Genomic DNA, 72,089 nt, shown 5'->3' with positions numbered 1-72,089 from the left:
TAGATAATTTTAGCTTAGCTTATACCGTCCGTTATACATTAAACGCGCATGCGTCAACGCGATGCATGTGCAGAAAGTTTGTAGCTTTGAGGTCCGGATTATGGGTGTCCGAATTAACGACTTTTGACTGTATAATTTTATTAATATTTTTTTCTTCAGTAAATTAATATAAAATCTGCCTTTTTCAATTATATTTTCACTGGGAATTGCAGAAAATGAAGGTACTTACATTGATAATCCCAGTATTTTCAGAAAGTAATTTGCATGTACTTTCTGAAATAATGGAAATTCCTGTGTGTTTATTACTTACAAATATCTAGATGGCAACACATCAACATAATCAATAACTGGTAAAAATTATCAGGCATTTTGTTTATCAGAAAGCTATCAGCAGCTCTCTTTCGTGCAAATTATTTTCTAAACATAACCTAAAAATGCAGAATTAGGGAGGGGGTTGTTGGAATGTTCCTTTGTGAATGCATTAATCTTTGTGTAGATATTTTTAAGCTGAAGGCATATCTATCTTTAGTTTCATCTACAGTGAAATCCGCTAAAATAAATCTTTTAAAACAAAAAGTTTGGTTTCCTCCATCTTATTTGATAAGGGGAAAAAATAGATTATCTCATAAAATATTGTAAAAATTGATTAATGAATTACAAAAAAGACATTAATACCACGGCATTTTCAAAAAAGAAGTGAAGCCCACCAGCGGGCGAGCGGTAAATTCGCTGAACACTGATAGTTCGTTCCGAGGTTCGAATCCCACGAACGGGCTGGCTGCATGGGCGTTTTCGTGGTTTTCCCCATGTGTAACGTGTATACGAGCCAGTTTCCCTTAGAAAGTCCTTCACGAAGGTATCCCTCCCCTTAGGCAGGTAGCCCTCGTGTGCTTTGCCATAATTAAATACACCAACACCAAAAAAGAAGTGAATAACTTTTATTTCATATTAATAGTTAATTGCAGTCATATTTATACGATAAATTACTCGGTATAAAAGTCATGGTTTACATCCCTCTTTTCAGCTATACTTCTCCACTTAAAGTGCACATATATAGTGAGCATTTCTTCAGGTAACAATTGCGGCTTCTTTGAATAGCAATGTCCCCCCCCCTCCGATATCATTATGCTTGGCCTTTTTTAAACTTTTTCTTTGTATTCAGATTTGTTTCTCCTGAATAGAAATTATCGAATCTCAATTTTTCCACATGTACTAACTATAGATTTAGATAAACCATATTCCTGACAGGTACCGATTTGGCTGTATCCATTCTGTATCGTTCAAATAATATTCACTTTAGTACAGAATGCCATACGTTTAATGCTAAGTACGCCCGTGAATTTTTTAGACAGAAAATTTTTTAAATGCAAAGTGACGAGAATTAAAAGAATAGTGATGTTTCACTGTTATGAAAATAAAATTTTTATTATTAATCTATTGTAGATTCATTGAGAATATATTCACTTCTTCTAAAATATGTATGGTTTCGAAACAAAGGTGCAATACCCATTTTGACAGATTTAAGTACTGAAACAAACTACTGAAAATTACCATTCCTTAAGACACGAGTCTCCATTATAGCCGCAAGCTCGTAACAATCAGCTCACTTCTGCCTCTATACCTTTTTATAGCAAAAAATTTTTAATTTCCGTTACAACACCAGCCTTGAACACCGTTCATTCAAATAATTTGAATAGAATCAAATTGTTTTAACACTATGGTAGTTCCTAGTTCTCGAAAAACTAAATATCACATCTTTGTTCCAGTACCTTTGTTTAGAGCAGTGAGATTAATCAAGCAAATAGGCTCACTATCACTTGTGAGGTGAGTGTCGTGTATCGTGTGTGCGAGGTTTTCTCATTGGTTGCTGTGTCTAGTTTCACTAGCGTACGGGGAGCTCAAGGTTATTGACTGCAACGGCTACATTACATCATATACATCATGTTATATTATAATGGGATACAATTATAATTATTTTCGTCTTAGAGGTGCGTGATCAAAAAAGTTTGGAGATCACTGGTTTAGAGTACAGAGAAAGGTGGAGATAAAAGAGGATTAGTAAAGGTCTTCCTCTATGCTTACCTCGAAGGAATGTGGAAAATTATACGAATTGGTTACTTTTTGATTTAAAACTTACAAACACGTTTCAGTCGAAGATATCCATTAAGTTCGTTTGTACGTATTTGGGAGTTCACTTTAACAGTATTAGCGGGTGCAAAACGAGACGTCTGTCTCAACTGCACGAAAAGGTTTGTTCATTATTTCTGTGGATTCGTTATAGTGGGGCTTGAATTATATTTGTAATTTTGTTGTTGTTATTGCTCATTCGTCTGACTTATATTCAACCCAAGCCCAGGAAATTCCTCGTGGCAAGTTTACACCTGTCGTTGGCAACAATTTTGAGCACCCTACAGGTAACAGTGGGATTTAGCGTAGTTCCGTACCCAGTTTTGACCGAGAGCACTCTGGGGAAGACCGCTCCGAGGGTCACCCACCCCTCTTTCCTTACCATCAACCTCCGAAGAGAACTTTCGGCTCGCCGCATATTCGGAGTGCCCCAATGCCGCAAGGATACTGTACATTTACAAAACATCCATGCTTTCTCCGAGATTCAAACACGGATCCTTCAACACGGCAGTCAGCGACGCTATATCGGTAATTTGGTTACAATATTGTGTGTTATTTTCACTTTCTGGTCACAGTGAATATGGATATTTTAATTGTTATCGAGTTTCTCGTTAATCGAGTGTAAGGTTTCACAATATCGAATTCGGAAGAGAAACAAGAAAACGGTAGCTTATTGAATTCGTATAAGCGAAAGAATCAAAAACTGGCAAGGGCGAACCCATTACGACTTATAGATAATGTTCTATTCGTGAATATAAATAAAAAAGAAACGAGATACTTTTGTGTGGCTGATATTTGCATATTTACAAACAGGGAATTCTGTACAGCAAAAAGACTTAATATAGAGCATATAAATCCATGTGCACTCAACACGAAACGTCCCACCAGTTGCCGAATGGTTAAGACTCTAAGTATCGAGATTTCGATGAACGGGCTGGCTACAGGGTTGGTTTTCGTAGTTTATCCTATGTGTAATTTGAAAACAAGCCAGTTTCCCTTGAAACGGAAAGTATTCTAGCTCAAATTCGAATCACTCATAATCAAAAATGAGATGCATGGCCTGGAGAGTTTTATATAAATTTTAATTAAACTTAATATTTACATATATACAATGTAGGCTAAAATGCCTGAATCGAATATTAAGGCTCAAATAGCAAGAACTGAATAGTTCCATCTAAATCGAGTTGTATTGCGTAGTGAATCGAATTCTATCTTCAACAAGAATAAAATTTCAAGTCACGTGTTCAGAAGGGGAAGGGTTAAGTAAGCCAATAGATGGACTTCTAACGCCATCTCTTGATATCAAAGAATATTCCTTAACAAACTCCCCACCTGAACTCTGACAAGAGTTCATCTAACTCAATTATACATACAATCATGTACATAAATCACTATTCTATAAAAATATCAAAAATACTAATTAGTTAAAAGCTTCAATCACAAAAAGGTTATACACATCATGTATCATTAATAAATGTTATAACTAATAAATGAACTAAATTTTAAAAATATTTTCAACTTAACTAACGATATTCAATTTAATCATTAATAGAAAAAAAAAAGAAAAATGCATAACTAAATTGTTAAAGTTCATACTCGTATTTTTTTTTTTTTTTTTTTTTTCTCTTTAAAGTTTAAGAGGATACAGATGTTGAACAGTACGTTTTAAAGTCCCATTATCAGTTTTTAATTCAAATGATCGGACTTTATCATCACATCCAGGAATAGTTTTTATGATTCTACCAAGTTTCCATAACAATTTGTTTTTATTATCTTTTTCAACTAAAACAACATCTCCTAATTTTAGTTGTGGTTGAAGTTTCGAGTTCTTCAAAAAATGGACAGTTCTAAGATCTGATAAATATTGTTGCTTCCATTTACACCACAACTGTTTTAACAGCAATTCTTGATAACGCTCTCTTTTTAAAAGCGTTTCTCTTGTCGTTTCGCTACCGATGATTCTAGCAAAAGTCAAAGGATACTTCAAATCAGTTTGTCCAATGTTTAGGAAGTGCATTGGAGTCAAAGGTTTGTGGCTCGTCATTGTCGTTGTAAACGTAACATAGAGGTCATGAATTAAGAACTGAGTCCACTTCGACAAGTAATGTAGACATTTCTTCAACAGTGTTTAACAGATCTGAAAAGTCTCTCATAAAAACCTCCCCACCATGGGGCTTGCTCGATTATAAATTTCCAATGGATTCTTTCTTTGGCAATGAAATTCTTGAATTTGTCATTTTTTAAAACTTTTGAAAAATTCTCAAGTTCTTTCTTTGTCCTCTTAAAGGTCTTGGCGCTGTCAGAGTAGATGATTACGCAGTTTCCTCTTCTGCTGAAAAATCTACGAAATGCAAGTAAAAAGGATTTTGTTGACATATCTAATACAAGTTCTAAGTGTACAGCTCGGGTTACTGCATAAAGGAACAAAACAATATAGGATTTTCGAGTGTCTTCAGAATTCTTTACGTAAACTGGTCCGGCGAAATCAATTCCACAGACTGCAAATGGAGGTGATTCTTGGATTCTATCCTTTGGTAAGGGTGCTGTCATCTGGTCTGCTGGTTTAGCTAAATAATTTTGGCAAATCATACAATCTTTTAATGCTTTTTTGACTAACTGTCGTCCTTTAGGAATCCAGAAACATAATCTGACTTTAGCTAAAGATGCAGCAATTCCTCCATGCATTATTTTCTCATGTTCTTTGCGTACAATTAGTATCATCAGTTGGGAATTTTTAGGTAGGATTATTGGATGTTTGTTATCTAGTGAGAAGTCAGAAAATTCCAATCTTCCTCTCAACCTCATGAATTCTTTTTCATCAATGTAAGGAAGAAAATTGTACAAAGGATAATTTTTTTCAACCGAATTACCTTCTTTAAGGGATTTATATTCTTCGGCAAAAAACTTCTTTTGATCTGACCTTATCCAGAAATGTTCTGCTTCTTGTAACTCTTCAGCTGTGAGAGTTCCTTGAATGTCGCTAGTTTTTCTTAATTTTTTAATGAAATGTGTTGTTCAAGCAGTGACTCTTAACACCTTCTCTAATTTACTATATTTTGATATGTCGAAAAGATCATCTGTACTTTTTTCGATTGTACGTTCAAAAGTTGATGTATATCACCGGATCCCTTTCGGTACTCCAGTTTATTTTCATCTATTGTTTCTTCACTTTTCATTGTTTCAGATATCTATTGTTTCTTTAATATCTAATCTTGGACGTGAGGGAGTTGAAGCCACTGGGGAAAATAGTCCCGTTTATTAACTTGGAAATCTTCGTTCCCCGAGATACGAGATCTACAGGGTTGTCGACACCTGGGCAATAATGCTAATCTTGAGGTGAGCTCAATTTTTGTATTTCTTCGACACGATTCTTGACAAAAGATTTGAAGGCTTCAGGTTGTTTTTGGATCCAAAAATAAGTAATTCTTGAGTCTGTCCAAAAGTAACACGGAATTTTCAATTTCAGTGCTTTCAGAATATTGCTGACTAGCTTAACTGATAACAATGCCCCCATTAATTCTAACCTCGGTAAAGTAAAGGATTTTAGTGGGGCTACCCTATTTTTAGAAGAGACAAAGACCGTTTTGATTTCTTTATTTTCTGTCGTGAAACGTAAATATACGACTGTACCATAGGCTTTGACACTGCATCTGAAAAGCAATGTAATTCGAGATTTTCGACATTTAAGTTCGAGGACATGAAAAAATAACGAGAGATGGAGAATTCAGCCATTTGAGGTAGCTCTTCACACCACTTTCTCCATTCACAAGACAAATCTTCAGTCAACAGTTCATCCCAATCTATTTGTGACGACCAAATCTTCTGTATTAAGCACTTTATTCTAACAGTGAAAGGTCCTAAAATTCCAATCGAATCGAATATCCGACCCAACACTTGTAGAAGAAATCATTTTGTTTCTATTGGTTTAGATGTGAAAGACAATAAGTTTCGAACATCAAAATACAGTAAGTCCTTTGAATTATCCCATGCTATACCTAAGACCTTAAATGGGAAATTTTCTCTATTAAAATCTTCAGGATTTTCATCTGGAACGATACCCTGTTTTATCCACAATTCATATAATTGTGTCGAGTTAACTGTGTCATTTGTGAAGCTGCATGCTTGCTTCCTTAAATATCTGGACCGATTCTAGACTCGTAGTTAATGCTTCATTGCTCGTTGATTGGCTTCCTATCACATCAACATATACGTTCTCATTCAAAAAGTGAACCGTTGTAGGATAAAGTTTATTATATTTTTTCAGATGATGTTTAATGGTAGCGGCTAATAGAAATGGACTACTATTTATTCCGAATAAAACTCTAGTGAATCTGTATATGTCAGGAGAAGTGGTTTCATCATTAGGGAATTCGGAAAACAGAAACCTGGTTGCGTCCCGATCATTTTCCTTTATGAGAATCTGTAAAAAGGCTTGTTTTATATCTGCGATGAAGGCTATTGGATTATACCGGAATCTTAACAATAATTCGAATATTTCAGGGTATAAATTTGGCCCGACATGTAGACAGTCATATAAAGAAATGGATCCTGGGGCATGTGATGATGCATCATAAACAATGCGTAATTTACTTGTAGCTCGATCCTCGCGTATAACTTCCCCATGTGGTAAGTAAAACACGACATCCTCTTCATTTGAAATTTCTGTAACTGGTTCGATAATATTTTATTTTAACTGATCTCTTAATACGTTCCTGTATTCGGAAAATAGATTAGGATTTTTTTAAAATCGTTTTCTAAGTCGATAAAATCTTTCTTCCGCGATTTCTCTATTATTATTTAGATTTGATGTGTCATGTTTCCAAGGCAATCTAACTTTATAGCGAGAATTTTCATATATTATATTTGATTCGAAATATTCGACGACTTCATTTTCAGTTGAATCGAAGTTTTCCCTCTTATCAATAAGTCCTGAGTTTTCCAAGTCCCAAAATTTTGTTATTTGTTTGGAAATCAAATCTTCCCCTACAACTACATTGAAAGCTAAAGAGACATCATCATCACCATTTCGTCCATGTAGGCACCAGCCGAAAATAGTTTCCATTGCAACAAGATTTTTGCTTAAGTATTTAACATGTCCCATTACTATGTTGTAATAATAATCTGCTCCAATTAGAATGGCAATGGGTGTTTTACAATCGGGAAAATCTGCGAGCATCAAATTTTTTAATTGTCTGTTTTGCTTAATTTCTTCTGATTTAGGAGGAGGAATACCTGTACCTGATATACGATCAGTTACTAATAATTCAACTTCTATTTTAGAATCGGAAGAACTTCTATGTTCTAAAGTTAATTTAACTACGTCAAAATATTTTTGGATGGGTGAAGTATTGCCAAAAGTGTAGACAGACAATTTTTCTTTTCTTATGACTTCGAGGTTTAATCTGTCCGCTAACTCTCGAGCACAAAAACTTTTCATACTTCCACTGTCCAAGAGAAGTCTGGCAAACACCTTTTCCTTAGCTGTTTTAACTTTTATCGTGCAAGTCTGTAAAAGAATTGTGTTATTTACACTATGTGAAACGGCCGAAACAATTTCTTCTTTCTGTTCCTTAGTTTGTGTATCATTTCTCGAAATTGATATACTATATTTTTTATTACTTGGTGTATTTTTAACTATCGAACTAGATTTAAAACATATGGCTTCTGAATGTTTATCTTTGCAAATTTTACAAACTTTAGTTTGAAGTTGCCGGCATTGTAAGATTTTGTGCTTAAGGGCGAGAAAAAGGAAACACCGCGCTTGGTTCTTCAAAATATCTCTCATCTCATTAACTGTAAAGCATAAACAGGACTCTCATGGTTTTGAAAACAAAAAATGCAGTTTCGATTTAATGACGCGGCTGCCATAAATTCGTGTGTGGTGACAGTTTGTTTATGTTTCGGCGTCAGTGAATATCTGTTAATACTTTTCATTTTCGGTTTTGACTTGCGTGGAAAGGATAACGAATTAATTTTTCTTGTGATTCTATTTCTAATCGGAGAAAGTTTAGAAATTTGTTTAAATCATAGGTTGAATGATTCTAGTATTTGTATGATAAAATTCTAAAAGATCGTTCGGGACAATTTTCATCAAAATTGGAATAAACATGTTGGAATATGTTTCTGGTTTCACGCCGAATGCTAAAAGGCTTCTGACTTGAACGTTTATTGTATCATAAAGTTTTCGCAATTTTGCCACTTCACTTGAATTTTGAACGGGATTTAAATTTAAGAGATTAGAAATGTGTGTATTGATAATAAGGTCACTTTGACCGAATCTATTTTTGAGAATGTCTATAGCAGAGTCATAATTAGCCTCTGAGGTTGAGTTACAGAAGCACGTATATGTGCTCGATTCTTATTTAGTGTCTTCGGTTCCATTTTAATAAATTATCAAAAGAGACTTACTGTGAGAAATCTTCGCTTACAAAGCTAATCCAAAAGGCGAAAAACACAAAATTTCAAATTAATCAGATTCTTTCCCGTGGCGGATGCACCATTTGAAACGGAAAGTATTCTAGATCAAATTCCAATCACTCATAATCCAAAATGAGATGCATGGCCTGGTAGGTTTTATATAAATTTTAATTAAACTTAATATTTACATATATACAATGTAGGCTAAAATGCCTGAATCGAATATTAAGGCTCAAAAAGCAAGAACTGAATAGTTCCATCTAAGATTCTAAATCGAGTTCTATCAGTACCTCCTACATGCAGGAGGTACTGGTTCTATTGCGTAGTGCATCGAATTCTACCTTCAACAAGAATAAAATTTCAAGTCACGTGTTCAGAAGGAGAAGGGTTAAGTAAGCCAATAGATGGACTTCTAACGCCATCTCTTGACGATATCACAGACTATTCCTTAACACCCTTTGAAAGTCCACTGTGGAATCATCCATTCCCTTTGGCAGATAGCCTTTGTGACCTTTACCATATTCAGATAACCTTACCTTAAACTACGTGTGGTATGCCCGCCAAATCGCGTGTGCACTCGAAATTACGCCAAAACATAGTTTTACCACATGTTGAAGAAAACTGTCACTAGGGTTTTCAGCGCCCTGGAAACAACTAAAGATTTTGTCCCACCTTCTATTCGCCAGGAAGAGAAAACATTTCATTGTAAAAATTCCTGAAATCAGTTTGGCGCACCCTGAATGCCGCGACCAGGGACAGATATCTTCCCTTGGTTCCCTCTAGCTTAACCACTTGTGTTGAAAACAGGAGATCGAGATAATCAGGAAGTGCATTCATGTCAGTCTAATGTAGCTAATTCTTTAAAGGAAGAAATAAATATTTGTGGCGAAAGCAGTATTAAAAGAAATATATATCTCAGATTGACAAATTTATAATGAAGCAGTAGGAAAGTTATATAATCAAGGTTTTGACACATCAACTAATATTCCACATATTTCAAACGTCAAAATTTTTCTATACAATTCCAGGAAGAGTGCCGAAGAACATGCTCGAAAATCTAATACTTGTATGGAAGAAGTAGTAAATCTGTTATTGTCTGCTTGTTAAATATATATTTATTTTAAGAACTTTATAAGCACGTTAACTTTACATAAATACAAACCCTATGTCATTAACACAGTTTGTGAGTGGCAACAATATTTAATTTCAGATTTGTTGTTTCTAAAAAGATTAATTGTTGTTTCTAAAAAGAATATTCTTTAAAAGTTATGTAGCCGCCAAATTTCTTGCAATTTTAAGTAATCAAACTGGAAAAAAGATAATGGACATTCTTAAAGGCGACAGACTACAAATTGAACCCCCTGATGCTGACTCTCACCGTTTTAATCGCAAAGTCATAGAAAAAACACATCTTAAAGATGCGTTCATACTTAATCCATACATTTCTTCTGCATGAAGAAAAAGTGATTAAAGTAGTAATCAGAGGCCTGCCAGTGTCCATGAACCGCAATTATATGCTCCATGAACTAACAAACCAAGGTTTTTACATTAATCATATCACAATCATGAGAAACAGAAAGGAAAATAAGCGAATACCGCTTTACTTCACCTTCCTAAGACTGAAGCATCAAAAAACATTTATTGCATCAAACACATTAGATATATGGGGCCCACCAGCGGCCGAGCGGTAAAGTCGCTGAACACTGGTAGTTCCGTCCGAGGTTCGAATCCCGCGAACGGGCTGGCTGCATGGGAGTTTTCGTGGTTTTCCCCATGGGTAACGTGTATACGAGCCAGTTGCCCTTAGAAAGTCCTCCACGAAGGCATCCCTCCCCTTAGGCAGATAGCCCTCGAGGCTTTGCCATAATCACACACACACACATTAGATATATGAATGTCACTGCTGAAACCTTAAAACGGAGGTCTAGGCCTCCACAATGCTATCTTTGCCAGCAATACTTCCAAGCTCACGTTTTTGTACTCGTGACTGGGTTTGTGTGCGTTGTGATGGAAATCATGAAGCTAAAAATTGCCCAGTTGACAAAGATGAGCCTGCCACTTGCTGCCATTGTCGTGGCCCACATCCAGCTAACTTTTCCCAATGTCAAGCTAGACCACAACAAACCAAGCAGAGGAGAGTAAAAAGGAACTTCGTGATACTGCAATTATTACCCAGGCTTCTACAGTTACAGTTGTTCAGCTCCTTCTTCAACATTACCCCAATCATCTATGGCTCACTCTTTGGAGGATTGCAGTTAATACTGAAAAATTAAAAGGAATAATTTTTCGTAAAAGACAAGCAAATTTCACACTACCAAGACCTCTTTTGTTTGATGAAGAAATTGACTGGGTTGACGAAGTCAAATATCTAGGAGTCATTCTAGATAAAAAAAAATTGACTTTTCAGAAATACCTCCGGGAAACTGTGAAAAAAATTAATATTGCAAGTATATGTCCACTTCTTGGTAGAAGAAGTCATATGGCCGCTCCAAATAAACTCCTCGTATATAAATCTATACTTCGACCACCATTACTCTGTACTAGTCCTGTGTGGGCCTACGCTGCAAAACTCACCTTCAACACATTTAAGTTCTTCAAAACAAAGCATTTAGAGAGTGTAACGGCATAAAATATAAATAATTAGTTTGAAAGTAACTCACAATATTTTAATACTCATAATACTTTAATAATTATAAATGTTTACTTTGCATATTATTGTATTATCGTTTTTGGCAACAGTTTTTATCTTTAGAATTCGATTTGTTTATTAAAATATAGAAGATGAGATTTTTGACTACTGAGCTGGTGAATAAAAAATTATATTTGATGTTGATATGGTAATCTTTTTATTTTACAGTAAGAATTTATTTGCATTATATTATATTGTTGAGATTCATAAAGGCGTACTGTTTATATTTTTTATATTTGGTGACTCAGGAGCGTTCGACTTGTTTATTTAACATGACTACAGAAAAAGTAACAGAAGCAACTACATAATGGATGCCGAAGCGAATAAAGTAAGCATTAAAATTCCACCGTTTAGGCGTGAAAAACCCGACATTTGGTGGTGCTACTTTGGTAGACGGTTGCACGGATTTTGGCGATTTTTTGGCAATTTTTCTTTTGGCGAGTAATACAACTTATGGTAAACCCATTGCTGGATAAGTTATTTATGGTAACCGATACTTTGTTGTCATTTTATTTAAAAAATAATGCGTTTTATTATGCATAACTTCCATGTTTTAAATATTATTTATGGCTTCTAAATATTAAAAATCAATTTAATTTTACATTTTTATTTGAAATAAAATTTTTGTTGTTTATAATATTTTATATAATTTTATGTTGTTGATGATGCAATCAATGACGTCACCTTACTTAAAAAGTAATTGGTTTTATTAATACCTATAAATTTAATCTAATGTTTTAAACATTATTTATGGCTGTTAAATATTAAAATACAATTTAATTTTGCATTTGTTTTTAAAATGATTTTATTATGAATGATTATTTAAATAATTTTAATTCTATGCGTGATGTAATCAGCTCCCTGATTGGTTACTGAATATTTGTGCATTACTGCGCCATTTTAAAATTTTATTATTCATCTCTTCGAATTCGTCAGATTTCAAATGGAATGGATATCTCCGTTTCGAAGATGAATGTTGTTATTGGCAATTACCAAGAATTATTGGTATTGGAATAAAAAAATTGCCCTTTGAGACCTTATTTCGGCCAACCTGTCTTTCCTAATCAATGATTTATTTATAAATTGTTAATAGCGTCAGAGGAAATTTATTTTAAATTTTTGGAGGAAACCTTGCTGATTGCTTCTTCATTGAAGTGCGAGATATGTGGATAACAGATGAAAATGGTTAAAAGAGCCGATTCAATCATGATTTCGATTTTTTGGTGGTACTTATCAATAAACAAGAGGTTAAATTACTCAAAAAAATGTGAGTACATATTTTTCTTTTATTTTATAATTGTATACTTCAATTTTTGTTAAAAAAATTAATACACTATTTTCAAAAATTTCTGAGATAATTATTATCACATATGTTTTAATGGTAATTATATTTTATATAACGTATTTTAAAGTATTTGAATTTAATAATATTCTAATTCTTTTAAATGTTGGTATGATGGTTTTAATTCGATATTCAATTTCAGTAATATTTTAATATAATTAAACGTTGGCACAATGTTTTTATAGCTGTGTTTTTATTCTCTTTTTTGCTGTATGAAAGTAATAATAGCCTTACTTTAGTATTTTATACTCATAGTAAATGTATTTATTTACACTTGCCTGCAATCTTAGAAAACGACATTTTCAACAAAAAATTAATCCATTACTTTTAACGATATTTATTTTTTTTTAAGTTTTGAATACCTTACTATGCGTAAAAACAGCGTTTTTCAAGATGGCTGACGATTGTAAAAATTGCGCCAACGTAAATCGCTAAAACATCCGTGCAACCGTCTACCAAAGTAGCACCCATTTGGTTTTTCCAAGTGGAAGCCCAATTTGAAATAAATAAAATCACGACTGAAGAGACTAAATTCAACTATTTGATATCCCAGCTTGAACCGAAGTATGTTAAAAATATATGGGACATTATTAAAAACGCTAAGCCTAATAAATATTCTATGGCGAAAGAAAGACCTTTAAATATTTTCAAAGAAAGTGAAAATAAGAGAATTCAGCGTTTGATAACTGGATTAGATCTCGGAGATTATAAACCAAGTCAACTTTTGCTGCAAATGAAAAGTCTAGCCGCAGACGATTTTCCTGAAAAAGTTCTAAAATCTTTATGGTTGGATAAGATGCCTGATTTTATAAAGAACATTCTTCTCGTCAGTGACGAAAATTTAGAGAAATTGTCTATGATGGCTGACAAAATTCATGATATGAAGTCTGGAAAAGAAATTTATGCTGTTTCGCCAAACGTTAATGATGTTCTATTTGCAATAATAGCAGCCTTAGAACAAAAAATTGACTCACTGCAAATAAGTAATCGTTCTAGATCAAGATTTAGATATCATCACCGGACTACATCCAAGGCCAACTAGCTCGGAGTCGTAGCCGTTCGAAAAGGAGATTTACCATGTCTTCCTTTGTCATTTTATGGCAACCCTTAAACTGCTTTGCGGGGAAGCTATCTTATCGCGCCTGTACATTTCGTAACAATATATTTTATTACATACACAAAAATGAGATTCGTACTGAGAACATTCTATGGCAGTCTTTCTCCTCCAACAGCACCTGCCAAAAGAGACTCTGAGGCTAGAGAGAAATTGTGACGTAAAACAGAGCACGGTGAAAATGTGCTTTAGCCCACTGCTTGGCGATTTTCAGTAGTGGCGATTTTTTGAAATTGCCAGTAAAATCTCAGAATACGTTGCGTAAACAAAGTTTCTAAGGCGGAGCTAAGTGACGTCCATAAATGGGTGGGACTAAAATTTTGACGTCACAATGTTTTCTCTATAGATATAGAAATAAGTATAATAAATTCTTTATATTTTAAGTTATAATAATGCAGTAAGTGAATTGTACCAATTATTAAAACTGTAAACAACGTCGCAGTCTCTCATATTTGTATTTCATACAGCTTCAGTATTTTCAAAAATTTTAGAATTTATACAAAAAAAAAAAAAAAAAAAAAAAAAAAGATTTTTTATTATTAAATTTATTGCGGCAATTATATCAGAATGTAGCAAATTATTGCGTGTCTTTTAAATAAAATAGTATGTACGCCAATTTACGTTAAATCTGTTAATATAAGGGTTTAATAAATTTCAAGACTTAACCCTCCCTTTGATGATTTTGTTGATGCTGGATTATATTCCGGATAGCTACTAGAAAAATACTAACTTCTTTTGTGAATGATTCAAAGTAAAATAAATCATACACATGATTTTGATTTTTTTTTTTTGGGGGGGGGGTATATTGACATAATATTATTTACATTTTTAGTTTAAAAGGCTAATCATTTAAAGAACAATATCCGATTACAGCCGATTCAAAAACTACCAAAAATCGAGTTCAAGTATAGTTCTACGGTTTTCGTCTGGTTTATCTCTGTTGCCAATACGCTCGAATCAAAAACTATTTCCCTCTTTTTTTTTTCCTTTCTTTTACCGGAGTAGTTGCCAAAAAATTTAAATTCATATTATCGAACATTTTAATTTATCATTTTTACAAATTACCTTGTTGCTACGTAACGACACAATCCCTTAGGTACTAATAAGTAGACAATCTTCATTATTTTCTAAAAATTTTAAACTTTACATTAATAAAAAAATAAATATTTTTATTGCAGATCAACATCATACACAGCTTTCATATCACTGTTTCTTAAATCCTTAAATCACGTCATATTCTATAGTCTTACTAGAATTCTATACATTCTACAAATAAAAAAAAATCTTATTTCTCACAATGAAAGAAAATAAATACTACAAATTTGGAACACTAAGCAATGCTTCACAGACACACACACACACACATATTATCAATGAACTCATACTATCAAGTGCAATTGCGATAGCAAATACTGCGTATTAAAATAAAAAAAGTGTAAGTTATATATAGGGTCAAATTTTGCTACTATTGAGTAGATAGTCAGATTATCGATATTTTTCGGAAAGCATTATCATCATATCAAAACCAAACAATTAAAAATACAATAAAAGAAAAGATGTCTAAAGTATAACTTGCAATTAAAACAACAATGCGAATTTAAAATACACAAACGACACATTAAACATTGCATATAAAATACGTTACATTACAGCTCGGTATGACATACAGCCTCGCTTTATTCATGTGCACAACGATCTGTATTCGCTCTAAAAACTTCAAAGAATTGCAAAAACTTGGTGTCGATGTACACATCCATCTATTTTCACTAAAAAAAAAAATCAGAGAATTGCACAAACTTGGCATTGCGTGCTACATTGGCTTTGCCCATGTACACATCGATCTATTTTCAATTAAAAAACATCAGAGAATTGCCCAAACTCGGCATCGCGCACAACCTCGGCGTTGCGCACCACATTGGCTTTGCCCATGTGCACATCGATCTATTTTCACTTTAAAAAACATCCCAGAGTTGCAATAACTCGGCATCGCGCACAACCTCGGCGTTGCGCACCACATCGGCTTTGCCCATGTGCACATCGATCTATTTTCACTTCAAAAACATCCCAGAATTGCACAAACTCGGCATCGCGCACAACCTCGGCATTGCGCACTGCAATGGCTTTGCCCATGTACACATCGATCTATTTTCACTTCAAAAAACATCCCAGAATTGCACAAACTCGGCATCGCGCACAACCTTGGCATTGCGCACTGCATTGGCTTTGCCCATGTACACATCGATCTATTTTCACTTAAAAAACATCAGAGAATTGCACAAACTCGGCATTGCGCACTGCATTGGCTTTGTCGAGGTACATATCGATCTATTTTCACTTATAAAAACATCAGAGAATTACACAAACTCGGCATTGCGCACAACCTCGGCATTGCGCACTGCATTAGCTTTTCCCATGTACACATCGATCTAGTTTCACTTAAAAAACATCAGAGAATTGCACAAACTCGGCATTACGCACTGCATTGGCTTTGCCCATGTACCTATCGATCTATTTTCACTTAAAAAACATGAGAGAATTGCTCAACCTCAGCTTTTGCAATCTTCTAGGATCGAGCCAAAAAGAAATACAAAATATTAAAAATAAGCAACTTTTAAAACGAACCATACAAGAAAATTTTTTTCACTTACCCTTTTGGAGAAAAATGTAAAATCTTTTTGAGGGGTTTTATATATGTATATTGAATTTATCTCAGGGGGAAACCCTTTTGAATCCCCCCTCATCTTTAAATAAATTTACTAACGTTTTATACTCCGTTTCCATAATATATGCAGAAAAAAGGCAAAAACCCACAGGGGGAAAAATAGTCGATTAAAAAAAAACCCACATAAGAACATTCAAACCGCAACAGAATTAACTGCTCAAATTAACAAGTAAAAATTTAAAAAAAATTAAAGCTTTCAGATTTTATATTACGCCCAAAGGGGCGTTTTTTTAACGTTTTTTGTGTTGCATTTCTTTATCAAATATAATGTTTTTTACACTTAAACCATAAAATTTAGTTCAACAGGAATATCGCAAAATAATTTTAAAATGAGCATATCTTTAGAATTTCTAATACACAGTTTTGCGCTTATGGTTTTTTTTTTTTTTTTTTTCCACGTACTTTGCTGCCGTTATTCGCTTTGAAATCAAAGTTTGTTAATCAAAAATTCGTTCAAATTTTACAAAATATCAATCAGATAATAAAAAAAAATTCCAAATTCCAAGTTTGGGCTTCCAGATGCCCATATTAGTTTGGAAACGTATGTTATTCAAAATTTGATGGCTCTAGGTACCGTTGTTTTATCACAATGCGAGAAACATTTATGCAGATTTTTCAATATTTAGTTTCTTTAAATATAACACAGGGCGAGAACATCTAGTGGCAACAGAATAACAACACAGCTTCAAAACATCCGGTTAGCCATGTTGGCGCGTTTATTGCCCATTGAAAAACAATCGTCAAGCAGTGGGCTAAACCAAGGAGGTTAGAATAGAAGGAGGGAGGGTTTGCAGTGTCCTCCACTATCGGGGAATGAAACTCCGCCGAACAAGCGGTGTCCATGTTTGTGACTTCAAAACATTGCATTACGGCAGTGACATGTACGTGTTTCTAAGCTGTTCCGTGCATTTATTTCCCAAAATTATGTTAAATTTATAATGAAATCCCTCGCTATTGTTGAATTTTTGTTTTAAAGTAATAAAGATGATATCCATAATTTACTATGTACAGCAAATTATTAAGAAATAGTTCGAAATCTAAATGCATGCGCATAACATTAAAGCCTTTAAAAAATGATGTTTCTGCATATTACACGGATTTGCTTAGGTTAGAAAATAAATCTTAATAAAATAAAACAGATTTATGTGAATTCATTGATTTCAGTTTATGCGCATTTCATATTTATTAATCTCAAAGAAACTGCCTTTAATTAAGTTGAATTACAGAAATACACCTATATATGTTTTTGGATACATCTTTCCACATGTCCAATTGTGTGAATATTTTACTTAATTTTATCACTATACTGCTCAGGAATTTGTAAGTTTATACAAAAAATTTTTAACAACAGAACAGTTTATCTTAACTTTAAAAAATGAATAATAATTAATATATAAAGAAAAGCATTGCTTAACACCTTTACAATTAATAAAAATAGTAACAATTGATTTCTTACTTTTCATGAAAGTTATAAAACGAATTAACTAAAACGTTCAAATTATACAATTTAAATCCTACCATATAGCATTGTATCTTAAGGAACGAAGATACCAGCTATAAACAGAAACATTAAAATGTATTTAATGTATTTTGATTATAGTTATATTAAATAACCTATTTTAAGTCCTTTTTTTTCACATCTGGAAAGAAAACCACATGACATTGTGATATTTTTTGACATAGTTGTCATATTACATAAAAAAGAAAATTAATACTTACGTGTGAAAAATAATGCCCGGAATTTTTTTCGAGAATCTATTTGTGCATCCATATGCAATACAAGCTGACATGCTTCAAAAAGAAAAGAAAAAAATGTTGCAATGACAGACTTCCATGCACAAGTCACGATGATAACAGGAAGATGGCCGCCAAGCTTCACCGTTTGAGTTGAACCTTCCCTCCTTCTATTCTAACCTCCTTGGGCTAAACCGCATTTCAACCCAGAGCACGTGATGCGCGCCTCTTGCTGATTGGCTAATGCAGCGCCTCGCACTTGCACGACGAAGTGCTACAACTTCAACTACTTTCTATCTGATGATTTAAGTGATAGCCAAATGTTAGCTTTCTAAAGTTAGAAAGTAAGGGAAGCGACCTCTCTTTCGTGGATGGAAACTTTTATATTTAAAACTTGTTCAATTCTTTCCCACCTCCTAAAATTTTTTGCTGACATTAGGAGCAATGGGATGAATCTTGTTCCCGTGCTAATTTGTCTCCCTTAAAAAAGGCCAGTTTTCTACAGACTATTTTTACTGACTCAAATATTATAGATGCTACAATTACAGTCAGCCCAAAGAAATAGTACAAGACTTATTAACGAATATAGACACAATGAAAAAATTAGAACTCTCATCAGAATATTCAGCGAGCGGGCTGGTTGCATGGGCGTTTTCGTGGTTTTCCGCATCTGTAACGTAGATACGAGTCAGTTTCTCTTTAAAATGTCCGTCAAGGAGCATCGAACCCTTTTTATGTACTATCTAACGACGGAACACATAATAAACTTTAAAAAATTGTTCTAGAAGAGCGCCATCAAAATATTTTATACACATTTAGTGAGCTATGCGTGCTGCAATGTCAAAAATATTTCGAATGAAATAAAATTCCAAACAAACAATTACAGAGATATTCATTAAAAGTTCTGTTTCCATAAAATAAAGGATATCATAAAAGGATGGAAGCTACGACATTAACCACAAAAGAATGTTCTTAACACTAAAAGTACATTACGTAAGATGAGGACGATTGTTATTTACAAATGAATAAATATTCACTCTTTATAAGCTAAATTAGACTTGAGAAATAATTTTTAAGGCAATTTGCATTATACTTTATATATGTTTTACAGATGGAAAAATATTTCATACTAGAATTTTTGTTACTTACGTATTAATGCAACTGCCTTTGATCAATCTGGCGATTTTTTATAGATGAAAAGATAAAAGTCACTCATTGGGTGCATGTTGATGGTTTTCGTGCCCCCATTTGTTATGAGGGAGAGATTTTCATACTGTCGATATTCATCGTAAGTCGGTAAACATCATCAACATATGAAAAAGAACTTCAGCGATTTAAAATTAAAATTTCAATTATTAAATAAAGATTACGTGATACATTAAAACACTTACATGATCCACTTGCACGCACACGTATGTTCCTTTAGCTGCCTTCCGGCGATGTTTTTCAATCAAACATCTACCACTAAAGAGTCCCAAGCGTTCAAGTCCAAGCGACTTCCCATGCATTTAGTCATAGACTACGTTCCTTGAGTGCAAACGTATACTATTTTTCACGTTTTGTATTACGGACATGTCCCTACTGTATATATTACCACGTATATATTTTTATTACTATGTACTTCATTTTTTGTATTTCACTAATTTTGCATTATATCACCATTTTCTGTATATATTGTAAATACCTATTATTATTTGCAATCGTGACTTCGTCACCGAGGGCATAATCTGTAGCATTTCATGCATGTGAGTGAGAGATGCGCCACATGAGCAAGAGGCGCACATCACATGTATGTATCTTTTTTACGTCACAAACTTCTCTCTCTTCCCAGAGTCCTTTTTGGCGGGTACGATAGGGGAGAAAGGCTGCTACAGTGCTCCTGATACAAATTACTTCTATATATATGGAAAAAATTACAGTTTTATACTTAATATCGTTCCATGCTGCCTCATTGAAATACGGGAGTCAGATTAAGTAACGGAACCCTTCGACGCATTGTTCATTGCACATTAGGATACATTCATGTTTAGGTTAATCCACTCCTCTCTTTCATCTCCTCTATCTTATTTAGGCCCATATTTTTTTTTTTTTAATTTAGTTTGGGCCTTATTTTTTAAAGCCACTTATTTGCCTGGCTTTAAAAAATTTCGTATGAAATGTTAGAAAATTATTTTTCTATTCTTCTGCTCTCTTTCTATTTGCCATTCTTTGGCACCTAAGCTTTATTTTTTCACTCATTCTAACAATTTCATCAACTCTCTTAAATGTTTTCCATTTACCAGAGAAAAACACAATTCCCATCTCACATTCTCAATCTTTAACATTTTTTTACTCGTACTAAATTCTTCTATTCATTGATTTTTACCTTTCAACAAGAACTCCCCTTCTTCATCGACTGATGGCGGCCACTTAATTTAATGCTTTAGTCTTATTTTTTCTACACTGCTCATTTAGTTTTACTAAGGGCCTTCGCCTGATGCAACAAGGCTAACTAGATATCTAATAGATTCTGCATAAAAGGCCAACTAGATATCTAATATATCTGATCTACTCAGGCGATCGCAGTTCGCAAGCATCAGGCACCCGTGCCGTAGTGCTATACCGGGCTAACCATGTTGACGATTTTCGATCTGTAATGTGTCCGAGCATAGAAGAGGGAGAACATTAGGTTGAAAAACTAGTAGGGAAAAGCAATTATAGAGTTTCCGAAGTAGACATCACGTCAATCAGAAACAGTGTAGGAAAACAGAGGAAAAAGTCCTCGATGAAATGTTTCAAGGCTACACCAGTGGCAACGCTCTAATTAGGCTGGGAAATGCAAATAAAATGAGGAGTACTTAAAAGGAAGCAAAAATTAAGAAGTGCAAAAATACCCAGCAGCCTTAGCCAAAGCAAGAGATGGTACAAAAAGTTAAACATAAACATTTAAATACAGTGAATTACATATTTTTAAAACATTCTATTACATATAAATGTATTATAGAATTAATTTTTGGGAAACCTACTAAGCATTATCACAAAATAAGCGACATAGGAAGTTAAGTTAATTTAAAGTGTTTATTTCCTCCAGAACAGAGTAGAAGATGTTAGATTTATTAGTACCTAAGTCATTTGCAGCCTGCATAACAGGCAGTTTACTTTTAAAAATTTGCGTGACCTTGTGTAGGTTAGTTCCAAATGCTCTTTGAAATTCAGGTAAAATTTTTATTAGTTTAGTAGATCGGCCTTGAAAAGAAGTACTGCTCTCTGAAACTCTAATTTATTACATGTTAGTTAGGGGCGAATTCAAGTGCAACGCTCTGATAAATTGCAAATGCTAGCTCGCAAGAGGCGTTCCTGCTATCGTCTGCTAAAGTCGAATTCAAGTGCAACGCTTTACCGCTCTGGTAACTGATGACGTCAAAATTGCAATGGGGAGCTGGTTTGCTCTCGTGCCAGGAGAGCTGGTCCGATAAACTACATCAATATCCAATGAGACTGCGTGTCGATGTAAACAAAAAACATCAGTTCCGATGATTTCTCTGAGCTTATGGTCAAGTGTTTACTGCGTTGTAGTGTGGTATAACGAATTGTTCCAGTCCTGAAAACAAAAGAAATATATTTCTTTTAATGTGTACAACTTTATTTACTTTATCCCATAGAAAATTCCCTCCGAAGTAATCTACAGCAACAGGTGTGTGTAAAATATATTTTACTTTTCAGACAAAAATCCTTGCTTTTTCAAATATAAACCACATTTTTTTCCCATTTTCAAATTACAGCATTTGGTTTTAATTCTTCTAATAGTAAGTTTAATTTAAAATTCAAATTTGTGTTATATTTTTATTGTTTAATGCAGATGCATGATTCTTCAGTGACAGTAGGCATGTTTACCATATGAAAATTAACTAGTTCTTAAATTATATAGTAATTAATAAGCCCATCTATCTACAAGCAGATAAGCCTGCTGAACACCGCTATCCCAGTCTCTCTTTAAATCCGGGTGAAAAAGCTGGCTGCATGAGTGTTTTCTTCATTTTTTCAATGTATAATATGAATACTAAGTTTTCCTTAGTCTTCCACGCAGGCATTCCTTCCCTTAGTCATTCATTATGTGATGAAACAGTTAAGAGCAATTTTTAGATTTATATTGTACATCATTGGAAAAATATAAAAATGAAATTAAAGGTATTTCAATGTAATACAGTAAATAAAAAATTATATGAAACCCTGATAATTCTAATGTGATATTAATGTAATATATACATCCAGAGTAAAGGTTAATTTATAAATTATGCTTTGTGTTCTGCTCATTATATTGTGCATTTACAGTACACTTTCTGCTTCTTAAGTGAAAGTTTGGACCCATTCTCATTTGATATCAGTTATGTTCAGATTTATTTATTTCATAAAATTTCAAAAAACAATTTTTGGCTATTAAAAGCTACAAGTGCAGAAACAAAGGCTTGATTTCTTTACTGTAACTGTGTCATGCTTCTCTGCTGATAATGAAAGGCGTCTTTTAATAAGATTTCTTTCATTGCATATATTAATTATATCTTTTACCATACTGGTTGCCATCTTTCATTGTGCATTCTTCAATATTTTTTGGTACTTAACGTATTAACACAAATACCTGGATCAGTTTGGTGGTCTTTATAAGTGAAAAGAGAAAAATACTTATCAGGAGAAGTACGTTGTTTTTGCAGCTTGCTTTTAGCATAACCAAACTATCAATATTTATCTAAGTTGGCAAAATGTTATCAACATATCAAAGGAAAAAACATTTAACAAATTTTAAAATACTAATTTGAATTATTAAATAAAAATTATATGATAGTTTAAAAAAAATATATTTTCCACAAATTTTTTGTCTAAATTTTGAGCACTTGTGCCAAGTGATCTGTTTTCACTTAAAAAAAAAAAAAAAAAAATCAGAGAATTGCATAAACTTGATACTGCATGCCTTGTGTATGTACCAAATTCATCTCATAGTTGTTTCCATTAGAAATTTTTGTACTAAAATGTTCTATTCCTGCAGAACTTTTAACACAGCTTCGTCTTTTGATGGTAAGCTCCACAAGCAGTATTTTAAATCTGAAATTAATCTAAAAACCTATTCATATCTAAAATCCATTGGAACTTGAAATACAACATAAGAAACACATATGAAAATGGTGACATTGCTTGAATGAAAAATTGTCATGAGCATGTTACCTGAAAAATTTTGATACATAATCGTTGTCAGAGTTTGGCACATTTTTGAAAATTTGGTAACTTTTATTAAGCTGGTTTCAATAATATGCAAATATCTTTTATTCTTATGATTGCTTCATTGTATACTTTTTCCCTTTCCCTAGAGTGCAGTACAATACCACAAGTTTTCCAGCCAAATGCGGTATGCATTTCAAGTTTCTATACATTTATATAAATTTTAAGAGAGTAAAATATTGACAAAAACTGCATTAAGTTTTCAACTCTTGTTTTGTTTTTCATTAAAAATTTGCTACCATTATGTATAATTCATTTTTTTAATGTAAATGTTTTTAAGTATTTGTAGGATAAAGGCAAATTACACTTATTCATTCTTTCTTTGATATAATACATGTAGCTCTTTACCTGAAATTAATGTTTGTCAAATTGTTGTGCATAAATTAGAAGTATGCATGTTTCTCTTAAGTCAGTTATGTTTCAGGAACTATCTTTAATGAATTGTATAGAAAATTGTGGACGAGGTGTTAGGTGTACAGGAACGTGGTATATTATAAACATGTATAGTATCTCATAGTATATAAACTCATAACTTTGATTATGCAGTATGCTTTGTATATTATTTCTGAAAGCATGTATATTTCAATCAAGATTGTTGAGTAAACATTTCTTGCTTTATGCTATCTCTGAAAGCATGTATATTTCAGTCAAGATTGTTGAGTAAATTGTGCTTATTTTATGCTTTTTTCTTTTTTACATTAGAAAATTCCACACCTTTATCACGAGGAAATCTGCAATGGCATTTAGGAATGACAAGTTTGTATCTATTACATAAAATCTAATGTTTTCTGCATTCTTCTTTTCTTTTTCCTCCCAACAGAAAAACTTTAATGGTATAAATCAGCAGTTTTCAACCTTTTGACTGTAGTGTACCATCTAAGCAAAAACTGACAAACATTAAGACTACCACTAATTTTACAATGATTATTTTTCAATTCCTCAAGAGAAATATTAAAAACATATATATATATAATATATATTGCCATTTGCACACTCTTTGTATTAAATATGTACACATAAAGAACTATTAGATTAAAAACTGATGATTACTTAATTATCAAAATTAAATTTAATTAAATTAATTATTCACTTGATTATCAAAATTTCAGTTATAATACTTTAATATTTAATTTCTTTATGTCTGCTCTTATTTCATTTAATGGTAAATTAGGATCCACTTTTTATTTTGATGAGTATTTATATTTCAAATTTAACACGGAAAAAATCATTTTTCACACAAACAGGTTGTGCGAAAAGACAATACAAATTTGATAGCTTTATTTGAAATGCCTTTAAATTCTTTTTTTCGGTTCAGCCAAAAGTTAACAAGTGTGTCATTTTCCACACCTTCAAGTCAATTTCGATCAAAGGAAATTTCTATTAACTATTCTTTTCTTTATGAGATTTTTGAATTTCATAGTTAAAAATATTTTGTTTCTTTGCATACCACCGGCTGAGAACTGCTGGTATAAATTAATTATAACAGATGTAAATTAATATTTCTCATACAAAAGAGTTATTTCAATTCTTTATTGCGAACATTATATACAGAGTATGTCTTTTATTAACAACAAGATTTTAAGAATTTAAAATAATAATCATTAAATCCTCTTGATCTATAAACAGTCTTAAAAATTATAAAGGGAAAAAAATTGAAAGTTAAAGAAGTCAATATTATGAATTGTTCCTTTTTAGAGAAGTTTCATTGTTTAATTAATTATAAAAAGTATTTTACATTATGAAATATAAAAATTAAGAATATTTGAATTTGAATGAATATTTTAAAATTTTCCCTCAGATAGAAGCTCAACTATTCGAAGCAGGAGACCGAAGAGAAAAAAGGAAGAGAGATGATATTACAGCTGCAGAAAAGGAAATAATTAAAACGCAGAAGAATATATTAATGTACTGTGTGAAATATGTGACTTGTATAAGCAATCAGTTGCAAATCAGTCTGCTGTCATAGAAAATCAAAATATAATTATTAATTTATTAAAAAAATAAATCATGCATTTCAAATATTACAGTGTTTTCATTCTTGTATGTATTTCTGCAGTGTGGGATTCATATTTTAATTGTAAAATTTACTACTTTCTTAATTTTATAAAATTTTGTGATTATAAAAATTATTTAAAAGAAATTCACAAATCCATTATATGACATAAACATTATAATAATTCTAATACCACTATTATAAGTCTCGTGAAAATATTTATGCATTTTACACAGCAATTATCTTTTTCCTGGAGGAAAATGGGAATAAGACCTGTAAGAATCTTTAGTCAATGTATTACAAATTTTAAGTTTCAGATATAACACGAAATGAATTAAATTGTTTTTCAATTATGTTAATAAGTTATATGAATGAGATGTGGTATTAAAAATTTAATTTCTTTTTATCATTGAAGAAATAACATTCGATATCCTACAGCTCCATAACAATGGCAGATAAAATTGACATTCTAATTTCGAAGTTCTAAAAATACAGAGATGACAACTATTAAAGTATGGCTAATGTCTAGTTTAAAATAATGTTGAGTCGCGTACTAAAAATTAAGTGAATCAAACTGTATTTATTTTCCCCCTTCTCTTTTTTTGGCTGAAAAACAATTTATTATACACTCATGATTTTACTTAAATGTATTTCTTTTAATGGCAAACCCACTGAGGTAAGTATGCAGTAAGTTATTATAGTGAATGTGTAATGATGATATAAATCTAAATTCAGCAAACAATCTTTCCCTTACTTTAATGTTTTAAAATCTAGAATTAAAAGAAAAATGTATGTTCTTTAAATAATACAAGAGGATATGGAGGCATAAATCATAAGCTGTTTATTCTTTACATATTATGCTAATCAGGAATTGGAGCAAAACCCTGCTTAATCGAAGAATACGCTCACAGGAATGGTGGAGGAAAATTGAACTGTCCAATATTTGTTTTGCCACCCCCAAGAAGACATAAACAGTATAGAGTGAAATAATTGTTTTTAGGAAATACATTTAAATATCTTTGACAGAATATGTCAGTTTTAATTTATACTATAATAAATAAGCATGAAGTTCTTATGCTATTAAATGTGTATTGTCACATGGAAATTTTCTATCTTGTCCCACGGAAGGGGACGAAAGGGAAACATTTGACTTTTTGGAAGAAACTGAATTTCGGTGCAGTAAATCTTATTGCTAAGTTTAAGATAAATTAAGTGCAATGCTAATTTATAGTGACTGACTATTGTAAATCATGACTGGCGTACCCAACACTAAAATATATATATATATCAAGCTTATTAAGTTATTTCTGGTAGTCAAGAGTTTTTAAACATAAATGATGGAAACAAGAAATTCAGAGGGAAGAACAATAATGATAAAAGTTGTCAGTATGCATTTGAAACCAGGACTAATAAAATTATTTAGGATTATTATTATAAATTAAAATCATTTATGGTTGTGCATTTAGTTACAGGTTTAAATATAAACCATGGCTTGTGGGTCCCCAAGAATATATTATGAAAGTAATTTTTTTCATAATATATTCTTTATTATCCATGAAGGGGGGTTCACCTTTGCCAGAGGTTCATTGTTGCCCACTTTGGGTTTTTATTATCGAGTTTCAAAATTTAAAGATAATTCATTGTGCAATGCAATTTCAACATGCACTGACTGAAAACTTTCTGAAGGTACCAACTCATCATCTTCAAACACATCAATCTCAGGATTTTCAACACAATACCTTAAGCATATATTATGTAAAATGGCCACCAGATATGACCATTTTACATATTTTGCTTTGTGAATACAATAGTGTTCCACCAGTATCGTGCAGTACCCTAAATCTTGATTTGATCTCTATAGTTGCACAAACTTTTCTGTGCTTCTCATTATAGAGATATTCCCGTGATAAAATGGGAATATAATCCACTATCTCCCAAAGATATGCCTGATGCGACAAAATACTATCTAGATTTTGTTTCAGTCCACTCCATATAAATGCATCATGAGTATTGCCTGGCCATTGTCCTATAGCATAGAGAACCCTCAGATCAGCATTCCATACCTAGAAAAACATAAATCCTCAGTCAAAAGAAAGTTTCATCTGAAATTTTAATACACAGATTTTTAACATTAAATATAGTTGATATATTAATAAATCAGTCTTTTTAAGGAGTTTACTTTCCATTTTTAACAAAAATATGTCACTATTTTTTCATTATTAAAAAATATGCAATAAAACGTTAAAACAAACACAAACACACACACACACACACACAAAAAAAAAAAAAAAAAAATTTACAGCTACCCTTTTTTTATTAAATTGTAGTAATTATAGTAAATAGGTGATTCTAAAATTTATTGAATATCTATACTTCACTATAATTATAGTATAGATAGCTTTTTGTTATTATTATTTGAATAATAATGAAACATTCTTGCAGTAATTTGAAATGACTATAATATTATACTTATTATCATATATTTCTTACCTTTTCACCATTAATGGAAAATTTATTTTTCCGGTTAATGAAGACAAAACAAAAATTAATATCACCACACTCGTAACATCTGCGGTTTCATTTGTATGTAAATTCTTGGTAAGCTAGGTAGAATCACATTTGTGATTGCACTCCAGTTCTTTTACAGCTGGTCGAAAGAATTAACATCTACTGCATGTGGAAATAGCGAACAAAACAGTAAGAAATTGGAACAATTACCTGTGGACAACTTGTATTCATAGCATTCTAAAATGAGCTTTTAGTAAAATTTGACCACAAATAAAACAGTAGTAATGAAAGAATGTTTTTTCACGAAGTGGGTCCAATACTTTCACAGCAGGTTTATTTCATGTATTCTGCAGAGAGACTGTTGTATGGTTTGTTGTAACTGCTGTATACAAATGTCTGGCTCAGAATTCCACAGCAGTAATTAGCACAACTTTCATGGTTGATGGTATAATATGGAGGTACCAAAAATTAGTATTATCACAGTAACTGCAAGATGGCTTATATTTCTAAAACTCAGTTAACACATTTCATGCAGAAAGAAAATATTATCCAGTTTCATACTTAAATCAAGGTCACTGAAATGTGGTAAAAGCAATCTGCTTAAGAAAACAGATGCCTCTGTGGAGGACTTTCTATGGAAAACTGGCTTTCATTACCATTATACATGGGCAAAACCAATGTCATGTAATATAATAATCTATTAGTACAGTAAATACATTTAATTTCTTTGTATTTATTTATGTCATGCTGCTTTTCATGTAATTTAGTATGATAACCTTATAAGTTTATTTAATTCTGATCATGGTCTACGGAAGTAAGGTAAGTCACCAAGTTATTAATAGTTATGTGAAAGTCTGCAATAACTTTTCATATCATAAGAGATTTATGAATGTGTATATAACTTACATGTGTAGTTATTATGCAAGATCTATAGAAAGTATCCAAAATTACTATGACATTAATCACACTGTACGAACAGGCAAGACATTATACATTAGGAGAAAATTAACTAATATTTTGGGGGATGAAATATTATTTTATACATGGGAACTGTTTAAACAACTGAGAAAAATTCATGGTTTTTCCCCCTACAGTTACAGAATATATATATATATATATTGTTTCATAAGAATAAAAAGTAAAGTTAAATTTAATAAGAATAAAAAGTAAAGTTAAAATTCTCATGTGCCATTGCTGCAAAGAATGAAATTTGAATTTAACAAATATTCTCTATTCATATAAAGTTAATTTAAATTATGAAATTTTAATTCCATACATATCAAAGATTAATTATTGCTGCAAACTAATTTACTATATCACTGAAATTCTGAGAGCATATGTAAATTAAATGCACGCATCTAAAACCATGAAAAAATATATAATATTCCAAAAAACTAATCCCAAATATATACATATATATATATATATCTTAAAGACAGGCATATGCATAATTTCTATTAGAAAAACAATTTTTCCGAGATTACGTTTTAGAGTAATTAAAACAATAAATTAATGGTGATATTATTACTGCATTCCAAAATTCGCAGTAATTAACGATTTCGATCATTACTACGAAAAAAAACGGGATGAAAAAGAAAGAATGATACAATAACATTAAAAATTTGTGTGTTTACGTATAAAAATATATAATATTCTCAAATAGGTCATTTAAGCATAGTCTTTGATTCGGAAACATTTCCAGAAGTATTTCAGTTTTCATAACCTGAAGTAAAAACAAACCTGCTTTTGCAGAGAATATCCATTGGCAGTTGCCTTCAGAAAAGGTTTCAATTCATTGAAGCAAACCGATTTAATCTGAATCAACTGATGAATTCACGCTCCACCATTTCAAAAGCATTACGACTGTCTAAAATGCCAAGCGATTCGAGTGACTCGCTGTTAAGAGTTTGCGGCAGGTCAGGAGTAGCCGCAAAATTCCTCTATGGTAGTGACGTATTTTCAGTAGGCGTGTCCGAAAAGCGTTGCACTTGAATTCAGTTTTTAGGAGTTGATTTTTGATCCAGCGGGCAGAAAGACTTAGAAGGTGCGAAATAAGACACCTGTGTACTTTGTCTGTCTGTCTGACTGTCTGAATTTTGCTAATTCATTTTAGTAGTTAATTGTTGTCATTAATAAGAAAGGTATTGAAATTTCTAGGTATCCTTTCTTGAATATAATAAGTTTTGTGTGTGTTTTTAAAGTAGGTATGATTTCTTCTATTTGTTTAAATTTTCGGAGGTTTAGTATAGATTTCATTACCGATGAAGTAAATATAATGTGACTTTTGTATACTAAACATGTATTTTTATTGACAGATATTTTCTTTGAGCATGGATAGACTTTTAAGACTGGGTGGAGGTTTAGCAAGCCTTGGGCAGGTAAATTTGATTTTTGTGTTCTTTGATTAATGAGCGTAGTCTGTAGTAAATTAATGTATATAAAATTGTTTTACATGATTCAGTATTTTCCGTCATTGTATCGTAAAAAATACATAATAATTTTAATTAGGTACGGTAATCAGCTCTGGATATTAATTTTTTGAAAGGTTGTTGCTTTAAAGAATATGTTGGAAAATCTAAATATCGAATGTTATTCAAATCAGTTATTAAAAGTTTTCGTTAAACTAATGAGGTCTATCTGTTGAAATTTTTTGTATTTTATTGAATTTTGTGTATTATTTTGTAGAAACTTTATTATTTGATACCGGTAATATAAATAAGAAAAACCTTATTAAGGCAATAAATTTTTCTTCTTTAATTATTACTTTGAATTTTCTTCTTTAAGTATCACTTTGTTTCTTATTTAAGTACTTTGAGTTTTAAAGTATCACATCCTTTCAAATGTAATAATAATTGTAGGTTTTAGCTGACATTTTTTCATCATTTGAATAAAATATGGAATTCTATAAAATATTTTAGTAATATTAAATGGCTATTTTGACAGATGCAGGTAGCAAATAATAATGCCTTTTATTTTTAGGCTCCTCCTCCCACTGATGGTTCTGTTGTTGATACTGCTGAGCAAGTGTACATCTCATCATTGGCTTTGTTAAAGGTTATATCATTCTTTACTTGATAAATGATAGTTTTAAATTTGAAAAAAAATAAATGTTTTAACTTGTATAATGTCATGAAAAAAAATCCATTTTACAATCTGTTTTGCAATAATGATTCTGTCCCTATGTATAGAAGCCACACAAAAAACTAGAGTGGATTTGGGAACTGTCAAAATGGATATTTTTTTCAAATCTGAAATTTTTCACAATTACAGTGCTTTTCAGATTTCATACAAGAAAGGAAAAAATAAATTCTGTTTACTTACATTATTGGAGAAGTCAAAATTTTTTAGTCAGTTGTAGATATATTCATACATAATTTTTATTTCAAGATATAATGATTAAAAGTTTACTTCTGTTGTAGTATATTGCAAATTATATAAAAAGTGATTAAGTTTTAAATTATGCTACTGTTGTTGGTTGCTTATAAATATGACTTATGCACCTTCAATCGAGTTAATTTTGCATTTTAAATTTTTGCAAAGCTCTCATTAAACAGCTATGTAATTGTCAGCTTAGTTCAAACACTTTTAAATTGGCACATAATTTTAATAGCATGTCGGACATATTTAATTTTTATCCTTATCATCTTCAAAACGTTTATTATTTTTTTAGGGTCACATCGATTGCATCTCCTATTAGAATGCCATTATCATATTAATTTGAAGAATAGGGCTTATTTATCATATGATATTCTCCTGTAAATATGGCAATCTTAAGAAACAGAAGTCTCACTTAGCTTTAATTTTGAAAAGCAGTTAGAAATTGTTGCAGGAATGATGAGTTTCTCTTAATGATCTGTTTAAACACTCTTTACTGTTTTTACTGGCTTTTTGACCTTTCAAAATTTAGCAACTGTTTTAAGAGGCTTAATGCTATGTCTTAATATTACAGAGATAAATATATTATTTAATAGGATATATATAACTGCTTAAGTAATCTTTTTTGTAAACAATAACTTCCATTCCAGAATTTGTATGTGATACATTTTAAAATAATAAAGCTGTCATTTATGACATAATTTTTATCATAATTAATGGTGGAAGAAATCCAGTGTTTAAAAGTTTAGACATAGCATTGAAAAATCAGTGAATTTTTGATTTTGTTTATTTCTTAGATGGGTTGAAGTGTAAGAATTTAATTTCTTTTGCAAAGGCTTATTTTTATACGTGAAAATAAATTTTTAAGTCATACTTTTAACCAATTATATTTATGCTGAGATTTTATTATAATTGCATTTCAGTGTCAGTGATTGCAAATATTTATTAATTTTTAAGTCATACTTTTAACCAATTATATTTATGCTGAGATTTTATTATACAGTCAAAAGTTGTTAATCCGGACTCGTCGGGACTTCGGCGATTCCGGATTATCGATTTTTCCGGATTATAGATCATCAGTTTAAATCTCGTAAGATGGCATGCAGAAATTCTAAAATAAAAAATATGAAACCGTAATTTATGAAATAGAGAACAATTATGATCTAAAGGGTATCAAAATTTGCAAAAAGAAAAAGCTTAATATTTATTTGTTTACTTTATTAAACATTTCTTTCAATGTAAGTTGTTTATAAGTTTTGCTTCGTTTCATGTGATAATACTTTCTCTTTAATTCTATTAAACAGACATAATTTCTTGTTCAGTTACAAAGTTCCGCCGTTCAAGTCCTATAATTGCTGTGTCAAGAACACCGACTAATTTGTCAATCGAAATTTTTTTGTTTTCAATAACCTCTGTCACTTTTCTTCGCTATCGGAAGCGAATTATAATGACGAGGAACTTGTTTTAAATCATATCAAAGACGGAGCATATCGAGATGAAATACTACATTTGGTAAGGAATTATAAGCCAAATAAAATAAAAACATCTGCGCTGAAGATAAGGATAGTGCTGACAAATCAACTTCCAATTCATTAGGCGCCCGCCGCCGAGCAGCGTGAAATTGATAAACAGATTTCGGATTTCAAAACATACTTTCGCTTTAGATCCTTTACATATTAACAAATATATATCGGAAATTCTATTTGATATAATCGAAAGTTTAAGCTTACTTTTATAAAATTGCTCTTACAGTCTGCAAAAAATAATAAGCCGGATGCAATTCGAAAATTAAGGAACAACGCAATCATCAACATTAACTGAAATAGATAATTAGATAATTTTAGCTTATACGTCCATTATACATAAAATGCGCACGCGAAAACGTATTCTGCACTTGCGCACACTCATATGCGCAGTCGTAAAAGGTGTTACGCGCACGCGTGAACGCCTCTGCGCATGTGTCAACGTGGCGCATGCGCAGAAAGTTTTTAGTTTTGATGTCCGGATTATAGATCATTCCGAATTATGGGTGTCCGAATTAACGACTTTTGACTGTAATTGCATTTCAGTGTCAGTGATTGCAAATATTTATTAATTTTTAAGTCGTACTTTTAACCAATTATATTTATGCTGAGATTTTATTATAATTGCATTTCAGTGTCAGTGATTGCAAATATTTTAGATACACTAACAGCCAGTCACTTCTGGTATTATGTACTCTTTTTTACACTAACAGCCAGTCACTTCTGATATTATGTACTCTTTTCATGTGATTAAAAAGGGAATTTATTTGGACATATGTTACTGAGGAGAACAACTCCTGTAGTTGTTTATTGTATTGTATCCAAAGCATACAATAGTAATGCTTTGGAGATTCAAGAGCAATTTTTTTATCAATATAATTTGTAATTGGAAAATTTTTGTATTTTAAGTGGTATCTTAATTTATTTACCCTGAACTTAGTCAATGTGCACTATGTGGCTAGAATGGAGTTTTCTTAAAACACGCCTAGAGAAAGGTGAAATTTCATTTTTTATTTCCCAAAATAAAGAATAATGTTAGTGATGTATACATAAAAAGTTTTTTAATTGCAGTGCATTTTGAATATTTTATAAAGAATTTGTGCTGTATTGGACATTTAAATGCTTTTCAAGGGCATTTAAATAGCTGATACATTACGCCTTCCATATGTTTTTTCGTCTATGTCAGCCAACGAATTCATTATATTTTTTATTATAGGAATGGCAACATGTACATTATTCTTTCCCATGAATGGCTACAATAACTACTTTCAGCTTTGTTTATATTTAGCAGTGTGCCGAAGTTTTTAATTGATCTTAAATTTATTGCTTTCAGCCCTTGGTACAAGAAAAAAATTCGTCAGTATTCAGAGGAATATTTGAAAGTTAGTTTCATACCTGCTGTACACGATGGTAACTTTTTTGTCTTTTATGCCAATAATGCCTGACCAACGAGTCAAAGAAACAAGATCATCTTGAGGCATATTTGAAGGTGAAACATAATGCTCATATTAATTCAGATTTGAATTATTTTCAAACTTTAAAGAAAAATTCTGAAAAAAGAGCAACATTAAAATTTCTATTTACTGCTCATAATGAAACTGTTAATCATACTCTTGAGGCTAGTTACCAAATTTCATTACTCACTGCTAAATCTGGGAAAAGTCATATTATAGGAGAGAATACAATTAAACCATCAATATAAGCATTTCTTAAAATGATTATAGAAAAAGATGACAAAGACGTTAAATCTATGCTAAGTAACAATACTGTTAACAGAAGAATAGATGAACTGAGTGAGGCTATTGAAATACAACTTGTTGAAAAGTCGAAAACAAGAAAAGTTTCAGTGCAAATGGATGAATCAACTTTGAGAGACAGTGAGGCTGTACTTATAACTTATGTAAGAAATATTAAATGTGATTTTGCCGAAAAAATTTTCTACAAATCATTAGGAAGCACCACTACCTCCAAAGATATTTTATAGTAAGCTAAAAAACTACTTAGTCATCCAAAATATATCAAGGAAAAATAAAACATCTTGTGCTGCAGATGGTGCTCCCAATACTTAAAATTGTTGAAAGATGAGAATCTAGAAATGCTTCTTGTGCATTGCGTTATTCATAGGGAAAACCTGGTAGTTAAAAACATTTTGCTTGGTCTAAATGAAGTACTAAATTCAGTTATAAAGTGTGCCAATGCTATTAAAGCTAGATGTGAACGTCTCTTCAAGTTATTTTGTGAAGAACAAAATGAAGACTATGTGAGACTTCACACTGAAGTAAGATAGTTGTTGAAAGGGAACTGCTTGAAAAGATTTATGGATGTGTTTGATGCTCTTAGTTACTTTATAAGTGACAAACCTGAAATGGATCTGTTAATGGTTGATGGTAAGACATTTGTGAGTTATTTAACCGATAGCTTTGAAAAACTATATATATTAAATAAACTACTTCAAGGAGCAAATAAAGCTCTTGTCGATGCAAAAGTGAAGATATTTGATTTCGTTACCTTTATTGAATTATGTCAGCCGTATATTTACAACAAAAATTTTAAAAAGTTTCATTGGCTCCAAAAATGGGAAGTGACTGATATATTACATGTTATTTTTGATCATCTAAAAATTTTATCGGCTGATTTAAAAGAAAGATTTTCTGATTTGAAACAAATTGATTTCCCAACTTGGATGACGCAACAAATGTTAGTGGATTTGGCTGATATTTCAAATATGCAGTATCAAGAACTCTCAGAAGTGCAAGAAACTTTATTTAATATAAAAGAAGTGATGGCATGGCTTAGTGAGGAAACCAAAATCAAATATCCAGATGCAATAAAATAGGCAAGAGAACTATTGTTACACAGATTTAGTGCCATAAATGATTTGCTGCTAAAAACAAAGAAACCGGCTGGATATAATAAAACGGAGAGACTTGAGACTGAAGTTAACTAAATTGAAACCTATTATAAAATCTCTTTTCAGTAAGCACCAAGCGCAAGGATCTCACTAAATTCAAATAATAAATAATTACTAAATTACTAATACTTACAATAATATAGAAAAAAACTTAATTATGTTGTACTTGAATTTAAGTTCTTCTTTATATGTTTTGAAAGTTTACTTACTGCATTTACTCACAAAATTTCGTAGTGATTTCTTCCTAAAAACCTATCATTCAAGTTTCTTCTGTGAACATTTCGTGGAAGAATTTTTGATTATTAAAAACTAAATACATGTTAGGGGGAGTATAAGAATTTTAGAGAGTATTTGGTGGGGTATAGTACAAAAAAGGTTGGGAAACAGTGGTCTAAACAGAAATACTTCATAAGATATAATTCTCGATTAGAAACTGAACTTAAAACCCAGACACCCAGTGCTCTAGCAAGAAATAAACATATAAATAATAAATAAGTAAAAGAATAAACTTCTACATTGTTCAGCAATAAATACCACGTATACATGTAAAGAGCTACCAGGAAGCCTGCGAGTCGAGAATATGCCTTTCGTGTTATGTTTATATAATCAAAATTCAGTTGCATCTTGCATTGAGTCGCCTTTGTATCATTTCAAGTAGAAGGTGTAATCTACAGGTATCTCAAATCCAGTGGACATATGGTGCTATTTTATGGTAAAAATATTATTTCTAAAACATTCCAAAACTCTCGTACAAATGTATGACATTAACAGGACTTAAAAGAGAAGGGATAGCACATAAAGCTTTTTCCCCTGAAACAGGCAGTGGGGAGTGATGATGTAGCCATGATGACACTGAGTGCGGAGATGCAATTGACAACTTAGAAATTAGCGTTTTAAATCTGAAGAACCAGCACTTAAAATGAGCTGTGTATGAAAGATAGCTATAATTTAGAAGAGACAATGTTACTGCAGTATGCATTTTACACTGAACATTAAAAAATTTAATAGTACTTACTCAATTTTAAAATAACAGATAAAATGCACTACTCTTAGCATAAAGTTCCTTTTTTTTTTAATTTGCAGGGATTTTTTTTCTTTAAATGCCTGTTTATTTCTAATAATTTCTTTATCTGCATGTTAACTAAGAGAACTGTACTACTGCTTCTAAGATAACAGATAAGATCTACTATAACAGCTATTTAACATTAATCAAGAAACAACCTTAAATTGGTATAGTTTTCAAAATTTCTGCTAATCTAAGTTTAAGTTTCAGCCTAATTGTAAATTTTACATTGGCATATTTTCTTCCGATTCAATATAATAACATATCTTTTTTTAAATAATTTTGTAACTTAACATCAATATTATATTTAAATAAATGCATGAAGGATTTCTATCCGAATTTAGACAAAACAACTTTACTCACAGTACCTAAAATAATTATTGAATTTTTCAAAAGTGGGGGTTAAGGAGGCAGGTTTTCTTATTCCAATTACTTTAATGTTATATTATTATATTTTATCTAGATTGCTGAGCTAGCACAAAATCGAATCAATAATAACACAGGATACAATAAAAATAACTTTAACAATAACTTAACAAAATTATTTCTCATTTGAAATATGCTTTACGCTATTAACTTCTAAAATGTCATCTAGAAATATTTCAAATCAAAACATATTATATATGCTTACTTGTACAGTCACAATGCAACTACAAGTTGTTGAAATATTATTTATTGGCTACCACATTCAAAGCAATCCACTTTTTTGCCTTTTGGGTTGCTTTTCTTTGGGGAAAAATATATGCATTTCTATTTAAGAAACGTATTCTACGGAGCTCTTATGACAATGCAACGTGAAATATCTTCACTAGTCTACCTGATATTTTTCCTTCTTTTCTAGCAATGCATCAATCTGCGTCTTTGTAAAAATATGCTTTAGACGTTTTTCCAAATTCTCCGATCTGTGTTGTTTTTTCTTAATTTCGCTGTTTGGGATTTTAATTTCTGAATTTCTGATGCAAATTTCGTTCTAGATGTCGTCCACCTTCTCTGTCGCTGAGCAAACATTCTAAAAACGTTCTTTTCTCTATTTTTCAATATTTCATTGCAATTTTCTAAGGATATTATTTTGTTTTTCAAATTATTAATACATTCTTGTTTATCTTTACACTTAGGTCATTCAGGGTTATTGTCACTTAGGGCATTGTCACTTGTGAATTTTATTTCAAAATCATTCACATTTAATTTATTATTGTCAGCTTCAATTTCATTCTTGGCCTCAAAATAAATTTTCTTTGGGCTTAATTCGTGTAGTCTTTCAAAAGCACTCTGCATTAGTTTTCTTTTCAAATGTCTCCGATTTCTTGGTGTTATTTCGTTTACTGCACACGATAAATTTACTTTCGGCACAGTATTGCATTTCAACAGTTTCTTTTGCGGAAATCCATACAAGCGATTTCGGTACTTACGTATTATCGCAACCAGGTTGGCGCTATTTGTAAGTTTGAGTAAAAAAATATGAATAGAAAGAAAATGTACATTTATTAATTACAGATAATTTTTAATACAGTTTTTATATTATTTTGTTTTAAAATATAAAATAGCAATTAAACCCAGAGTAAAAAAATATGAATAGAAAGAAAATGTACATTTATTAATTACAGATAATTTTTAATACAATTTTTTATATTATTTTGTTTTAAAATATAAAATAGCAATTAAACCCTTCCGGTTTCGAATTTGAATAAGTTGCAGAATTATTTTTTCAGCGGAAATCTTTTGGCTATTGCTTTTAGCACTGATTGAAAACCGTATTCGCCATAACCATGTACACATCGACTTATTTTTACTTAAAAAAACATCCCAGAATTGCACAAAAATGTCATTGCGCACACTCTCGACTTTATCCATGTACACTGCTATTTTCTTATAAATTACAAAAATTTGCACAAAAATGCAGGAAAATTTTGTGAATCTCCACATGCTCTTTTTACAAAACTACGTGTAACACGTAGGGTTGTCGTAAGTAGGGTTGCCAAATTTGGCAATTTATGCGAATTTTGGCCTGGTTGCGTTAATACGTAAGTACCGCGATTTCTCATGTCATCTTCATAATCACTGCATTGATAATGATGGCCACTAATTCCTGCGTTTCTCACATTAATAGAATCCTGTCTTCGACATTTATGTATCCATTCTTTTGACAAAAGCAAATTGTCTTTTGGGAAAGCATGAAATTCAATATCTCTTCCTTTCATATTTCTATAAGTGTTACGGCACGTTGCTACAGCACAAGAGGCCATATTACATAAAGGATACTTTAAATATAGAATTTAAAAGGAAAACTGACTAAAACTATATATATATATATATATACAAAAATTATTAAATATTTGCATTATTAGAAAACAAATATGTATGATTAAAATTAATTTGGGATATGGGACCTTCAGAAAATCGTCTCGCAACTAAATGAAACTACAGTTTTAAACACGCGAAATCGGAGCAGGTGCAACACAGACACGTCAGATTACTTCCAGTTCCCCCTCTCCATGAGGCTAGCGTCGGCGAGGAGTCGAACAAAGGAATGACCTAGCCCTTCTATTTATCCCTGTGACATTAAGGATGAATGAGAAAAACGCTGTGTATGCCAAGAGTGCTTGCTAGAAAATGACTACATTTCATGTCGACATGTCCCCCTGACAGTTGGCACGAAAGGGTTAAGTGCGTTTCATTGAAATTGGAGGAATTAGTTCCAGCATTAAGAACTTTTCAAAACAATACCTGCTTTGTCCACAGGAATGCACAAAATATGGTAATAGTTATTGTGTGAAAAAGTGCTCATTATGTGATTTTAACTCTGCTGTCTAGGTTAGGTAATATAGCTTTCTAGATTTTCATTAATTACTGAATATACTAATTTATAATCAAACAATTTCTCCTTTAGATCATGAAATTCTTCTTTTGGAGGGGGGTATTCAGTGTGTTTAAGTGGTGAGAACATTGTGTTTAGATGCAGTTAACTTTATATGCTTGTAATTTAATGGTATCAAAATGACCTAAAATAATGTTTTAATGCATCAGCAACATTTTTATTACATACTGAATGTATATGCTATTGAGTGTAACAAAGTTTTTCGGGGAATCGATGGTTACCAATTGGAAAAAAATAATAAAAAATCTTAGTTATGATATTTTGACAAATTGTAGTAGTTTTTTTCTATGCATTTGTTGCTTTTATTTGGAATGAATTTGTATGCAGCAGTGTGTATGTTGTTTATGTAAGAAGACTAGATATGAAAAACAAAATTATAATTCTCTTCATGATGATTGTGCATAAATGGTGGTGACAATCGCATTAGAGAGGTGGAAATCAGTACTGGTATTTATTTATGCTCTCGGAAATACTGGTCTCTTGGAGAGGTGGTCATCACGATTTTGTATTTTGAATTATTGCGTTTTCAATATGAAGACTACAATAATGGTTTGTAAAACCTAGACTAATGATAATAATGGTTTTTATAGACCATTAATCTTTGTAATAGTAATATGAAGACTAAAGAATACAATAATTGTTTATATTCTGTGATAAATTAGATAAAGTTGGGAAGTCAACGTAATCAAACCATAATAAATAAATATTTTTTTTTAATCTGATGGATGTCGTAATAAATAATTTGTTAAAAATATTTTATCTCAGAAAGAGCACACCGTAAGCAAAATAGATCAATAATTCTTAATTCAAAAAGTACTAAATATTATCTTTTGGTGTATGAATAACATTTAAAAATTTATTTCTTGCATGTGGAAAGATACTTTTCCGCTGTGCATCTGTCATGCATTTCAACAGTTTTTTTAACTGTAAATAGTTTCTAGTTATAAGAATAGTTGTATAGCAAACACACAGATATACAGAATGGTAGATGATGGCCATCTGCCATATCATCACCAAATAGATGCCACACCACAATGCGTCACAAATGTACAAAGAAAAGTATTGAAATTTTTGTTAAGTTTTTGGTCATTAAATCAATAAACACATCACTGCTTAATTAATTGTGCATGGTTGAAGTACGTATTTGTTGTCAAGCAATGAAGGTTACCATGCTGAAAAATGTGTGCACGCGTGAAGCATTGACTTTTCTAAAGCAAGATGTTATTCAATTATTTACAGGAAACAAGCCGAACCAAATTGGCACTGCCTCCCATCGAAAAAATACGTCAAAACAACAACAACAAAGCATTAAGTGGTATGGTTTTAATGATAAAGAATGAAATGATTTAAAATTAGGCAAAAAAGCAGCCTTGGGCTGGCGTAGATTTTTGAACAAACTATTAATTTTGAGGGGCAGTTCGACATGGATCCCTCTTCAGAAGCAGAATTATTTTTTTCTTCCAAATAGTATGAACCTTGAGGAAATTGAGATCTGTCATATAATTATTATGAACCTGTATATTCTGTAACTTTTCCTTCATTTTACAGATGCTGAAACATGGAAGGGCTGGAGTTCCTATGGAAGTCATGGGTCTTATGCTTGGAGAATTTGTTGATGACTATACTGTGCGTGTTATTGATGTTTTTGCTATGCCACAGTCAGGAACAGTGAGTATTTTTTCAATTAATGTTAATGATAATCCTTATGTAATTTGCTAGAAACTTTTTCTATAGATGTAGTAATATTTAATTACACTGTAAGCTCTTTTAAGTTTTTTTGACTGATGTAGCCTAGTTGTATTCATTTATTTATTTATTTTTATTTATTTATTTATTTATTTTGAGAGCGTAATCATTTTGGCTAAGTTTTCATATCTGATGTCTGTCTGCTTTTAGTGTTTCAGATTGCAAACTAAAACTAATTTTAATACTTCTGTGAAGCTCTAAATATGTGCCATTAACATTTGATAATGAGGTAGTTGGACGTTGCTCAGTTTCATTGCAGGGAAATGAAAAGCATTTTATGTGGATTAAAACAGTAAAATTTTGATTTTTACCTTGATGAATTCTAAAAGAATTTTAATGTCTTCAGCAAGAGTGCTGAAAAGAAATACAATAAAACCTCAGTTCACAAATTTAAATCAATCCTGAAAGTGTTTGGCAACTTAAATGTTTGTAAATCGAAACAACTTTCCCTATAGGAATTAGTGTAGAATTGATTATTTAGTTTCCTGGGAAATAGATTATTGCTTATTTAAACTTTACAACAATATTTTGTGCACAAAGTCATAAACCAAAAGCAATAGAAATCATTTAATATAAAACAAAGATAAATACAATATTAATTGGACAAAATAGACAAAAACTTAATTTTGATGTACTTGTATGAAGAAGAGTGGATAACATAAGTGGAAAATACTGAGAAAAATGTTATTGTTTGAATGTGAATTTTCATATTTACTCTTCGCATTCACACTTTGCATTCTGGTGAGTGATGTTCAGCTTGTGAGCGGCAACATGACCATGGATTCCCAGGTTTTTTAACTCTTGCTGAATAGTACTACTGCTAACACTAGCACCTGAACTTTGGAACTCCTGAATGATTTCAACCAACGAGGACTTGCGATTTTGTTTCAGTAGCCTTTTCAGAGTTCTGTGGCTGCATTTCCTAATTTTTCTTGGCCTGCCACTTTGTTTTTTTGCAATTTCACTGCTTTGCCGTTTTCACTTCACAATTACATAATGCATATTTTTTTGCATTATGTAATTGTGAATAGAATGTTCGAAATTTCACCAACTGATTTCCCACAAAGGTGGAATCCCACTGTACTGTCATAATCAGTCACTAAGCTCCTTTGATTACTCATTATCTCACAAATACATAAATATGACCAGATAAACCACTACCAACACTTTTATAGTTTTTGCTTACACATTAAATTACATTAACTGCCAGATGCTCTTCTTTAGGAAAGTGTCTGAATACTTTTGTCCAGATAGTGTATTCATTTTATTTGTGAGTAGCTTTGCAGTAAAACACTTTCAGAATAAGTAGTGCACTCATAAGATATTCAAAATACCATTCTGAAGCTGTTTTTCAGTAAAATAAAGATATGTTATATAAAGTTTAAAGATTTATTAATATTAAAGATTTATTAATATGTAATTTATTAATATTTATTAATATTAAGATATATTTATTGATAAGATTTAAAATTTATTGTGAGTTAATGAGAGTATTGTGGATGATGCAGGTTGATTGAAGTCAGTTTACCGCGAGTTAGTTATTTTCAACCATGAAAGTTAACTACCATTAAATCATGACACTTGGTGGAGATGCCATCATCCAGTCATTCCTTCAGAATTCTGAAATAACTGATGCCACTCTCTTCAATAAACAATCAGCTTTCATCTCACTTTGTTTTTATACTTCATGAAATGCTTTTGTTCATATCTGCTGTTTTGTTAGCCCCTCCAATTTTGCTTGAAGCTTTGTTTAGAATGCTATGAGTACATGCATGTTCCAGTCTATTACTCTTTTATTGACCATATTCAACTGACCGTATCATGTACACTTTTTTTTAAATGGCAGAGTTCCATAACTGTGGAAAAAATAATCTGCTTGCAGTTTTGTAGAAGGCAGGTCTCAAATTTTAAACATTTTTCCAAAAATGCAATAAAAAATTCAGTAAGAGTAGCTATTTTGTATCTTTGATCATAGAACCAAAATGTGGCTAATTGAGAATTAGTGAGGGCTACATCAAATGAAAGTGCAAATGTTATGAGTGTGCTATGATGTCAGTTAACCATAACAGGTATTAAATTACTTGGTGACAGTCACAGTCAACAGTGTAATATATAAGTACCTGTCTTTTTAGGATTAAATAAATAAATAAAATGCACAGTAAAATTCTCCTTATCTAACATTCAACTGATTAAGGTTAGGGTCCTATTCCTGCTGTTTCCCTTTCTGTACTCAAAAAAAGAAAAAAAAAAAAAAAAAAAGAAAAAAGAAAAAACTTTGCTATGTTGCAGAACATTGGGAAGTACATGATTAATTATAAACTGTAATTATATTTCATATTTTTAGTCATATTATAGGTCTTGAAGTAAAACCTCATAAAACTATGTATTATTCATGTGCTGTTCATTGGCCACTGGTGAAATAATTATGCTTGGTGATATGATTCAAAAATTAATTTGTTCATTTTCATTATAGGGTGTTAGTGTTGAAGCTGTAGATCCAGTTTTCCAAGCAAAAATGTTGGACATGTTAAAGCAAACTGGCAGGTAAATGAAACACATGTTTTTACTTTAAAATTGCATTTTTTATTTGAATTAAAATATAATCAAGTCTATAATATATCTGCAGTAATTTTCATTTAAAACACACTGTGTATTCAAACAATATGGACAACTGTTCTTTTCAGCTAAAAAGAAAAAATTGTATAACATAATGTGTAGGAAATTTTTTATATAACTCTACATTTTAATAAAGCAGGCACATTTATACTATTTTCACCAAACACATTAATAGTATTTCATAATACCAAACACAATAACAGTATTTCATAATTTATGTATAGTGTTCTCTAATAGCCTGGCTGTCTTATTTATTTGTATTTACTTAAATTGTATATATTTTCTTCAAAAACAGAAATGAAGTATTGTCCTTTGTACAATAAAATCAAATATACTGTATATTCCAAGATGTAATGTGCACCTACAATCCCAAATTACAATGTAAAATTTTTAGGTATGCTTGCTATATAACATGCACCTTTTTTTTTATGAAGAAACCTGAAAGATGCATGTGTGATGCTTTTATCTTTAGAAGTCATTCATTCGAAGGTTTCTATTTAGACCAAGGATTTTAAAGTGAACATCGAAGACTTGTATTTGCTTTAATTAAAATACTTGATCTAGTGTTCCTTTTAGTAGTAAATATGGCACCTGTGAAATGCAAAAAACACAGTGGTGGTTTCAAATGTCAATCTGTTTGTCGTTCGGTTTGCGAGTCATTCTGTCATTCTGATAGTGAAAGAAAATGAAAATCATGCTGCAGCAAGGATCTTTGGTGTTGGTGAAAGCACTATACAGAAGTGGAAGAAAAATGAAATTGCAATAATTAATGTGCCAAAGAATAAATATGCTTTGCCTAAAGGAGTAGCAAAATGGCCTATTCTAGAAGAAAGTGTTGCCAAGTGGGTCCTAGAAAATTGCCAGAATGGTTTAATTGTAACAGGAAACGGCATAGGTTTATTCACTTTAAGATGGGCAAAAAAGAATGCAAATGAAAGTGAAAACTTGAAAGCGAGTTTGAGTTGGTGTAGTTAGTTTATTGCATGGAATAATTTAGTTCCACGAAAAGAAAAAGTTTCACAAAGGCTTCCAGATTTGGACAATAAATTGATTAAGTTTCCAGAAGTATGGTGTTGACCTATGAAAGCAAAAACAATTATTTACTGTCACATATTTGAAATAGGGACGACACTCAAGTAATGTTTGCTATGATAAGAAATAAGACAATATCAGAGGAACAAAGATAGTTCACATAAAAATAACAGGCCATGAAAAAATCTCACCTCCTCATAGATTTTTCTTGCTTAGTGCATAGTATAAAATCCATGGTTATTTTTAAAAGAAACACGATGCCAAAATTTTCCAAATTTCATCATGTTCACAAGAAGGGACGGATGGACAAAAGACGGTGTGAAACTGTGAATAAGAAATAATTGACAAAAGTGTCCAGTTGTCTTAAAGAATCCAAAAAGTTGGAAAAGTTTAATTTGGGATATGTTCAGATCCATCTAACAGATAATATGAAAAAATTGTTGAAAGAGTACATACAGACATGGAACTTATTCCAGGCAAATTAAAGTCATTATTTCAGCATTTAGATGTGTGTATTAATAAACCTTCAAAGAAAATTTAAAAATAGTGAAATGCTTGCACATTAGGAAATGAAAAAAATTTACGAAAGAAGGCCAAATGCATCATATCGGTTTCAGAAACAGTGTGTGAGTGGATAGTAAAAGCATGGAATGAAATTAAACCCGACGTAATTCAAAAGTCATTTAAGAAATATAGTATGTCTAACAATCTAGATAGAATGGAAGATGTTTATTTATTTATGAATCAGTTACAGTGATGGTGAAGATGAAACAAAATTCACCGATATATCTATAAAAATATAACAAAAGATGGATATGATGAACTTTTCATATTATCCGATGATGAAAATTTTTAAGTTCGTAAGATATGTCATTCCTTTTAAATAAACATAATTTAGGTACATGAAGAAATCTAATTTTTTTATGCTCATCTTTTCCTTACTTTTAAATCTACCATTTTTATATCTGGCGTATAATGCACACCAATAAAATTTGATCTTATTTTTTTTTGCATTGAAAGTGCATGTTATATGCCCAAATATATGGTATTTCATATGCATAAATTTGACTTATTTTGTATTTTCACATATATAATTTGCTTCTGTATTTTAAGGCCAGAAATGGTAGTTGGCTGGTATCACTCCCATCCTGGATTTGGTTGTTGGCTATCTGGTGTAGACATTAATACACAGCAGAGCTTTGAGGCTTTGTCTGAAAGAGCTGTTGCAGTAGTTGTTGATCCAATTCAGAGTGTTAAAGGAAAGGTAATTACTACTGATGATACAAATGCATTTGTATGCAACTCTCTTCTATATATTGACATATATGTATAAAATCACTTTTGCAGGTTGTAATTGATGCTTTCCGATTAATCAATCCAAACATGGTAGTTCTTGGTCAAGAACCAAGGCAGACTACATCAAATCTTGGTCATCTCACAAAACCATCTATTCAGGTAAATTAACATATATTAATTTTTTAATTGATGCTTTGATGAAGTGCGGTTAGTAATATGTGACATTTTTTTTAATAGGCTCTAATCCATGGTTTGAATAGGCATTATTATTCAATATCAATAAATTACAGGAAGAATGAATTAGAGCAAAAGGTAAGTTTAATAATGTATTTTAGCCATGTTACACAGATGTTAAACTTTAAAATTATATTAGTTTAAGGTATGTAACTAATATTTTCAGAAATTGAAAATTAAGTGAGCAATACAGTACAAAGTCTGAAATCCGGACATCCATTTTCCTGAATGATCTAAAATCTAGACCTCAAAACCACTAACAACATTTTTTCTCGTAGGCTTTACGCATGCACGTTTAATTCCACCCTCCACGCATAATAAAACATCTGGAGAGTCCCAATTCTTAATTTCATTTTGATGCTAAATAAAATACCTTGTTATCGAAGAAACAATCATTTTAGCATAAATTTGTAAGATCAGTAATTTGGCTTTGTTGCTGCATATCTGCTTGGCACACATCTCAAACTGAAACATTCCACGTGGATACATCGTTGATCTGACGCCAACCTGGCGAATCATTATTTATTATACTTAACCTTTCATCACTGCATTTTATAAAAACATGATAACTTGAGTAATGATTCATGTAGCGATGCCTAAACAATTTATGTTGGCAATTGAATAATAAAGAAGTATGGTAAACTTTTATGTTGTATTACGCTTGACGATGATTAAAGATTTAAGTTAAATGTGCTAAAGATGTTGACGAGGAGAAATTTACCCAAAATTTCTTTCCATATGCTGAAAATAGATTTTGTTGATGATACTCATAGACACAAAGATTATATTTATGGATATTTAAACTAAGAATAACTGATTTGTTATTCACACAAACCCAGAACCAGCGCCAGGGCTTGTATGTTTGCACCAAATCGCAGAATTTAGGACCCACAGAGACTGCATCAGGTGGTAAGATCTCTAATGCTGGCTCTCAATAAGTATATGCATGTATATGTGGGAATTTATATATTCAAAACTTTCATAAGCCTAGTATGTGGAAGAAATAGACATAAGTATAATAAATAACTAAACATAATAATAAGCTTAGTATGTGGAAGAAATAGACGTAAGTATAATAAATAACTAATACAATTCAAGCTTATCTTGGTGCTCGAGAGAAGGTAAAATATACTGATAAATACTGATGATGATATCCGCGAATTTTAAAGGTTTGTTGGATATCGCAAAGCAAAGGTGAAATTTTCCAATTAACAGATTTTGTAAAGAAATGTGGAGAAGCAATAATAAATGAAGATGATATAAAAGAAGTTTTTCATTGTGATGACAATGCTTCTCATTCATCAATCAATTAACCTTTTGAAGAGTCCTCTCTTTGAAAAGACAGGGTTGTCCACTTTAGTGGCCATGTCTTTTTCCCCCATTTACCAGGCTGAAAAGTGGGGTGAAATGTCAAATATGACATCCTTGGGGTTTTAACCACTTATCTCTTTCAAAGGTCTTCCTTTTGCGACATAGATGACTTCTTAGAATCTATTAGACTACACACAAGAATCTTTGTTGCAATTAGGAGGTGATTTCTAAAAGGGGGGAAAGCATTCGGTTCAAGATTCCCCGTCCTTTGGTAGCTTAAGCCCCGGCCTCAAAAGGTTAATGAATGGTGAAATCTGTAGTATGGTTCTAGATCCAGAAAATACCCCTACCGATAGTGCAAAAAGTGACAGAGATGCTGCTGAAAATGAGAAAATTTTGATTGACAAGTTAGTCGGAATTCTCAAAACAGCAGTTACAGGACTTCAACAAAGTAACTAAACAAGAGATTATGTCTGTCTGCAGAATTAAAGAGAAAGTATTAGCACAAAAAACAAAGCAACTTAAACAATTTAGATTGAAAGAAATGTTTAATAAGGTAAACAAATAAATATTAAGGTTTTTTTTTTTTTTTTTGTAAATTTTGATACTCTTCAGATCATAAATACTTCATAAATCACGATTTCATATTTTTAATTTTATAATTTCTACTTGCCATCTTACTAGATTCAAACTTATGATCTAATACAGTCAAAAGTCTTTAATCCGGACTCGTCAGGACATCGGTGATTTCGGATTATAGATCATCAGTTTAAATCTGGTAGGATGCCATGCAGAAATTATAAAATTAAAAATATGAAACCGTAATTTATGAAATAAAGAGCAATTATGATCTAAACGGTATCAAAATTTACAAAAAAAAAAAAAAAAAAAAAGCTTAATATTTATACTTTATTAAACATTTCTTTTAACGCGTGCATGCTTAAAGCATACATTACACATAGCCGAAATTAGAAAATTGCAACCAGAAAACTATTTGTGTATTTGTGATGACAAGGAATTTGATTTAAATCTTATCAAAGACTGAGTACATTGAGATGAAATATTACATTTAGTAAGGAATTATAAGCCAAATAAAATAATAACATCTGCCCTGAAGATAAGAATAGTGCTGACAGATCAACTTCCAGTTCATTGCGCGCCGCTATGCCCCAGAGCAGCGTGAAATTGATAAACAGATTTCAGAATGGTTAGAGAAAGAAAGGATATGCCTTTATCCATTTTTTGCAGCAATTCCACTTTTTGTTTGATGGACATTGAAACATGCTTTCGCTTTGTGATCCTTTGGCAGCTCCAGAATCGGAAATTCTTTTTGACATAATCGAAAGGTCAAGTTAACTGAAATAGATAATTAGATAATTTTAGCTTAGCTTATACCGTCCGTTATACATTAAACGCACATGCGTAAAGGTATTATGTATTAATGCATGCGCAGAAAGTTTGTAGCTTTGAGATCTGGATTATGGGTCTGGATCATTCCGTATTATGGGTGTCCGGATTAAAGACTTTTGACTGTATCCAGAAAAATCCCAACTTCATAATCGCCGAAGTCCCGATGATTCCGCATTTCGGACTTTCTACTGTACTAGTTAGAGATGAGCAGTCCACTTTTGAACTGATTGGAATGACTGATTTGATAATTTTAAAACAAAAAATTCACTTTGCTAAATGAGTGCAAAGTGTAATTTGACGGAAAAAGTGCAGGAGCTCATTACAGTTTACTCGCCAAGAGTTCTTATCGAAAATGAAAGTTGATTTTCATTTTAGAGGAGAAATGAATGTTCCCCTTCTCATGTTAAAAATGAGTTTAATTTTTATCATTTTCCAACTATTTGAACATTTTCATATACCAGAGTTTGTTAATTCTGCCTAGAAAGGTTTTTAAAGAATTTTAAAACTTGGTTGAATCAATTCTCCTGATCCCACTTCTAACTTAATTCTTTCTGCTCTTTGCTCCATCCTTTCATTCCACTCTTGAATCATTCCCTGCTTCCAAGTTCATTTATCAAGGTTATTCTTAGTGAGTTGCAAGTGGTAATAAGAACTGATTCAGTGCAGTGATTGAACAGTTCAGATCTGAACCCACAAAGAATGGTTTTGCCTACCTCTATAACTAATATTTGTTTTTACATCTTTTGAAATTAAAAAGAAATTGAGGGAATTGGAGAAAGGAGCTCATTAATATCTGAAAGAAGCAAATAATAAATTTTATTTTTAAATCATTTTAATGTGGATATCCAGAGAGTCATTGCTTTTTAACTTAATAATCACTTGATACTTAGAATTGTTCTTAAGAATTTAAAATTGTCATTTGAAAACTTGAACAGATATTATGGAGATTTTCACATCATAATTACCCTATCTAATGCTTTAAAATATTTGGGTACTTATGTATTATCCTGTCAACTGCCAATTATGAATGACTGTGTCCTTTAGAATTCCGCAATGATTGGTGACCATTGGCAAAATTATTTTATGAATACTTTAAAATTGTCATTTGAAAGCAGATGATATGGAGATTTTCACACTGTAATTACTGTATCTAACATCTTTAAGTATTTGGGTATTTATGTTATCCTGTCGATTGGCCAGGTAGTGTGATTTAGTGCCAGTTATGGATGACCATCGAAAGGATAATACATAAGTACCAATATTTGTTAATAATTTTAATACTTTATGGTTATCTCATGCTTAGGTGCATGATCAACCAGCTTATGTCCAGTTGCAATTTATGGACCAAAAACATTTTACGTCTTGACCTCAGATTTCGTCGCAATTTTAATTTTGTTTAATATATATATAAAGTATCAACAAATATTACTGGATCAGATTTTTTACATTATTTTGATTTATTGCAGGTTTTAAAGAATAGAAAACTTTTTGGTTTAAAAATTATTTGTAGTATTATTAGCACACATTTGTATTTTATCAACACTTACTGCAAATAGTGAATATGATAAATTACCCTTTAAGTATTCTTCACCGTTGAAGCTTCTAAATCTTAATGAAAGTGTTAAGCATAATACTATGTATTTCATTGAAGTAGTAGATTCTCTTGTGTCATGTAAGCTTAGGAGATTAGCTCCAGATAGATTAAAAATTGCTGAAAATTAAATCCAAGAAATGATCAATTTAGGCCACATGCGAATCTCCTAAAGTAATTACTCTTCTACTTCACATATGATGTGAAAAAAGGCACAAATGAATGGAGACATGTGGGAGAAATACTGTGACAGCAAAGGATAGGTATCTTATTCCCAGCATTGCTGCAGAATTGCATGACACAAAAGTATTTTCTCATACAGACTTAGTAAAAGCCTATTATTAAATTCCCATTAATCTTTGTAATATTCACTTAACAGCTACTGCCATTCCTTTCAGACTTTTTGAGAGCACAAGAATGCAGTTAGGGTTGTCCAACGCAGCTGCAACATTTCAGTGGTTCATTGATAAAGTAACTCGTGATCTGGCAGGAGTATTTGCTTTTTTTGATGATACATTAATTGCATCAAAGCAAGAAACTGAGCATTTGACACACTTGAATAACTAAGTAATAATGAGTGAACAATTATTGTGTCTAAATTTATCTTTGATGTAACATCTTTAGAATTCTTATGTTTTCGTGGATCTGAACAGAGTTGAAAGCCCCACAGAGTAGAAGCCACTCAAAATTTCTCCAGACTTAGCATGTTTTTATTAGAACGATACATCAGTAAAAAGGAATTTTCACAGCTGAGTAAAATAAAAAGAACACCCTCTTGGCTGAAATAACAAAGCTGAGAAAGAATTCACCAATGCAACAAAGACAATCATCAAGGCTATCCCTCTCAGACATCAATTTCCTTGTGTTACTTAAAAACTTTGCGCTGATGCTTCGGATGTTGCAACTGGTAGTTCAGTAATCCAGTTGTGTAATTCAATTTTGGAGCCATTGTACTTCTATCCATCAAACTCAACAAAAGTCAAAGGAAGTAGTAAATCTGTAATCAAGAACTACTGACTATAGATTTGTTGATCAAGAAATTTCGGCACATGCTCGAAGTCGAGGCCTTTACAATCTAGGCAGACTGAAATCACCTAATATATATACTTTTAAGCAAAAACCACCCAAAATGTTCTGTATGAAAATTTTCGCCATCGTGATTTTATTGGCCTATTTTCCACTGATACATGAAATCAAAGGTCATGTTGCTGTAACGTAGAACCAGGGAAAAAAACTAGGCAGCAGAGAACACACTAACACACTACATTTATTGATGGTACAACACAGCATGAACAACTTGTACATACACTTACTTAGCTTCGAACCTCATGGACACCAAATAATGGCAGATTTGGCGTGAGCTTACAATAAACATACATTAATCAACCATATGCAAAATAAACATCATTAACATACTGGGGCCCGATGGCCTTTTAGCATTTCATAAAATAAAATATACATACTTTTGTAGATTTACATATCACGTATACAAACTCAGCATAGTGAATGAGCGTTTTCCACATAAATCAGTAATGTTGAAATAATCTAAACTACAATAAAAGTTAAAATCATAAAAAAGAAATCAAGTAATATATAATTCTCAGTCATTAGTAGTACCAGTTTGTTTATAGTCTGATTAGTTCACCATTGACAGTTTTTAATTTAACAACTTGGATCTTTTCATTACTGCCAAGATAAAATTGTATAATTCGAGGCATTCTCTAGTTTAAGGAAGGTAGGTTGTCCTCCATAATGAACACTAAATCTCCAATTTTCATATTAGTCATAGGTTTCCTTCATTTATTTCTCAGTTATAAGTCGTTAGATATTCCTTAGACCATTTTTCCGCAAGGCTTGCAAAAGCTGCGTCACCAACTTCCATCGCTCATGCATGGCAATTTTTTCATCTATAACATTAGATTCAGGAATTCGTTTTATTTCAGTAATGATGAAATGTGCTGGGCTAAGTGGTCGTGAGTTCATCACTGTCTCTATTTCGGTAAGATATCTATTGAACTCTTTGATGGTTAATATCTGTGAGCCAATCATTTTTTTTCATATGGAATTTCATGGCTTTTACTGCAGCCTCCCAGAGGCCCCCGAAATGATTGGCAGAAGGAGCTTTAAGTTTCCACTCGCCATTTTCATCTGCTAAGAAACACCCAATGTTTTTTGAAGTCCACATTTTTAATTCATTTCGTGCACAAACATAATTTGATCCACAGTTACTGTAAATTATTTGTAGTGTAACTCTACGTGTGACAAACCGTTTTAGAGCACTAATAAACCCATTGAAACTCAAGTCACTGACAGCTTCCAGATGAACAGCTTTCGTGATGAAGCACACAAACACAAATACATATATCTTTTGTTGGTTGTATTCCTCTGCTACGTTTATGGCAAACTTGAAATGGGCCGGAAAAATCGTTCCCTGTCTGTGAAAATGGTCTCCTTACATTTAATCTAGATGCAGGAATGTTACTGATAAAATGTAGTGACAGTTCCCTGTGATGACGAATGCAAATTATACAGTTTCTTATAATTATACGAATTACTGATCATGCTCCAATAATCCAATAATTCTGATGAATGGCAGAATGCGTCAACTGGAAACCTGAGTTTAGATACTTCAAATGATAATGATTTATAATTAAGTGTGTTACGTGATTGCTTTTTGGTAGAAAAATTGGATGCTTAGTTTCTTCTGGCAAATTTGCATTTTTTAATCTTCTTTCGACTCTCACAAGTCCGTCTTTATTCAAAAAAGGGCTTAACTGATATAACTTATTTGAGATGTTCAACAAATTATGACTTTCTAGCTTAGTAATTTCATCAGGAAATTCAGAACTTTGATCTGCCTTAATTATAATTTTGTGAACCTCAATAAGATCTCTTACTTTTAGATAGGGTGTTAGAATTTTAAATTTCCTGGCATTACCAATAATCTAAAACACTAAGCTATAACCCTCAGCAATCGATGAAGAAAATTTATTCCACAATTCTTCAACTAAGCTTAATCTTACCACCATACTCTTAACTATAATCCCCTTTTCCACAATAGCTGTATCTAACTAAGATCCCTTCAACTGTATAGGCCAATATTCTTTACTTTTTGGTAACCAATAAGGTCTGTAAAACTGCTTTTCACTTGAAATCAAACCTCCAACTGATATACCTCTAGTCACTAAATCTGCTGGATTATCTTGAGACCAGCAGTGAAACCAACTTTTAGGATCTGTTTTTTCTGAACTTCCAAAATACGAGTAGCGACAAACTGTTTCCAACATTTGGCACTTCCCTTGATCCAATATAAAGCTATTTCCGAGTCAGTCCATTATACTGTTTAGTCATCAAATCTCCAAAAAGACTGAGAATATACTTTCCAACTCAAGCACCAATTAAAACTGCTATTAATTCTAAACGAGGCAATTCCTTCAGAAGCACAATTTTATTTTTGGACATAACAAGTGACACCTTAATGTTACTACAACTATCCTGATAATGAAAATAAGTAACAGGTCCATACGCATTTGGAGATGCATCACAATATACATGCAATTAAACTTCGGCATCCTGAGGATTTACATAACCCAACAAAGAATGAATGCCTTTGTAACTTTATTTGCCCTAACCCTTTTATTTCCGAAAACCACGTTAACCATTTTTCTATGAGATCACCTCGTAACTTTTGATCCCAACTTATACGAGCTGAAATACCAATCACATCAAAAACCATGGCAGCTACTTGCAAAACACTGCGTTTATTACTCTTCACAGAACTCAATTTATCTAGCAATAGTTTAACATCAAGGAAAAGATATCGTCGTCAGGAATCCAATTCACAGCTAGCACTTTCAGTTGTCTTCTACTATTCTCAACTTTAAGGTTATTCAAACCCCATAATCTTTCCAGTTCAGGAGAGTTGGATCTCAATTTTTGAAAGTTAAACCCACCTGCCTTCAAAATTGAAACAGCATCAATTTATAATTTAAATGCCTTATTTGTATTTTGTGCACCAAAATGTATGTCATCCACATATAATGATGTATTAACATGCGTACTGTATCATGATTAGTTTTCTCATACTTCCTAATGTGGTTTTTAATAAAACTAGTTAGTATAAAAGGTAAAATTTTGTAACCAAATGGCAACCTATTCATATGCATAATTTTATATTCAGCATTTTCATTATAGGGAAGCCAAAGAAATTTCAGAAATTTACGATCCTCTTCAGCAATTTTTAAAATTAAAAATGCTTTTATACCACCCCCATTAAACATAATTTTAAATTTCTGAAATTTAATAATACATCTAGTACATTAGGATTTAAATTTGGACAAGTTTCTAAACAATCATTCAGTGACATAGCTTTCTAAGTTTTTGAACTACAGTTGTATACAACGTGAACTTTCGTAGTGTCCTTGTTTCTGTTTACAACTGCTCGATATGGCTTAAAATATTCATTACACTCCCTCCCGCACTCTTCGATAATTCCTTTACTCTCTTGGTAGCAAATTATTTGCTTATACTCATTCGCAATCCACTATTTTTTTTTTTCCAAAACACTCTCGCAAATCGTTAAACTGTCTTCTAGCTATGGAAAAATTATTTTCTTATTCTGAAGACAATGTTTTAAATAACATATCTACCATCAATAAATCTCAGATAATTTTTGAATTGCTCGGTTAAACACTTGTCAGTAGTAGGTAATTCATCCATATGTCTTTCCAATTCCCATAACACCTGAATATCTGTTCCTATACTCCAGTTAAAAGATACTATATTTACAGAACTAGATATATTGCACGTATGCTGAATTCTCCGCAGAGTAAAACCAAAGATTGTCAGTATGCAATTAAGAGTTTTATTTATTTTCTGAAACCCAGATCTCTTAATAGTATTCCAAAACATGTCTCCTTCAATTAATATAGTCACCGACTGATCATTTTTACATTCATTAGCTAAAATAATACCTTGGCTTTTAAAAACATTGTGTATTTTATCATCTGGAAAAGCAATAAGCACGGCCTTAATTGTATCAGTAATTAATGCCTCAATTTCAATAAATTTATATGAACTATATCTGCTCGTTAATTTTATTTTAACTACATCATATAATATTTTGGCCGCTTTTGATGAACCAAAAGAATAAACTGATAATCTTTCCTTTCTTATATGCTTTAATTTTAAGGAAATAGCTAAGAGTTTTGGGCACCAAGACCGTTCAGATCCATTATCTAACAAATTATGCACAGTTTTTTAAATGTTTGACTTATATACTGAACTAGCAATAACTGAGCATGTAAACAGCAATATCCTGGTTTTTAATACTGTCTAATTATGCTGCATAATGACTGCATTGTTTTCTGACTCACTCACAATTGCATCAACTAGGCTTTTCTTTTCAGCTTTATTTTTGATATTTTCATTATACAATAGATAATTATGGAATTTACTTTTGCAATACTTACATCCGAATTTTAATCTATTCATACGACTTAAATGGCTTTTAGAAAACATTTAAAGCACTTATTTTCAGCTTTCAATTAATTTTTCTAATCTTCTGCTGTTTTAAATTCACAAACTCGGGATCTGAACTAATACAAAATACACAGTCCCTTTTAATAGTGGTAGCATAACTTGCGGTTGGCCTCACATGATTAACGTATCTTTTATTATAATTAGATTTTCTAAAATTATTTCTAGCTTCATTATTATAAGTCTCTGTTTTAATTTTAGGTGAACTAAATGTTCTTTCCCTAAGTTGAATTTCATCCTCTAAAATGTCTTAAGTATGTCCTGGAAAGGGAAATCACTTGGCCATTTTCTATTAAACTCTAAGACAAGATCTTTCAGCATTAACAAATTACCAAATGTATCAGTTTTTATACCTAAACCTTCCAAGTTTCTAATTTATTTGTCCTTCAATTTTATTGAAAAATTTTCTGAAACTAACTGTGTCATGCGAATTGTGAACAGCAGGAAGTTTCAGTAAATTATTCATATGCGTTTGGATTAAGATATTAGTATTACCAAATTTATTTGTGAGTATATGAAGTGCTACCTCATAATTTCTTTCTGTAATCACTAACCCAGCAATCAAACTCACTGCTTGACCACTTACATGATTTGAGATAGTTAAATGTATCTATTTTAGAAGGAGTAGAATTTTTATCGAAAGTTAACACAAACTGACCAAAAAATTCTAACCACAATGACGGATCCCCATAAAATTTCTTAATATGAAGTTTAGGAAGTTTTACCATTCTGTTTCCATTTACCATAAGTGAAGTGTAAAAGGACCCTTCAAATTCGCAATCTGATTCTATACTTCCAGATTGAAAGTTTTTCTGAATAATCTATCAAAGTAGTTACATCATTCTCAATTTCAGCGACAGGCAAAAAAGCCTGAATACCTAAGTTTAAATCATTTAGTGCACTTTCTTTTTCAATAATTAATTGCAATTTTTCGTTCAGTGTATCTATCTAAAGCAATGCTACTTAGATCTTTAAACATTTCTTCAATGCTGTTTAACAGTTTTGTAGTAGCCGTTCTGACTCAACACTTATTTTTGTATCTGTGTAACACCTCTATTTTTACTTATTTTATTATCTACAATGTTACTCTATTCAAAATAACACTTGTAATTCAATGTACAACAACCATATACATTAAAAAAACAACTTAAATATATAACACATACAACAGTATTTTAGCTCCAATTATTAAAAATACAGACCTACTCTTGAAACTACTTCAAATCCTAACATCTCCCTAACTATCCAAACATTTCTACAACACACAATACGTCATTTCAACTTTGACAAATTGAAACGAAACTAACCAACACACCTCAAACAATCTGCCACCTTCAACTCTCAATTTTCTCTTATTTTATTATGAACAATGTTACTCTATTCAAAATAACACTTGTAATTCAATGTACAACAACCATATACATTAAAAAAACAACTTAAATATATAACACATACAACAGTATTCTAGCTCCAATTATTAAAAATACAGACCTACTCTTGAAACTACTTCAAATCCTAACATCTCCCTAACTATCCAAACATTTCTACAACACACAATACATCATTTCAACTTTGACAAATTGAAACGAAACTAACCAACACACCTCAAACAATCTGCCACCTTCAACTCTCAATTTTCTCTTATTTTATTATGTACAAGGCTCTTATTTTATTATGAACAATGTTACTCTATTCAAAATAACACTTGTAATTCAATGTACAACAACCATATACATTAAAAAAACAACTTAAATATATAATACATACAACAGTATTCTAGCTCCAGTTATTAAAAATACAGACCTACTCTTGAAACTACTTCAAATCCTAGCATCTCCCTAACTATCCAAACATTTCTACAATACACAATACATCATTTCAACTTTTACAAATTGAAATGAAACTAACCAACACACCTCAAACAATCTGCCACCCCCAACTATCAATTTTCCATCTTCACTGCCTTCCTTCACAACAGATTTTTACCACAAAGTCTTTGGTAATATTCTCGGATAATACTCTTACATTCCACTTCTGACACCATAAAATGTTAAGTAGAACCAGGGAAAAAACTAAGTGGTAGAGATACACACTTTAACACAAGACTACATTTATTGACAGCACAACACAACATGAACAACTTGTACATAGACTTGCTCAGCTTCAAATCTTATGGACGCCAAATAGCGCCAGATTTGGTGTGAGCGTACAATAAACATACATTGATCTACCAAATGCAAAATAAACATCGTTATCAGTTGCTGATGCCTTATCCAAGGTAGAAATACATGCAGTTTTCTGATAATCAACTTATTGATTATAAAAAGTTATCTGAAATGCAACTTCAGGACTCTGAAATTCAGAATTCTGTCTCTCACTCTTCATTAGTTTTTAAATTAGATGAACATTATTTTCCTTTAGATGTTAACTTTTAGTGTAATTATGGATACAGGTACACTTCATCCATTCATTCTGCTCCAGAATTTTTTAGCAGACCCACTGTCTTCCTCATGCGAGCATTTTAGCCTCAACAGAAATGGTCACTAAGTGATATTTTTAGTCACTAAGTCACTAAGTGATATTAGTGTAATTATGGATACAGGTACACTTCATCCATTCATTCTGCTCCAGAATTTTTTAGCAGACCCACTGTCTTCCTCATGCGAGCATTTTAGCCTCAACAGAAATGGTCACTAAGTGATATTTTTGCCTAATATGAAGAAATTTATTAAAAATGCCTTTAATCTTGCCTGAATGCCAACGCTTGATGCAAGATTTTCACATATTCTTGTTGATTTCATATGTACTTTTCCATCATCTGAAGTTAACAGTTATTGCATGACCATTATTAAAGGCCAGAACTTGTGCTGACATTTCTGCTTATATTACTTATTAAAGCATTAGTACACAATTGGATTGCCAGATTTGGCTGTCCCATGTCAATTACAACCAATCAAGGCTGAAATTTTGAATCTTGCGTGTTTAAGGATTTGATGATGATTTTGGATGCACACTGCATTCAAACTGTTGCTTACCATCCTCAGGCTAGTAGGCTGATTGAAAGATTTCATCAACTACTGTGCAAAAATGGTTCATAACAACACAAAATGAACTGAAATTCAACAAGTAGTTTTGTTGGGTTATGATCTGCCATAAACAATATACATGCTAGCTGTCCTGAACTTATTTGTGGTGCCATTCATACAGAGGTTGGACAAAAATATGGAAACACCTTTAAAAAAACATGTTTCTTTGCTTAATATGGTGTAGGAAACCCGTTGGCATCCAAAACAGCTTGCAGTCTTCTCGGAATGGATCAGTACAGTTCCTGTATGTTTGCCAAGGGAATATTATACCATTCTTCCTGCAAAACGATGGCAAGTTCAGATAACGATGTTGGCGGTGGATAACGAGAACGCACTTTCCGTTCCAATGTAGACCACAAAGGTTCGATAATATTCAGGTCTGGTGGCTGTGGTGGCCAGGGGAGATGGGACAACTCATCCTCGTGCTCAGAAAACCAGTCCTGGACAATGTGAGCTGTGTGAACAGGGGCTTTGTCGTCTTGGAAGACACCATCACCATCGGGGAAACAAAGTTTGTACCATGGGATGAACTTGATCGGCCAAAATGTTCACATAAGTCTTGGCAGTCATGTGCCCTGACACAGTTATCATGGGGCTAGCAGAGAACCACGATATGGCTGCCCAAACCATAACAGAACCCCCGCCATGTTTCACTCTTGGCAACAAGCAGTCTGTATTATAGGCTTGAGATGGCGTTCTCCAGATGTAAACTTGGCCAGAAGTGGGGAAACAATGTGAAAGAAGACTCGTCAGACCGTATTACTTGCTTCCACTGCTCTATAGTCCAGGCTACACCACCTTTTTCTGTTACGAGCATTAGCATCACTGATGAGTGGCTTCTCAATTGCAGCACGGCCAGCAATTCCCTGTTTATGAAGCTCCCTTCTAATTGTTTTGGTATACTTTGGTTTATGAAGCTCCCTTCTAATTGTTTTGGTACTCACAGGGTTCAGTAACACAGCATTTATTTCAGCAGTAACTTTTGCAGCTGTGGTCTTCTTATTTTTCGTCACAATTGCCCTTAATGATCGTCTGTCACGATCACTCAGGACACACTTTTGTCCGCGCTGTGATTTAGTAGATGATGTTTTTCCGCTTTTCAAATATGCGGAATAAATCTTCGCTACAGTACCTCTTGAAACACTAAACACCTTGGCTACCTTGCTTACGGAAGCACCTACCATACGTGCTCCAACAATTTGCCCACGTTCAAAGTCTGTTAACTCTGACATAATGCAATGACAACCTCACATAACTACTACAGTTGTTGTACTCCGACAACAACTGAACTGTTTAGCACATTTACGAAGTTGTATAGGTGGCATCAGTAGTCAAAATCGCCAGCGCCACGTACATATTTCATTAAAATCAATCTTTCTTTTCAAACATGCATTTCACAAGGTGTTTCCATATTTTTGTCCATCCACTGTATATTACCCTCAAATATGCTGAATGTTAATAATTCTGTACCTCTCTCTGAATCCCATGTTTCACAATTTTGATCCGTCATGCATTCATTGAAACCAACTGCAACCTCTAAACATGTTCAGCTATCAGTTTATGTGTACACCCAGCATTCTAAACTTGTTCTTATGTATTTCTAAGTATCAATTATGTTTAACTTGTTCCAACTCTATTGGAACACACAGATACACATGTAATTTCTGAGATTTCACATCAAAGTCTTTAAAGAATCAAAGATTGTTCCAAATTTTTCCAAAAGACTAATCTGTATAATGTAATTGAATATTTTTCTTTTGTTCATCTGTTATAAAAGTTACAGTTTATGAATACTTTACAGTTTTTTTCCCACATATCTATTTATATATATTTGAAAACTGTCAAATTCTTATTTTACTAACTCTTCATTTACATTTGTATTGTTACATATTACACATGCATTTGTTATATTACATATTCAGCATGCATTTATAGTTATATATTTCAGTTATTATTACATGTTGTATTATTACTTGCATATCTTGTATTTTATTTTATATGTACATTTCAGTGTATATTTTAATGTATAACTCTTATTATAATATGTATATCTTTTATTGATATTTTGGAATTCCTTGTAATCAACCTTTTTTTTTTTGCTTCATGACTAAGTCATTGGTGGATATGTTGTGGTTATCTCACACTCGGCTGTATATGCCATTAGCTGACGTCTCATAGTTTTGCAATAACTGCCACATAGTTTTTACCATCTACTGTATAAAGTTGGAATATCATGTAGTAGCTTCGGTGTTTATAACAAATAAGTTAGTGTTAGTTAAAGTTGATTGAGTAACATTGAGTCATAACTTGTAGACACCAACACTAAGCCACACCAAAACCTTTACACTTTAAAAAATGAAAATAGTTTTCTTAATGTGTTTTGTATCATTTATTTGTTTCTAAAATGTGATAAAAATTATTTGAAAATCAGAAAAGGCAGTTTATTAGAAAGCATAGAGATAGACGAAATGTAAAATAGTAATTACATTTCATAATCTCCTTGATTTGAAGCATATCAAATAGCAAAATACATCTAGGAAAAAATATTTTAATTGTTAACTTTATTTATATTTAGTAACATCAATAATATTCCTGTTTAAATTAGTAATTGGGAAGCATTATTTTAGAACAGTTACTAATAAGAGAAAATCTGTGATTCTGAGATGCATTCTGATATTCACAGTATTTGTAAAAAAGTTGTGCTAAATAACTGAAGAAATATGGGTTCTTATTTGATTTTACCATAATTTTTGAAGGTGTTGCCAGTGATCCTGCCACTGAATCTATCAAAAGTTTGATAAAAACTAAAATGCCTTACTCTGGTTACATAAAACCAAAGGGAATATCCAAGTGTGTTGTGACATCATGCTTGCCTGTTATTGGTATCAAGTAGCACTGTTTTTGTTTGTTAAAAATGGTCATTGAGAAAGTACATAAGTATTGAAATATCATGTTTCTTAAGATTTAAGGGATTCCTTTGAGTCTAATTTGTTGACAGTTTATTCAAACGTGATAAGGTTTTCAAAAATCTGTGACCATATTAACATTGCTTTTTTGCTTACTTTTAAAATTTAATACATTGATTAGTAATTATTTATATTGGTCAGATAATAAAGTATTGAGTCATTGTAATATTGTACAGATGCTTTTGAATCTTCATAAAAAGAGCTGGATGGATGGCTTGATGTTACAAGATTATAATGAACATTCAGTCATCAATGAAAAAACTGTTACAGAAATGTTGGAACTCGCAAAGGCTTACAATAAGGTAAACATCTTTATTCATGAATTTTTCAGGCATATTTGAAAATTTTTTAGTTACTACAGTCAAAAGTCGTTAATCCGGACTCGTCGGGACTTCGGCAATTCCGGATTATCGATTTTTCCGGATTATAGATCATCAGTTTAAATCTGGTAAGATGGCATGCAGAAATTATAAAATTAAAAATATGAAACCGTAATTTATGAAATAAACAGCAATTATGATCTAAAGGGTATCAAAATTTGCAAAAAGAAAAAGCTAAATATTTATTTGTTTACTTTATTAAACATTTCTTTCAATGTAAGTTGTTTAATTTGCTTCGTTTCATGTGATAATACTTTCTCTTTAATTCTATTAAACAGACATAATTTCTTGTTTACTTACAAAGTTCCACTGTTCAAGTCCTATAATTGCTGTGTCGAGAATATCGGCTAATTTGTCAATCGAAATTTTTTCGTTTTCAATAACCTCTGAGTCACTTTCTTCACTATCGGAAGCAAATTATAATGAGGAGGAACTTGATTTAAATCATATCAAAGACTGAGTACATCGAGATGAAATACTACATTTAGTAAAGAATTAAAAGCCACATAAAATAAAAACATCTGCTCTGAAGATAGTGCTGACAGATCAACTTCTAATTCATTGGGCGTGCGCCGTGTCGTTTCCCTGCCCCCGCAGAGCAGCGTGAAATTGATAAACATATTTCAGAATGATTAGATAATCAAAGGATATATGCCTTTATCCATTTTTTGCAGCAATTCCTTTTTTTGTTTGATGGACATTGAAACATACTTTCGCTTTGTAGATCCTTTGGGAGCTCCAGCATCGGAAAATGTATTTGACATAATCCAAAGTTCAAGCTTACTTTTATAAAATTGCTCTAACAGTCTGCAAAAATTAATAAGCCGGATCCAATTCGAAAATTAAGGAACAACGCAATCTGCAACATTAACTGAAATAAATAATTAGATAGTTTTAGCTTATACTGTCTGTTTTACATTAAATGCGCATGCGTAAACGTATTATGTGCATGCGCACATGTATATTCGCAGCCGTAAAGGTCTTACGCGCACACGTAAACGCCTATGCGCAGAAAGTTTTTAGCTTTGAGGTCCGGATTATAGATCATTCCGGATTATGGGTGTCCGAATTAATGACTTTTGACTGTATTATATAAATAAAGGTATTTCTTGGATAATGAATAGTTTATATTTATTCATTGTAAGGTTAAGTTAAATCAGCAAATTGTATTAACATAATTGTTGATAATAATTGTTTTTAAATGTCTTTTAAACTGTGTCCTACAAAGCAGACTTTCATATTACTCTTTAGATTAAAATTTTCCACATGCATGTTTTAAAGCATTTAACTATAAGAAAATTTTAATTTTTTGAAGATATGTATTTATCAGGATCTAACAAAACTATTTCCAGAATCTTATTTTAGTATCATTGTTATTTTTAACTACATTAATTAATCAATAAAATAAATATTCTTTTACTAAAAGGCCTTACCCAACTGAAACTTTCATAAGATCTAAATCCTATTGTAGTGTCGCTTCAGTTCCGTTACATTTCTAATTAAATTTAGTTAAAGCGGAATGGCAACACCTTCTAGTCTCCGCGAAGAACAAAGTAAACAAACTTCGAGTTTTTGTCACGTGATGCTACGTGCATGTAAAATGTAAATAAATCTTATGAATAAGAATCTATAACATCGTATGGAATAAAATATTGGTTCCATAGGAGTCAGAGAAGTGTTATTTTTCTATATTTGTACACCAGACACTTCACTGGTGTATCCCGGCGTGATCGAATTCTACAATGGCTGACGAAGACGAAACCGAAATTAAAGCAACAACTGCATCTGTCGCCAAGGTAAGCGTTAAAGTTCCTCCTTTTTGGAAGCCAGATCCTAAAATATGGTTTATTCAACTAGAAGCACAATTTAGAAATGCAAAAATTAGTGCAGATCAAACAAAATATGATTATGTTATAAGTTCCATTGAACCTGATATTTTGTCACAGGTATCTGATATTCTGCTAAGTCCACCACAAGATAATAAATATGAGGCAATTAAAAATAGACTAATTTCATTATATGCTGATTCAGAGACTCAAAAAACCCAAAAATTACTGAGTGAGTTAGAACTGGGTGACAAAAAGCCATCTCAATTACTGTGTGAGATGCGTAATTTGGCTGGCGATAAAGTAACAGATACTTTCCTAAAAACATTGTGGCTACAATGTTTACCCGTTAATATGCGTAGCATTATATCTGTTAGTAGTGAAGATTTGTCAAAAGTGGCTACAATGGCCGATAAGATTTGGGAATTAAACCCTGTTACTCCCCAAATAGCTGCTGCATCATCCATAACGATAAAAACGGAAGTGATTGAAAGTTTACAAAAACAGGTTAGTGAACTTAGCTTACAAGTTTCTGCTTTAAACAAGCAACGCCACAATCGTCCCTATTGTCGTAACCGATCCAAATCACGAGATAGGAGTTACAGTGGTAACAGATCTAGTGATATTTGTTACTATCATAAAAAATTCGGTGATAAGTCATTTAAGTGTAAACAACCCTGCAACTACTCATCAACATCACAGACAAATAGTCCGGAAAACCAGCTCCCCGTCTCTCATTGACGATGGAGGGACAAGGGGTGCAGCTGAGTCGTCTTTTCATCAGCGACAAAGAATCGGCTACCCAATTTTTAATAGATACTGGGGCAGAAATTTCTGTCATTCCTCCCTTGCCTGCAGATAAAAAAAACATCTCAAAATTAGAACTCTTTGCTGCAAATGGTACGAAAATTAAAACATATGGCCAAAAATTACACAAGCTTGATCTTGGACTCAGACGATCATTCACATGGCCTTTTGTAATTGCAGACGTAAACAAACCGATAATAGGCATGGATTTTCTTGCAAATTTTAACCTTTTGGTAGATTCTAAAAATCGCAAGTTGATTGATGGTACTACATTCTTAACAACCAATGGAACTCCTTGTTTTCAAAATAACAATAATAATATTCCGATTTTAAATGCCGTAAATGATCCATATAAACGTATCATTAACGATTTTCCGGATTTGTTAAAACTCAGTGTAGTTAATAATAAAGTTAAAAATCATAACATCGAACATTATATCAAAACCAGAGGTCCACCAGTTTTCGCTAAAGCCAGGAGACTATCAGCTGAGAAACTTAAAGCGGCTAAAAAGGAGTTTGAATTTATGCTCCAAATGGGTTTATGCAGACCATCCAAAAGTAACTGGTCGAGCCCACTACATCTCGCTATGAAGAAATCAGGTGATTGGAGACCTTGTGGAGACTATCGAGCGTTAAACAACGTCACGATTCCTGATAGATACCCTCTACCATTTTTAACAGATTGCAGTTCCATTTTAGCTGGAAAAAGAGTTTTCTCATCCATAGACCTCATTAGAGTGTACCAACAAATTCCTGTTCGCGAAGAAGATATACCGAAAACGGCCATTCTCACTCCCTTTGGCTTATTCGAGTTCCCATTCATGACGTTCGGCCTACGAAATGCGGCCCAAACGTTCCAACGTTTCATGAACAGTGTGTTGAATGGACTAGAATTCATGTTTTGCTATTTGATGACATTCTAATAGCCTCCCCAGATGAAGAAACTCACCAAAAACATCTACGAGCAGTCCTTGAGAGACTAAACGAATATGGCCTGTGTATTAATGCGGCAAAGTGTAAATTTGGTCAAGCAAAACTTGCATTCCTGGGATACGAAGTGTCAGCTGAAGGACTTAAACCTCTCTCAACGAAAGTTGATGCCATCAAAAATTTCCCAGAACCAAAGTCATTTACTAGTTTAAGACGATTTTTAGGTATGGTGAATTTTTATCACAGATTCATACCAAATTGTGCAAAACTGCAACAACCTTTAACAACATTGCTCAGTGGTATTAAAAAGAACTGCAGAAAAGAAATAACCTGGACGGCAGAAACAAGAAACGCCTTCCAGATCTTAAAAGATGCACTTATTCATGCCACAAACTTAACTCACCCATCCGAAAAGGCTGAAATATCGCTAACAACTGATGCTTCCGATACTGCCATTGGAGCCGTTTTACATCAGATTGTGAATAATGAAAAACAACCTTTAAGTTTCTTTTCCCGAAATTTGACATCAGCACAACAAAAATATAGTGCCTACGACAGAGAACTCTTAGCCATCTATACAGCAGTAAAACATTTCAAATACATCTTAGAAGGGCGAACTTTTGCAATATACACGGATCACAAACCACTAACATTTGCCTTCGAACAAAATTTGGAAAAAGCTTCGCCACGACAAGCTAGACAACTGTCATGTATTGGCCAGTTCTCAACCGATATCCGATTCATACAAGGGCATGAAAATACCGTCGCTGACGCTCTCTCTCGCATAGACACCATTTCTGTACCATCTGCAATAGACTTACAAACTATAGTAGACTGTCAAGAAGATGACGACTTGGAGATACTTAAAAACAACCCAAACTTAAAAATCCTGCAGATTCCTATACCGGACAGCGACAAGAAAATTTACTGTGATACTTCTACAAATTACAATCGACCATACATCCCTGCAAAGTTTCGGCAGAAAATATTTTCTTCAATCCATAATTTATCTCATCCTGGAATAAGATCCACGATAAAATTGATAACACGACGTTTCATATGGCCCAATATGAATAAAGACTACCAACTATGGACTAGAGCATGTTTATTTGCCAAAGATCTAAAGTTCACAGACATACACATTCATCTTTGGGAGAATTCAAAGTACCTCCACACAGATTCCAGCATTTAAACATAGATCTGGTGGGTCCGCTACCTCCTTGCAAAGGATTCAAATACCTTCTAACCATCATCGATCGTTATACACGATGGATCGAAGCGGTACCGTTAGAAGATCAATCAGCAGAATCTATTGCTAAAGCTTTGATTTATACTTGGTTTTCACGCTTTGGAATTCCGAATCGCATAACATCTGACCAAGGTCGGCAATTTGATAGCCAACTTTTTCAAGCTTTAGGAAAATATCTTGGTTTTCATACAAACACTACAACTGCGTACCATCCACATGCAAATGGCCTGATCGAAAGACAACACCGAACTTTTAAAAGCAAGTCTCAAATGTCATCTACTCGAATCAAAATCATGGCTGGAAGCATTGCCTTTTGTTCTTTTAGGCATAAGATCTGCCATCAAGGAAGACTTAGGTTGCTCATCCGCAGAACTTGTATACGGAACTCCTTTAGCATTACCTGGTGAATTCTTTTCAACAGTACCTCATATGAAACAGTCTGAATTTTCTCAAAACCTCAAACAAAAAGAATAAATATTCTTTTACTAAAAGGCCTTACCCAACTGAAACTTTCATAAGATCTAAATCCTATTGTAGTGTCGCTTCAGTTCCGTTACATTTCTAATTAAATTTAGTTAAAGCGGAATGGCAACACCTTCTAGTCTCCGCGAAGAACAAAGTAAACAAACTTCGAGTTTTTGTCACGTGATGCTACGTGCATGTAAAATGTAAATAAATCTTATGAATAAGAATCTATAACATCGTATGGAATAAAATATTGGTTCCATAGGAGTCAGAGAAGTGTTATTTTTCTATATTTGTACACCAGACACTTCACCTATTTTAGCTGATTTTGGATAGATAAGAAAAGGTACCCTGTAAGTAAAATAAAAAGTTCCCTGAACTGTACTTTAATGCAGGATACTTGCTCCTGACATACAATTTGTTAGTTTCTCAAAATCTTTGAAACATTTATGGGTTGACTTGTATATTTAGTATTTTCCATCATTTTATTATCATAATTTTTTGTGCCATATCCAAAATAATAATTTTTTAAACAGTCATTCTTAAAACAAATCTGTCTGTTTATATTGCACAAAATGGTACAAATTTATTAAAATTTTGTTCAGAATTTCAGAAATCCAATAGATAACTTTATTATAGAAAGATTCCATTTGAAAATAAAATTGTTTATTAAAAGGGAAAAACAAAACTAATCAAAGTTTTGGGTTAGCATTAGGCAGTTCTTAGTTATATGAATGCAGACCAATTTGAATTTTAAATTTTCTTGTGCGATATACTCCAAAAGGAATTACATATGCAGAATATATTGATTGAAAATATTTTCCTCAATACATGAAAAATTTCTTCTTTTAGTGATGAAATTAGCTTTATCTGAATTTTGAAATTCATTTTGCAACAAATAACACAAAGAAGAAAATGCAAAAATCAATTTCTCATTATTGCAAGAGTCAAAACAAAGAATATACCTTCATAAGTTTCTCTAAAGTCCAAAAAAGGAAAGACAGAAAATTTCCAGATTTTTATGAGTTTAAATTAATAAGAACCAATAATGTTTTTTCCCACTTATTCATTAAGATAGAAAATAATAGATGACGTCCAGCAAAAATACAGATCATGCAATATTGTAACATAATATTTTAAAACTGACCAGCTGGAGTTATCAATGTGATTTTGTATTATCATTATGCAATATTGCTTATCTATAATTACTGTATGCATTTCATAAAAGAGTAATCCATCAAATATATAATTTTTAGATTTTTTAATGAACAACATCTATTTAGAAGTAATATACATTTGCAGTTACCATTCTTCCTTCTAGAAAAAATACATTTGATTATTCCAGCTATAGGTCAATTTTCTTTCAGTAAACTGCAATTTTCCCATCAAAATTAATTACTTTTCCAAAATTTTAATTTGCTAAGTAACAAATGCCTGTTCATGCCAAAGGAAAATCAACTGCCTTTACGTCAATGCTATAATTAAAAAATGATGCAGATAGATATTGAAGCACACATAGTGAATCCAAAATGAAGAAGCTTAAAATGCAGTTGTTGCAGATTTAAATGCAACACACACTTTAACACGTCAGTGAAACTATATCAGTACCACAGATTTATCTAATTGTTTTCTATATTTGCAACCTGTATGTAAATATATGTATTTTTGAAAACAGCTTACATGTAAAACAGAAAAGTATTCATTTTCATGGTACTGAAAACTGCAATGAATTAATTTCTAAATTAAAAAAAAAGGATGTAGTTAATTAAATGAACAATAATTTCTCCAGATGCTTCTGCTTTATCTTTTTCTTTCCTGTCTTTGCTTGTTTACCATTTATTGGTTTGCAAAGCAATGTTTGGTTAATATTAATAAATGTGTCAGCAATACTGCAGTTGATTTTAAATTCCTGCAATATTAACACTGAGTTGAATGTCAATGTATACTTCAGATAAACTTGCTAAATATTATATTAGTTATCTATCGTAAATACTTTCTAAAGGTTGCATTTTTCAGTCTGTATTTTAATTAACACTTCAGCTGGCTTGATTATCATATTTTTCTATACTGAAGAAAAAAAGAGTATGTGACCCAAACTGTGCTGACTTTATGAATTAAACATATAGAGTGACTCAAATGCTTTAGTATAAAATCTAAAGCAAATGAAAACTGAGATTTATAACTCAAATTCAATATGCCTTTTAAATTTAAGAATTTTATTAAACAAAAATTACATAAGATGTTTTAAATCAGAAATTGCACGACATGCAGATTTTCCAAGAACACTGTTAGTAATTCATTTAATAAAAATTACTTATGCAATTTAAAATGTTGCAAGTTAACTTAAATAAGAGATTAAAAATATGAATTTTTAAAATCATTTCATTAATCTTACTTTTTATCTTTGCAAAAATTACACATTAAATATGTTTAATAGGAATTGCTTAAATGTCAATAATAAAAAGTTTTGGAAACAGTTTCTTAGGTGAAGCAAATTTAAATTCTTTATTATTTATGAATAAATATTTATTGATTGAATCTGTAAATTTTGTTTTCAGTCGCTTGAAGAGGAAGATAAAATGACACCAGAACAACTTGCTATAAAAAATGTTGGAAAACAGGTATAAATTTATTCCATAAAATATAAAACTTTAAAATGTATTTGAATTAATTTGAAAAGAGTGCATTTTGTTGAGTGAATTTTTTTCCTTTAGTTTAACCAAATGAAATTTAAATCTTTCTTAGGATCCCAAGAGACACTTAGAAGAACATGTTGACTCCTTGATGAATTCTAATATTGTACAATGTTTAGGTGCTATGCTGGATACTGTCGCTTTTCAATGAAATTTTCTTTTCATCAGTCATATTTTAATAAATTCATTGAGGGCATGTGTTTATATGTTTACTCTTTTTCTACAAAGTTCATCCTCTGTAATTTATTTACTTATTTTGCATTAAAGAGCATTTGCTATATACACTTTGTGAGAATTTCAAGAAATGTTTATTTTATAAAAGAAAATTGAAGAATTTTTAGTGTAAAAATGAAATGCTTTAAAAAACTGATTCTATATTTTATTCATAAGTTAAAATAAGTCAATTTTGTACACACATTCTAAGCTTGGTTCCAAAGTTTTGCAAAACGTAGAAAAAATTTAAGATAGAGAAAATAAAAAGAAATTTCTATGCTGTATATAATAAAATAAATCCCTCTCTTTCATCTCATTTTGTAGTCTGGATATTAAGGAATTTATTTTTATAAAAATATGTTTGACATTTTATATGATCCCTCCTCATAATCTCACTCTAATCATTAAGTATTTTATATTATAATTAAGTATTTTAAATTATAGAAGAAGTATGTTGTATTTATGTCATTTATAAAATATCAATAAAAATTTTAAATACTTATGGAAAAATTTAATATACTTTTAAATGAAAGGGACGCATGCCAGTGCTAATTGGCAAAAAATCAACCTTAGATTGGTGTTAATTTCATGCACACACAGAATTTTAATGGAGTAGGAGATAAAACTTATTTTACTCCCATGCTCGACGCTAATTTCAGTCATAAACAAGAAATAAACTTTTCCATCAAAATAAATCACTTTTCCAAAATTTTAATTTGCTATGTACCAAATGTCTGTTCCTGTCAAATGAAAATAAATTGCCTTTACCTCTATGTGATGATTTGGGAGTGATGCAGATAAGATGCTGAAGCATACCTAGTACATCCAGAATGAAAAAGCTTGGAAGTTACAGCCACGAATACTAGGCACATTAATCATGCCTGTTCCCAAATATAGCGATGCTTTTGATATGTTTTGCCGTAGAAGGAAAAACAGCAAGCACGGCCTTGGTGGGAACAGAGGTAGAAGCAAAGGTGTGCCCCAATATGCAGCTTATTTTTACTAGAATCCATCTCGAGACGGCATTAGAAATAAAATAACTTGAGATAGAAGATCG

The 72,089-nt window shown here is 31.8% G+C and overlaps 1 protein-coding gene and 2 long non-coding RNA genes across 5 annotated transcripts; 2 read left to right on the top strand and 1 right to left on the bottom strand.

The window, feature by feature from the left end:
- Positions 1 to 21,626: 21,626 nt before the first annotated feature.
- LOC118201265 (uncharacterized) lies at positions 21,627 to 25,416 on the top strand. The gene is made up of 4 exons (XR_004760219.2): positions 21,627 to 21,818; positions 23,485 to 23,522; positions 24,098 to 24,151; positions 25,194 to 25,416. It is a non-coding gene; the product is annotated as an uncharacterized LOC118201265 (long non-coding RNA).
- Positions 25,417 to 26,206: 790 nt separating this feature from the next.
- LOC146995395 (uncharacterized) lies at positions 26,207 to 29,772 on the bottom strand. The gene is made up of 2 exons (XR_015043016.1): positions 29,637 to 29,772; positions 26,207 to 27,451 (listed from the first exon to the last, which is right to left on the bottom strand). It is a non-coding gene; the product is annotated as an uncharacterized LOC146995395 (long non-coding RNA).
- Positions 29,773 to 29,947: 175 nt separating this feature from the next.
- On the top strand, positions 29,948 to 71,106 carry Rpn11 (regulatory particle non-ATPase 11). Of its 3 annotated transcripts, none has more exons than XM_035373326.2 (11): positions 29,948 to 30,096; positions 30,212 to 30,274; positions 30,876 to 30,950; positions 41,192 to 41,311; positions 43,863 to 43,933; positions 46,151 to 46,301; positions 46,385 to 46,492; positions 46,571 to 46,645; positions 62,646 to 62,771; positions 70,685 to 70,747; positions 70,872 to 71,106. In XM_035373326.2, exons 2-11 carry the CDS (start codon positions 30,227 to 30,229, stop codon positions 70,968 to 70,970), a joined length of 936 nt encoding a protein of 311 aa, XP_035229217.1. In that variant the 5' UTR covers positions 29,948 to 30,096; positions 30,212 to 30,226; the 3' UTR covers positions 70,971 to 71,106. The 3 variants fall into 3 exon arrangements, with proteins under 3 accessions (XP_035229217.1, XP_035229220.1, XP_035229219.1); XM_035373329.2 differs by having other exon boundaries at positions 29,949 to 30,037; XM_035373328.2 differs by having other exon boundaries at positions 29,950 to 30,100.
- Positions 71,107 to 72,089: the final 983 nt, after the last annotated feature.

This window comes from Stegodyphus dumicola, chromosome 9, assembly GCF_044657685.1.
Source record: "Stegodyphus dumicola isolate Sdum_Otavi_A_Nest chromosome 9, ASM4465768v1".
NCBI classification, from domain to species: Eukaryota; Metazoa; Arthropoda; class Arachnida; order Araneae; family Eresidae; genus Stegodyphus; species Stegodyphus dumicola.
This window is presented reverse-complemented; position numbering and strand designations above follow the sequence as displayed.

Bases quoted from the DNA above. Each gene is read 5' to 3' on its own strand.
- Rpn11 (XM_035373326.2), top strand. From the start codon at position 30,227: ATGGATAGACTTTTAAGACTGGGTGGAGGTTTAGCAAGCCTTGGGCAG. The intron at 30,951-41,191 runs GTTATATCATTC...TTCATTTTACAG, and splicing joins CATCATTGGCTTTGTTAAAG to ATGCTGAAACATGGAAGGGC. The intron at 41,312-43,862 runs GTGAGTATTTTT...TTTTCATTATAG, and splicing joins CTATGCCACAGTCAGGAACA to GGTGTTAGTGTTGAAGCTGT.